This window comes from Fukomys damarensis, unplaced genomic scaffold (genome assembly GCF_012274545.1).
Source record: "Fukomys damarensis isolate Sample0158 unplaced genomic scaffold, DMR_v1.0_HiC HiC_scaffold_6, whole genome shotgun sequence".
Classification (NCBI taxonomy): domain Eukaryota; kingdom Metazoa; phylum Chordata; class Mammalia; order Rodentia; family Bathyergidae; genus Fukomys; species Fukomys damarensis.
Genome location: NW_022900918.1, coordinates 14,790,531 through 14,862,619, shown reverse-complemented (window position 1 = coordinate 14,862,619; position 72,089 = coordinate 14,790,531). Strand labels below are relative to the sequence as shown.

The window sequence follows — 72,089 nt, the reverse complement described above, 5'->3', positions numbered from 1 at the left end:
TCTGGACTAGGGATTTAGTGATCTAAAGCTCAACTCAATTTTGAGGATTTGCTTTCAAAATCACATTCATGAATGTTAACAGGCCTTTTTTGTTATTAGCTATTGGCTAGAACTCTCAGTTATTCTGGAGGAATAGCGTCTCCAACAAGATGCTTACACATGGCAGCTGACTTCCCTCAGATTCTTAAAAAACAAAGATAGGCAGAGGGGACGAATGGTAGGAGAGAGAGAAGGAGATGGAGAGAGAAAGGAGGAAGAGAGAGAGAAACAAGAAGAATAGCAAGAACAGGAACAAGAAGAACACAGAGAAGGAGGAGGCAGAGATGGTATCCAAATTCATAAATCATATATCATAACTTCTACATACTTCTTGTAGGCTTTTATAGTAGTGAAGTGAGACAGACCAACAATTAAACAGAAAAGTATACACTTTGTCAGACTAAGAGGGAGAGAGTGGGGGAATAGTTTATTTTAGATAGGCAGATACTCTAGTAGTTCTACTCATGGTTTTTGGTTGCAATGTCTATTGAAAGATGCCCTTCTGAAAGTAATTGGGAAAATGGGGACTTCTTTAGGTACTCCACTATTTTAACTCTAAGACATTGCACTCTTTCAGCCCTAAGAGAAGGCACTGCTATAGCTGAGCCTCCAAAAGTTTATAAGAAGACTCAAAGTCAGCAGAGCTTTTCTCTATCCTGCTTATCTAGTTAGCTACCTTACTCTAATTGTTCACTGGGCCCTGCCATTTAATGCAGGCCACTAATATTGCTCATGGAAAGTTGTTTCTTTGGTCTACTTTAAACAATAACAACGAAAATACAAACAACAGACGATGAAAGGAGTTGATGAGACAGTTTGGGTCGATAAGGCTGAATCATATGATACAAAGTGGTCTCTTAATGTAGGGTGGAGGGTCCAACCTTGTGTGATCAAGACAATTCCGAAAGAGCTATGCAAGGGTGAAGAGGTTTTTCCAAAGTATCAATTACAAGCAGATTGATAGGAATTTTTTTTTCAATATGACTTACATAAAACTTAAGAAATTCCTCCACAGCATAAGAAAGATTTGAAGTTATGACTTTAAATGTAGATTCTAATAAAACTGAGCCATTTCATCAGTGTCCTTAGAATATTTGAAGTTTCATTTTATTTTAGTCTAAAATATGCATTTAGGTATTTTAGAATTCATATTAAAAATAGAAATCTGGCTTTATGAGATAGCTTTAGAAAAATAAATTATCTTAGCCAACAACATTATCATGACATTGGGCAGCAACTATTTAGATGCTGCTTTTCAAAAACAGCATCTGGAAACTGAATTCCTGTTTCTCTTTGGCTTGCAAAAATTGTATTTTGCTGCTAAATATAGGCCTATGTATAAGACACATTTAGAGTTTGGGTCTTTACCTTATAAGGGAAAAGTAGGTGTTGGACTGTCATAAAATAGATAGTGCTATAAATTCCACTGGTACCAATAACAAGACCCAGCTGTGAATGCTAAGTGCCTCAGAGACCAAATTTTAGGCACTGCATGTATTTAGCCAAGTCTCAGTATTTCAGAGAACATCTTAGAGTTGCTAACAGCTATATTTTGGCATGTGACAAATGTATCAATAAATACTGAATTTTTAAAAATAGGTTTTTATATGTACTTTTGCAAAGTTAGTAAGTTCTATGCTATCAAAATTTCTGATATGACACTGGTCTCAGATCTGCATTATGGATACATTATGGATGGTTTATGTCTACCATAAAAATTGTGGAAATTCCTACCTGAAACCATTTCTTTCAATCCCAATGCTATTGTCTTCTGAAAAGAAACATCCAAAAAATAAAGAAAATAATTTAGCTAATTTGTGGTACTGTATTATGGGTGTATATTATTAAAAACATAATTTAAAATAGATGTTCTAAAGTTAAAAATTGAGGCTGATACCATCATGGACCGGTTACTGATGGGCTTCTCTCTCAAAGTACCTTATTGCAAACAAACTTACTGCTTGTAAAAAACAGTTCAACCAAATTGATGTAACTTTATATCTGATGCAAAATTTGCTGTTTACTAAATCTTTCTTTGCTGCCTGAAGTTTTCTTGACTTCTTTTCAGATGACTATTGCTGAACTTTCACAAAAACTTGACTATGTCTTTTTGACTAATGAACCAATCACAGACGTCCTACCCATCTCCTGGTCATCAATACAATTGATTATCAAAAGAAAGCAATCATCTCAACCAACCATTACTGCAACCATTACTGCTGCAGCAGTAATCGCACAGACTGAGCTACCAGTGGAACCATGAATACATCCAGCCTATCAGAAGGACTTTCTTATCAATGAGATTCCATGATGCAGTCTAACAGTGTCTCAATCTTAACCTTTGCCTTTTAGGTACCAAAAAATATATGAATACAAACAATCTCTGATGTTTACTAGGAAATCACTCTATTTCAGGGACTATACCGAATAATTTGCAAACACAGAATTTAAATCTTACAATGGAGACATCATTCTTAGCCTCCTGCTTTAACCCCAAGATATACAGAGGTAAAATAATTTGCATAAGGGGGCCAGGGATTTAGCTCAGTGATTCGGTGGCCTGCCTTGCAAGTGCAAGGACCTGAGTTCAATCCCCAGTACAAAAAAAAAAAAAAAAGTGCATAAGGCTTCTGAACCAGGGAAATGGTCAGGATTCAGAGTTGCCGAAGTAGATATTACTCTCCCATTTCCAAATCCTCTCTCTGCAAAACGATTTGATTCCCTTTCATTTCTAAGTAAAGGTTTACATGGAAGGTTGTTATCAGGAAAGTGTTGAAATATTTGGATGCCATGTATAAATTGGTGCTTAGGGTCTTGACTAGTTAGTTACCTTGTAAAACTTTAAAAAGTTGATGTTTCATCACTCTTAAGATAGAGATCGTGGTCGGAAACTTTAATAGTAACCATTGGCTCATATTTTTTTCTTTTCCCTTATTACCTTTCCCACTTTCCCCACACCTTTAGCCCTTTTCTTCCTATTTCACTTTGTCAATTATATCATTAGGATCTTATGTACCATTATGGTTTTCCACACCAGAGAAACTATTCAGTATTTACAAACGTGTGACTTATTTATCTCACTTAGGAGTATATCCTCAATATGCATCCATTTTCCTATGAATGAATCTAATTTCTCACTTCTTATGGCTGAGTAGTATTCATTTTTATAGAAAAACATAGTAATCATTGGCCACAAAAAACAGAATGTATTATATAATGTAAATGTAGGAAAATAAAGGCCACCTAAGGTGAACATAGTTATGCTATAAGATCTACCTGAAGCTAGTATAACATTCTAAATGTCAAAGAATATTCTCACATATGTGGAACAAAAAAAGTATGTCTATTATGACTCGGATTTATCTAACACTCTTCCTCTTATATCGTATCTGTGACTGCTTTGATAATCAGGGTCCTATAGATTTTGATTCTGTTACTCATTAGTTGCAAAGATTTTTAATCAAAATAATTCTTAGTTTTAAGTCAGAAATATATTTTCTCATGCCACACAAAAAAAGATCCTTTCATGATTATTTCTGTTGTCATCCACTTCCAGAAATTTGTTGTAATAAGCAGTGTAGTGACAAGTCCAGGAAATAAATCACTAACCTTTTCACCTTCATCAATGTCTACATCTAAGATTTAAAATGCTCATATGTTAGAATGCTATGGTTTTCAAATGAAAATGGTTGCTCATGATCCATCATTATTGTGTTGGACCCTACTTCATCTTTGTTAGTGGCTTGGGATTTAAGTAAAGTTGACAGAATAAAATTAATTTACAAGTTGAGAGCTGGAAGATGATTTTTGTCATTATAAAATTAAACATTACAAATATTTTAGAAAATATTTATGATGTTCTTAAATAATTTGGTGAAAATGTTTCTATGATAACAACATTCTGCCTTTGCTTTTTAGCCCTAGAGCAAACTCATCTTTTCCCAAGGATAAAGGTAAGAATAGCATTGTGCTGACTAGATCTCCTTCACTTCCAGAAGCTGTGTTGTGTCTGGAATTCCAAAGGAAAAGGCCAGTTTTGTTTTTCAGACAAATCTATTTACAGTTATATATTTCAGATTAAATAACTTAAACTATGTTGCTTTAGAGCTAATTTTAAATCAAACGCATTGTTGATGGCTCTAGTGGTAAACATTTTCAGGAAAGACATTCCTCTCAAAAACAAAGTTCCTTAAAAATACTATGTGCTGTAGCTAATTTTACTCCAAAAACACTATTATGAAAAAATATATAAAATACTTGGTAACAATACTGAAACCACCTTGTGGTAAACAAAAAGAGTGAAATATTTCCTCGAATATTTTGGGTGTAAATCAAGACCACCAAAGGTCTTGAGAGAAAGAGAGAGAGAGAGAGAGAGTATGTGGTTCTTAACATGAGACGATCGACACTGCAGTTTCAGAAGTACAATGGTCCTGCAACTGAGCACTTGGGAGGCTGAGGCAAGATCACCATGATTTTAGTGTGTTCAAAGCAAGACTGAACTACCTAAGAGAGACCATGTTTCAATAAACAAACCCCGCCAAAAAAAAGAGAGAAAAAGAAAATATTATGAGACCGTTAGAGTAAAAAACAATGTTAAACATATGCATATGTATTAAAAGTATTATTTAACCATCTGAATTTTTATAAAAGATTAGTGATCTATTTGCTTGTATATAAACGATTCATTATACATGAGTAACAATAATGCTTTTGCAACAAATACTTAACTAAAGCATAGGGATGGTCATTGTGAAGATATATCTTACTAACGTTTTCACTAAATTATTTAAGAAATTCCTACTGTTACTGTTTTTCCCCTCAGTACTAGGAATTGATCTTTGGGCCTTTGCATTGAACTACATCCATTATTTATTTATTTACTTTGAGACAGGGTCCAGCTTAGTCACCCAGGTCAGACACTAACTCATGATTTTCCTGACTCAGCCTCCCAGAACACTGGGTTTGCATGCCTGGCTTCCTAAGATATTTCCGTTTGACTTGACAATAATAAAAACCATCTTCCAAGGCCCAACTGTATATTACCTTTTATGGTTATCAAATTTACTTAAGGCCCAGTCTATAAAAACGGATCGAGGTGTAGCTGTCTAAATTTGTTACATCTTAAAATGTAGATAAATTTTATCCAAAGAATCCCTATCATGATAATCATCCACCAACTTTCTTCACTAACTTAGAATAGGAAAAATCTCATAAAAATGCACATATTAATTTCCCAGTTGCCAAATTCACCTACAGTTCAGGTCTACTTCTTTGTTCAACTGTTAAAAAGAGTAAGTTGGCCCTCAGATTTGTCTTGAGAACTCCCTCCCCGTTTGCCTCTTAGACACAAACTTCCTCCATCTTCACATTCCAAGAGGGCGCTACACTCCTCCTGGGAACTGTCCAGCCTCCCCAAACCTTTCATCAGTGTAGGTCAAGGCAGCACATAGTTCAACAGCCGGGCCCTCAACATGCTTCATCTCAGAAACCTCTGAACTTACTCCAGCTCCCGCATTTAGTACCTGATGTCTCAATTCTCCACAGATTACTGAAGTTCAGACTTTTATGTGCAGGAAAGAAAGACTAAGCCATTATGAACAACTTTTCTATTTACTATATAGCCACATACATACCTTTAGATAGACATCTAGGTGCACATATTCATACATACCTATGAATGTACCTATTTTAATCTATATGAAACCATGTGAAGTGGTACATGTGTTAATAAACCATATTCAGTCATTCTACACTATATGTATGTTCCAAAACATCATGTTGTATATGGTAAACACATACAATCTCATCTGTTAAAAATAACAAGAAAATATTGGGCCGAGTTCTGAAAGAAACAGAAGTCCAAAGAAATGAGTCTGTTATTTTGATGTGCTTCAAATGACCCATGCATTGTTCAGTCTTGTTCTAAGAAGAAGCAATCTATTCTGCAGAGTGGCAGTCTAGGAGCTCAGAGGCTGGGACACACCATTAGTGAGGGCTCTATAAATTTTCCCATTTAGGGGCTGAGACTCAAAGTGTGTCCTATTGAGACATTATGTGAAATTTGCCATGTTAACCAAAAGCCATTGAGCTATCACAGGTACTATAAGCAAGCTTTGAGTCATCTGCAAGCAGCAGCATGCATGCAAGGTTCCCACCCCCAAGACAATTTTTTTTAACATTCCAGCAATGGCTATAAATGGGCCTTCTGATCTTCAGACGCAACAGCGGTTTACTGCTTGCCAGACTCATCCTCAGTCCACAATCCCCTCAGCAGGAGACTTGCCCTGCTAATTGGGGAACTACTCTGACCAGGGATACCCAGTCAACTTTCATTACCACCAGTAGGCTGCTCCTATACCCTCCCCTTCTTCCGGTATTGGCCCTCAGCCCTACAGTAGTGGAATTTAAAGTTCTCTCTTATCTCCTCTCATTATGTCTAGTAGATGATTTCTAAGATGGGCCCAAGTTATCCCCACTTCCTGGTAACCATAGCCTTATGTAATCCCCTCTGTTTTCATGTGGCCAGACCTACTAACTTGCTTTTAGGATGCTGCCTAGGGACTCGCTAGTAGGACGCTGCCTTCATTCTCTTGCTTGCTCTGAGGGAAGCCAGCTATCCTTCAGAGAAGTCCACATGGCCAGAAGCTGTTGTCCAGTGAGTGAGGACATTCATGGCTGGGAAGAAGATTTGCCGAAGCCGCCTGATGGAGGCGAAATGGATACTCCTCCATTCAGGCCTTGAGAAGATGTGAGGGACCCTCAGCCAGCACCATGCAGCAAAGCAGCCCTGATGCAGGGAAATGGTCACATGATAAAGGTTTATTATTCAAAATTGCTGAATTTTTCCTGCCCAGTACTGAGCATCATCAGATTCTCATCTCTATCTCCTTCCTGCCTGCCCAATATCTGAATCATCACCTCTGCAGTCTTACTCTCCAACATCACCTCACCTGGCCACCCTCTTCAGGATCTGTCTGATTTTGAGCAGGGGGAGCTGTCCTGCCCTGGCAATTCTCCTCACCTTCTCAGGAAAAGCCAATTCTTAAGAAGATCATATTTGTTCCAGATTGTGTAATTTCAAGTATGAGGAAGCCAAAGGGAACACTGTGTGAATACAGGTGGTATAAGTCTTCCCAGAGGACCCAAGACCAGGTAGTACTGTAAACCAAGTATAGTACACGCAGTAACCCTCCCCTAGAAGGTTTTCTTTTCTTTTTTTTCCTTATGTGTGCTCTAGAGGAAATTATTACCAGAGATTTGTAAATTGCAATTTACATTAGATACAAGGTTATTTATGTGTTTTTTTGTGTCAGTACTCTCCATTGTATCAGAATGAGAGGAGGCAATAAAACAGCTATTTTGATCCTACTACATTTAGAGAGAAATGTGTTTATTAGGACATTTTATAAATTAAATATTCATAATTTTTAATTGTTGGTATTATCAAGTACTTAATTTCTGAAAGACACTTTGCTTTAAATATTAACATAATAATTTCAAACAAATTATGACATGATATTTTTTAAATGTGTAATTGGAAAATGGTGCAGCTACAATGGAGAAAAGCATAATCCAACAATCTCATTTCTGGGTATATATGTAAAAGAATCGAAAGCAGTGTCTTGAAGAGTTATTTGCACACTCATGTTTGTGGCAGTACTATGCTTAACAGCTAAGGTGTGGAAGCAACCCAAAGCGTCCATCGGTGGATGCATAGAACAACAAAATATAGTACATACAAACAATGGCGTATTATCTGGTCATAAATAGGGAGGAAATCCTGGCCTATGTCACCATGTGGATGAACTTTGAGGATACAAATACTAAGTGAATAAGTCAGAAAAAAGACAAAGACTTTATAATTCCACTTATATGAGTTATCTAAAATGGCCAAATTCACAGAAACAAAAAGGCAATTGATGATTGCCATTTCACCAATGGTGTTTGCCTGGATAAATTAGAAATTGTTCTTTGATAAGTAGAGTTTCAGATTATTATCAAGACGAAAACACTTATGGAGATCTGTTATACAGTACCACTGTACTTGACATTGTTGAATGGTATACTTTAAATGGTTAATATGTTCCATTTCATATGTTTTTTACCACAATGAAAGCACATACCATACAGGTATTCAAAGTATTAACCATTGTTTGACTCCTATTGTCCTACCGGGTCTACCTCTCTGCAAGCTACTTCGTACCTGTTGTCTTGGCAGTTTCTCAAATGCCAGACTTGCACTGTCCAGCTGCCTTTGTAGAAACTAAGTCTCTTGTGCATTTCCTGTGAGATTATGTGAGTAGCTTCATTTGGACAACCATATACTGATAAAGCATTTCTGAATCACTTTCTCCAGAGGTAGTGATAGCTGTTTTTCCCTGCTGGGCCCAAAAGAGAAGAGGCAATTTCCTGTGCATGTGTCTGTCTCTAAAGGGTGGACCAAGACTTTGGCTTTGAAACCCTGATGATCCTTCCCCTCGACAAAAGTACCCTAATTTTGAGCTATTGAGTTTAGACTGGGCTGTAGAGTATATGATTCATCTGATGTACAGTGAATAAATCCCCAGCAAAGTATTTTTTTTCCTTTAAATTTTAATTCAAGTAGTTCTACTCCCCTACAACAAAGATCAGAGCATAATTGGAAACTTTATGGATATTAACATGTTTTGATTGAGCTCTCCATGCCAAAGCTTAATAATTAGCAGAAATAAGATTTTTTAATCTCATTAATTAAATACAATTATTAAAAAGGAAAAAACCTATTGTGGGAATTTTTTTGGTTTCTATCAGGATGCCTCATTCTATGCTGCAAAGAACTTTCCCTTTCATTATAAAACAGTAACTCTCCTTTATTCACCACTGGATTATTAAAACTCCAAGTTTCCCTTTATCTTCTTTCTAACCTCCTTTGACCATTTTACATCTCTTTAGACTGTGTGTTTGTATATCAAAATAATGGAAACAAGAAAAGGTGAAAATTTTAGAAAATAAATGCAAAGAAAGTACTTAAATGTATAGAAGTTATACTCTATATAAAATAGCCTGCAAACTATTGCCTTACACTTGATAAGACTGTTCTAACATCACATTAAAATAGTGTCTTCTTCAGGACTGTATGACCTAAAAATAACTTATATAAGCATCGTGTGCATTGATAAACTAAGAAAATACAGATCAAACTGCCTGTTTAGTTTGGAATTTCTAATATATTTTTTAATTTGCCTCAAAGTTTTATAAGAAGTTTTAAGTTTGTAGAATAAGTTATACTGAAGGGTTTTTTTACTGAGATTAATGTAAACAACACATCAAAGAAGAGAAGACAAAAATTACTTAAGTATTAAAAAGCAAATAATTGCCCTTTAATTAATGTAAACCATAGTGTAAAGTAGCTAAACTTCACACTTTCTACAAACAACAACAACAAAAAAAAAACAAAGTGCAGCTTTCCTGATTTACCTATTTTCTATAAGCAGAATTTGATTATGTGTTATTTCTAGTTTACTATGGAGACTATCAAATTTTATTACTTCAAGGCATGGACTATATAGTGAAAACAATTATTGCTAAAATTTTAAATCTTAGATTGTGTGATCTGCAAGCAAATCTCACATTTCAATCACAGAAGATGATAACACATATATATGTGTGTGTACATATATATATATATATAATAAATTCATAATGCAGATGTAATGTCTTGATGCAGGGTTTAATAGAAATTGTATCTAAGTTCAAAATATTCAGGTTTTGCTAATTTGCAAAAAACACATTTTCAAATAGCTTCTTAGATACGAATGAATGATACAGGCATGCACATTGGTCAAAATTCTTCAAACTGTGTACTTCAAACTTGCCCGGTTACCTGTATATAATTATATTTTAATTTTAAATAGATTCTCAACAATATGACTCACTTACCTATAGTCACTTAACATTAAAAAAATCCAAGAAATAGAAATGTTCATGCTGTTTGCTATTGATTTGTGCAGTCACTTTAAATCTTTTTTATGCTCTCGCTTCAACCACTATTTGATCATTGGATCTGCTCCTCAGGGAACGTGTGGAGAAGAAATTGAACCTTCTCTTCCTGCATTTTCCACACTCCTTGTCCCTCAGCATTCAAGATTTACAGAGTTCAAGGTAGGCTTCTAAGGTACATTCATATCAAGAGGATTACATGAAAGTATTAGCTTTTTTGTGCTAACGGGCTTTTCTTTTTTCTCTTACCAACGGAAAAGATTTGCTTTTGGCAAACTCCCCATGGCAAACGTCTCTGAAGGAATAAATTCTGAAGCGCATTCAACTCTGTCTTCAGTCAGGAACTTTCTAGTGAAAGCTTTTAAAGGAGATATTGAGACATTTCCCTTCACTATTCTCATTTTGCCAGGTTATTTTAGCCAATCTTGAATTTTGACAAATTTCCTAAAATACTTTGTGAAAGCATCTTCCTAAAAGCAACTTTGTGAAAGATTCCAATTATGGAGACCCACACCCCCCAATAAAATTTACATATATGCAAAATTAATCCAAATCCAAAAGTATTCAGGAAAAGATTCATAAACTTAGGCACATTTTGCTCATACATTCAAATGAAATATACACAGTACTTTACTGGTGAATTTATAAGTAAAGTTGATGAGTATGAGATTTTAAATTATAAGGTGGAAAAATAAAAACCAAAACCTGTATCCAGAGCACAAGTAGATAAAGTAAAAAGAAAAAGATATATAGCCAAAGATCTGCTTGTTCCAACTCTATGGCATTTCAGATCACTTTCAGAGGGACAGTTTATCAGCCTGACTCATTTATCAGAGCAGAAAGTAACTTTGACTCTAACTCTGTCCCTCTACTTTACAAAAGGGGAAACTGAGACCCAGTTTCTTGAAATTTGATAATGGTTATTCATGAGGTTCAAAGATTTAATCTTTATATCTCACATGTTTACCTTTACATATTTTGGTGAAATATTTTAGGTTAAATTTCTATTAAATATTATTAGAGTCTAAAACATAGTTTTCCCAAAATATAAGTTAAGATCTTCTTACATTCTAAGCTGAAGAACAGTCTGAGAGACATGGATTCAAATCGTAACCCCAAATCCTGGTCATACAACCAAGCAGTCATGTGACTCTGAGTAAATTTTTGAGACTCAATTTCACTACCTATAAAAATCATGAAAAATAATTTTGAGCTCAAAGATTACTGTAGGGGGGGTAAATGAACTCCTATAATGTGCCAGTTATAGACTATGTGTCCTATGATAGGTAGCATAGTAGCATATGCCATCTTAAATTCCAAATGAGAAATGGTATATGTTTACTTCAAAATTATTTTGCTTAAGTTTTGAGCCCTATGACTAGAGTTACTAAAAATATAATTAAATGCTTTAAAATGAAATTATAAATCTACAAAAATATTTCTGGAGCTCAACCGATGTTGGGTATTGTGGTAGCACAGAAAGAACACAGAATTCACTCCCTAGCCTGAAGAAACAAATTAATAAACAGTGATCCATAAAAGTCTCTAGGTGATCAAGTACTAAGCTGTGTAGCCAAACAGTGTTACAAGAAAAGAACCTTGGTGGAAAGCATAAGGAGCTCACAGGACACAAGAATGAAGATAGCGATGAAGATAACAAGGAAGAGAAAGCTCCCATGTGGTGCCGGGGCAAGAAAGGAAGATTGTATAAGAGGACTGGTTTCAAATCTGCCCTGGGGGAGCCAAATGAGCAGACTGTTCTTACTCCCAGTGCATCCATGTAATTCCTTTTCAGATAACAATATGCATTGTTTCTTCACTCTGCTAGAAGCAATTGAAAGTTGACCTTTTTCACTGAGAGCAGGTACATAACAACTATGTTCAAAACAGCCTGTTTTGTAATTAGCACCGGGACACCAGATCATGCTTCACATTCATTACATTCATTGAACCTTCCCTTTTTTTCTTTTTGTTTTGTTTTGTTTTGTTTTTGTACTGAGGATGGAACTCCTGAACTTGCACTGCAAAACTGCAAAGCAGGCATCAGAACCACTGAGCTAAATCCCCGGCCCTAACCTTACTATTAAAGAGTGTTCTTAACTGTATCTTTCACTTAAAGTTCACTTTCTGAAATAGAAATTGATTTTCTACTTCCAGGTTCCCAGAACGTTTTTCATGGGAGTAAAAGAGAAGAGGGGGAAAGGGAGGAAGCAAAGGGTGGGGGGAGAGGCCAACATTCGTGTATCATCTAATTCATTAACTAATGCTGGAGCCAGGCAAATACCTCCAGGATGACTGCTACATGAATAGAACGGTGCCTTTTGGACTTGAAATTTCCCAGTCCTGCAGGGACTTAGCCGACTGGCAGACAAGAGAGTAACATCCAGCTCACCAAACTGCCCAACTTGCTGACTTTTACACCACCTTGGGTCAAAACTGCCAGTCGTTATTTCTCTCTATGCCATAAAAGTAGAGCTGAAGAATGGATAGAGATCATTTGTTTCACTGCTCCGCCTGGTAAATGAATACCATATTAAATCTGTATAGCAGCTTTCTGATGATTTTTAAGTCTCCTGTATCAAGTCCCTCATAATTATAGAACAAAAATCCCCCAGACAGCAACAAGCAAGTTACACTATAGAAAATAAGGGCATTGGGCAGGGGATTTAGCTCAGTGTATCCGCTGCCTGCCTAGCAAACTCCAGGTAGTGAGTTCGATTTCTGGTATGACAGAGAGAGAGAGAGAGAGACAGAGAGAGAGAGAGAGAGAGACAGAGAGACAGAGAGACAGAGACAGAGAGAGAGAGAGACAGAGAGACAGAGAGACAGAGACAGAGAGAGAGAGAGAGAGAGAGAGAGAGGAGGGAGGGGGGAAGGAAAGATCTCATAGAAAATGAGGGCAGACTAGAGCAGCAAGTAGGCCTTAAAAAAAAAAAAAAAAGATCATTGTCTTCCCTGCCGGGCCCTTGTGGACTTTCAACTTCAGGGCAAAATTAGAGCAAAGAGCAGCGTTCCCAAACCAAGGAGGTCTTAACTATCACGGCAGGACATTCATCTGAAAGAAAAGACACGGTGGGCATTAAGACGTTCAGCAAAGAGGTTTGTTCTCATCTGGAGCCCCCAGCACAATGCACTTCATTTGTAGAATTTAGAACTATGTCAAATGCACAGCGCGTGTGGGACGCGCCTCTGGTCAGGCCTCCCTCCCTAGCGGGCAGCTCCCCGCTGACGCTGTCCAGGCTTTGCCCAAGGGGAAAGGTTGCGGCGCGGTCGGAAGGCCCGGGAGGAGTCTGGCGGTGATTGATGGGGAAGGGAAGAATGAATACAAGGACTTGTCTGGGGACAGCGGAGACCCAGTCCCTCAGGGTTTCGTCAGAGCCAGGCCCGCCTGCAAAGGGGGAACGGGGTGCTCTGCGCCTGAGTAGGCTGCAGTCCTGCTGGCAGCCCAGCGCGCCTACTGCAGCTCTGCGTCCCCACAGAGGTCGGTGCTGGTTGCCTGTCCTTGGTGCATCTCGTCCGCAAGGTAAACCTTCTAGCTTGGCGATGAATTAAAATCAGTAACTGAATTTTGTTGTGGGCCTTCAGCTTGACTGACTTACTTCTCTGGGAAACTTTCTCTTTAAAGAAGTAAATCAGTAACAAAGACAGATGCAGCAAACTTAAATGAATGCGTAAAGGAGACTCTTAAGTGTTGGAAGCCACGCAGAGGGGCAAAAGCTTCCGAGTTAATGCTGATACTTTCCCCAAATCAGACTTGAGGTGAGAGGTCTGAGATTCCCCCGACCTGCGCTCAGGGATAGGGTCAGCGACTTTCACCGCCGCGTGGAGTTCTGGAGTTCTGGCCCTGGGTGGTCAGAGTCCCCTCGCCGAGCAAAACGCAGGGATCGGCCACTGCGCTGGGCCGCTAGATGAACTCATTGCGTAGTCCGAGCCTAGCTACGGCGCGAGTCTCCCTCCCCGCACCCTGGAGAGCTCAGTTCAGAGCTTTAGGGTCCTTCACTCCTAGGCACACCCCTTCCAGAATGCCCCGCCCCGCTGAAAGCGACCTACCCCCTGGCGGGAAGTAGGGAAGAAAAACCCCGGGAGAGGGGTCGGGAAAGAGATTCACCGCGCGGGCTGGTGACTCACACCGAAGCTCCTACAGGCGCGCGAACTTAATTTACTTTTGCGCTCGGGTACTGGCTACTAGCTGAGCCTCTCGTTAGTGTTTGCAGAGGCGTGGCTCGGTAGCTGATCCTAGTGTCCCGTCTTGGTTTCCCTGCCGGTCTCCAAAGAGAAAACAGCGGAGCAGCCACCGGGCACCCATTGGAGCAAGCAGCAACATGCAACCGCCTCCGAGTCTGTGCGGACTCGCCCTGGTGGCGCTGCTTCTTGCCTGCAGTTCGGCGAGGGTCTGGGGAGAGGAAGGAGGGCTCCCGCTTGCCTGGGCCACTCCAAAGTTTCAAGAGACGGGGAAGACAATAACGCCACCCACTAAGACCTCCTGGCAGAGAAGTTTCAACTCCAGCCTGCCACAATCCTCTGCACCTGCGCAGGTACCTAAAGGAGGGAAGACGCCTGGGGGACCGCCTCGTCCCCCCTCTACTCCACCTTGCCACAGAAACATCGAGATCAAAGAGACTTTCAAGTACATCAACACGGTTGTGTCCTGCTTAGTGTTCGTGCTAGGCATCATCGGGAACTCCACACTGCTGAGAATCATCTATAAGAACAAGTGCATGCGCAACGGTCCCAACATCTTGATAGCCAGCCTGGCTCTGGGAGACCTTCTGCACATCGTCATTGACATCCCCATCAATGTCTACAAGGTACACCGCGTTGCATTTATCCTGGTGGGCTTATGGGGTGGGGCTGGCTGGAAAGGGGGAGGTGAGACCGCCTTCAGAGGGAGCTTCCTCAAGAATATTCTTGCCCTCCTAAGAGTCACTGGAACCAAATTTCCTTCTGGTCGTCAGTAGCTCCCTGTTAAGCCTAGGACAAGTGTAGTCTTCTAACCAGCAGTGTGCCTTTCATTGGGAATTTGTTAGAAATGAAGGTCTCCCTGTCCCACCTCAGACCTAATAAAACTCTAGGGTGGAGCACAACAATTTATATTTTTTCAAAGCCCTCTGTGTGTTTATGGTGAACTGTTTGAGCATCATTGATCCTAAAGTCCAGCTCTCTGGGCATATACTCTATTCAAACTATAGTTCACAGAGTAGCAACATTGCTATCCCCTGGACTTGATGGGAATGCAGATCCACCCAGACTTAATGCAACAGAATGTGCTTCTCTGATGCCTGGGTGATTCATATGCATGTTAACTTTGGGAGGCATTGTCTTGAAAGTGAGGAGCTGGAGTAGGTTTGGGGGAAACAAATGGCCTGGAAGAGGCCCCAGGCTAGTGAGTAGGAAAAACAGTCCAGCTGCAATAAGTGAGTTTACCTGTTCTTCATTGAATACCTGCAGTGGTTCAAGCACTGGGATAAAAGTGTTATTTCCTTTACACTTTCTAGTAACCCAGAAATAGATATCTCCAGCTTTTTACAGGTGGCTAGGATGCTCAAGGACTTCTGATTAGTAAGCATTAGAGCTGGAGATCAGGCCCAAATCTGTCAGGATCCAAAGTATACACCATACAACTGCACCCCATCGATTAGTCTATGGACAAGACCAAGCAATGTACAAAGTATGTGATAATTTTAGTAGTTAGCATTACTGTGTGACATTATTGTAAACAGGCATCAGAGGAAACAAAGAGCTAGGCAGGACATAAAGCACCCTCTGTTGGACTCCAGGTTGTTTGGGAAGTCTGGACACATCCCAACCCTTCTGAGTATGGGTTTCCTCAACTCTATAATAATGCTTTTGGTTGCCCACGTACTGGGGTTTTCTGGTGTTAAGAAAAACAGCTTAAGTGAAAGACTGAGAAGATTTTAAAGCAGTATGAAGATATGTAAGACTGCTTCCTAATGATCAGCAGCTATAGAAAGTCACACATAAAAGCATAACCAAGCATAAGGGAAGGGGAAAGCACTTTATGGATTTGTGTACAAGAGCAAAGGTAAACATGGGATGTAGGGTAGGGAAAGGTAGGGGGTGCTCTGAGCTCTATGCCAGATCTGGTTACCTTATGGCACATTTAACATTTTCCTTCTTAAATCTCTGGAAAGTCTAAGACAAGTACCACATTTTAAAGGAATTCTAGACATTTCTAAGGTTTAGGGATGAGATTCAGACTAGGTTCCAAGTCTGGAGGAAAGAACTCCAAGAATTGGGCCATAAGTTGAAGAAACTGTACAATCCTGGATAGCAGTCGATTCTGATGGACCCGGTTGGTTTGCTTTAAAAAGGAGCATGGGAATAAATATGAGTCTCTTTAATGTAGTCACAACTTCAATAGGGCAAGAAAGAACCCATCTGCTTCCTGAGGAATCCTAAGACTAAGACCTACCCTGGTGATTTGGCAGACATTTCAGTTCATCAAAACTGGAGCCCCTACTCACCTTGCCCTATTAGAAACCTCCCTGAATCAACCAGGAACTGAAGTACTATATGGAAGGTAGGGTTGAGAACATTTTCTTTTGCTTTGCTGCCTCCAGACCAGATGTAAATCAGTTCTTCTAGGACTTTGGAAGAGACTTTCTGTCTTATCAAAAGAATATTTTCCATAAACTAGAGAATATCTGACTGAGCACATGGTTTCCTTTCATTGCAAAGTCCTTTATTATTTCCCTAGGAAGTTACATCCTTTTCCCTGAAGCCATCTAGTCTGTTAAAGCTGTGTTTTGACTTTTGAAGTAAAATAATGAGTCACTACCAATCCAGCTATCTAGACATCTGCTTTGGTCAGAGACCAATCCATCACATAAAATTTTATCCCATTACTAGGTTTACAGATGAGATCCTTCATCATTTCCTTTGGTTTAATATAACAGTACTGGCTACCACGTAGCATGCAGTAGGTACTTGCTTTATTTCACTAAATCACTGCAACAATCTTAGGAAGGAGGAATGGCCCATCATCCTTGTTTTAGATCTGGGGAAATTACATGTTGAACAAAGAAGTGATGTGCTCAATGTCACAGCACTACAGAATGATTAAATTGGGCTTGAACCTAGGTCATCTGGCCACAGAACTTCCACATCCCACTGAGCCAACTGCATTCAAGCAGAGCATGGCCTTAAGCCTTGGGCATTGTAACAACTCCAGCTGAGTGCACTGGCGGAATTATGATACATTACCACATGATAGAATGCTTTCTAGCTCTTGAAATGGTTTTCAAATAGTATGTAGTATAAATAATATCAGTGGATGTTACTCTAAGGACTACTCACCAAAATGCCTAATTCAGGATTAAAGTGCATGTATTACCCTCAAAAACTGGAACTATACATTTATAAAATGCACTAGAATCTGGGCATAGTGGTTCAAACCTATAACCCCAGCATTATGGGAGGCTGAGGCAGGAGGATGGCAAATTCAAGCCCTGCCTAGGCAACTTTAGCAATTTAGTGATACCCTGTCTAAAAATTTTAAAAGGGATGGGGGTGCTAAGGTTTTAGCTCAGTGGTGCAGCTCCCTGCCTGCTTCAAAAGTGCAAGGTCCTGAGCTTGATCCCCAGTTAAAAAAAAAGGGGGGGGAGGGGATGATGGATTAAGTTTTGAGATTTAGTTTAGAGAGTAGGCCTTCAGCTCAATCCCTAGTACCATGCAAATGATTTTAAATAGTCAGGTGTCACAGTTACTACAGAGTAATTTAAGTGAATATGAATGCTATTAAAGGAATTGTGAATGCCTAAAGTGAGACATTTGAATCCCTATCAAGTGATTTCAGATTTTTTTGGTGTTGTGTTAAACTGCTCTTTGAGAATCCTATATGCACATTTTCTGTTCAGTCTTTGGTTAATATAGTCAGGGAGCCAAGAAATATCCATTTCAATTTATAACATTAGTTTTGAGCTTAACAAACACAGATTTCAATAAAATTGACAAGCCGTAGAGTGCCACGGCTCTCTCTCTGGAGGCTGCAGTCCTTGATGTGGCTGGAAAACGGGACAGAACTTTACACAGGGATGCTGCTGGGAGGTGCTGATAACCTTGGGAAACAGACCTGCTCTGCCCGGCCTCCCCACAAAGCTGGGCCTTGAAATTGTCAGATAGAGTCAGTCGCTTTCCAGTCTCCTATGTCAAGGGAGCCTGTGTCGAAGGCCAGGGAGGGCTCTCAGGACACTGGGCAAATGGAGGCTATTGCAGCACTTCAGACACTCAGGTAAACTTGCTGAGCATAATAAACTTTACCCTCTACACATAAGGTTGAGCCTACATTGCACAACAGAAAACAGATGAAAAGTGAATAATTCAACCACCCAAAGTGGATATTTAAAAAGTATGTTCAGGTATATGCATATATAATATATATACATATAATATATAATGTTATACGAGGACATAGATACATAAATAGACAGATGAGTGCCATCTGGCTCAGGGCCTTGCACATTGTTAGCAAACAATGCCAGTAGAAGGCATGTGTATTTTTGTTGTTGTTATTGAATCTTTATTAAATTTATTGGTACAGATTAGGTATACAACACAGTTACATTCATCACTGGGATCTTGTACCTTCACATGACTTATCAGGTTCTTATTTTTCCCCATTCCCCAGCCCTCCCCTCAGCCCCTCCTCCCTTCCCTGTTTACAAAGATATTGTTTCCATGTTCTCCCTTTTCACAAAATTTTTCTTTTCCCTTTTTACCTTTCCCCTACCCCTCCCACTTCTTCTACTCTTTTAGACTTTTCTTCCTATTACACAATATCAGTTATACATTTTGATCCTTATTTACATTTTTACTTTTTCACCCCAGAGAAACTATTCAGTTCACTTAAGAGTATGGCCACTTAGCTACAAATCTCTGATTTCTCATTCTTTATGGCTGAGTAGTATTCCATTTTATTAAAAAAATCTTCTTTATCCAGGCTCCAGTTGATGGGCAGCTGGGCTGTTTGCAAGTTTTAGCTATTACAAACTGTGCCTCTATAAACATGGATGAGCATATATCACTGTGATATGATTCTTTCAATTCTTTTGGGAAGATATCCAGCAGAGGAATAGCTGGGTCAAATGGAACTTCTAATCCTAGTTGTTTGAGGTGTCTCCATATTGATTTCTATAGTGCTTGCACCAGCGTTCACACCCACCAACAATGAAGAAGAGTTCCTATCTCCCTACCAGCCATTTATTTTTAGTTGATTTATTGATAGTAGCCATTCTTATTGGGGTGAGATGGAATCTCAGTGCTGTTTTCATCTGCATCTCTTGAAAGACCAATGATGTTGAACATTTTTTCATATGATTATTTGGTTCTCTTACTTCTTTGTCTGATAAATGTCTGTTTACTTCAGATGTCCATTTTTGAATTGGGTCTTTATATTTGGGGGATCTGATTATTTTTGAGTTCTTTACATATTCTAGATAGTGGACATTTATCTGAGGAACAGCTGGTAAAAATGTTTCCCACATCATGGGTTATCTCTTAGCTCTGCTTGTGATTTCTCTGGCAGTGAAGAAGCTTTTTAAAAAGATGAGATCCCAATTGTTGATTCTTTCTGCTAGTTCCTGTGCTACTGAGGATTTGTTCATACAGTCTCTTTCTATGTCAATATCTTCAAGAGTTCTGCTTATCTTCCAGTAAGTTTAGTATTTCTGTTTTAATATTTATATATTTAATCCACTTGGATTTTGGTTTAGTGCATGGTGAAAGATTAAGGTCTAGTTTTAATTTTTGACAAGTTGAAATCCAGTTTTTCCAACATCATTTATTAAAGAGACTATCTTTCCTCCAGAGAGGGTGTTTGGCTTCTTTGTCAAAGATGAGTTAGTTGAGTATGTCAGATGTTTCTGCATCTTCTAATCTATTACACTAATCCTCAGGTCTGTTCCTTTGCCAGTATCATGCTGTTTTTATCATGGTGGCTTTGTAGTATAATTTCAGGTTGGGGATTGTGATACCCCCTTGCCATGTCTCTGTTGCCTAGACTTGCTTTTGCTATTCTAGGTCTCTTGTGATTACAAATGAAGTTTTGGATTGTTTTATCTAGTTCTTTGAAATAAACTGTTGGGATTTCTATAGGAATTGCACTGAATCTATGTAGCAATTTTGGAAGTAAGGCCATTTTCACTATGTTGATTCTTCCTACCCAGGAACAAGGGATGTCTTTCCATTTTCTTATATCCTCTTCAATCTCTGTCTTTTTTTTAGAGTACTGTAGTTTTCAGTGTGGAAGTCTTTTGTCACCTTCATTAGATTGATTCCTAGATATTTCATTGTTTTGGATGCTATTGTGAAAGGGATTGTTTCCCTAATTGGACTTTCAGTGAGACTGTTATTTGTGTACAAGAAGTCTATAGATTTTTGAGTGTTGATCTTGTATCCAGCTACTCTACTGAATCTGCCATCAAGTCTAGAAGTCTTTTGGTCAAGTTTCTCTTGTGTCTTCTATGTAGAGTATCATATCACCAGCAAAAAATGACAGTTTCACTTCTCCCTTTCCTATTTTTATTCCATTTCTTCCTCTTATCTAATTGCTGTGGCTAATGTTTCCAAAACTATATTGAACAGGAGTGATAATAGTGGACATCCTTGTCTCGTTCTTGATTTTAGCATGAAGGTTTTCATTTTTTGACCATTTAGTATGATGTTGGCTGTTGGTTTTTCATAGATAGCCTTTATCAGGTTGAGATAAAGACCATCTATTCCAATTTTCTGAAGAGTCTTTATTATGAATGGGTGTTGAATTTTGTTGAATGTTTTTTCTGCATCTATCGAGTTGAGCATGTTTTTTGTCCTTGACTCTGTTAATATAATGTATTACATTTATTGATTTACTTATGTTGAACCATCCTTTATCCCTGGAATAAATCCAACCTGGTCAGGGCATATAATCTTTTTGATGGCCCTCTGTATTCAAGTGTATTTGAATAAGTAGAAATTTATATTTTAATGTTCTTTTTTAGCTACTGTTATACAAACATGACCTCAAATAGCATGTTTGTTCTTGCAGCTTTGGACACAGGCAGGACTGTATCTAAAGGGTAAATTTCCAAAACTAGAATTACAAAATCAAAGGTTGTATGTATTTGTGATTTTGATATATATTGCTACATTGCACTTCAAATTTATTATTGTACTCTTAGTTCTAATCATTTTTAATATAACATTTCCAAATAACATACATTAAAATATACCTCTAATGTGTTTTTGAGACACTATGCCCAATATTTACATGGTCTATATATACACCTGAACCACAAGCCAATGTTGAAATATCTGTGGGGATGAATCTCTTTTTATTTTCAAGCTATTTACAGTGTTCGTACATCTGTGCACATGTAGGTGTCATCTAGATACATGTTGCACATGAAGTCTGTTATGTAGGTATTAACCTGTGGGAGCACAGAAGTCAAAGCCATGAAGAAAGCTGATGAGCCAAGTGTATTGTGGCTAATGTGATGATTGTTTATGTAATTGATAGCTCGTTAGTTGATTTGGTTTGGTTTGGCTGAGTGGTGATATTTGAGAACATTTGATGACAGGTTATGAAGAAATTAAAATTTCTTGAGCAAATATTTCTGGACTCTGTGCTTCATGTATATATAGACCTCAAATATAATTTCCTTTCTATATAAGCAAATTGAATTTTTACAAAATTTTGCAAACTGATAAGTCAGATGTTGGCACTTAATTGGCTTAAGATCCAAATGTAATCAGGTGTCTAGTGGTGGTGGAGAGCTAAAAATTAGCCTGATGACCCATTAGACTTTCGAACTGTTCTGCTGTTAAGACTTTATAGGCCACCATAATGGGCAAGGAAACTGCTTTTATAGTTCTAAAAAACTAAACTGCTAATCTTTACCATTTAACTAATAAAGATGGAGGTGTATGTGATGTTAAAATGCTGGCATGTTAAAATGTGGGGCTGCAATATTGCACCTGCAAATGAGTTTTGAGTGAAGTGACCTCGGCAAGTAATCTAACATTTTGTTCTTGTGGCAGAATCAGTACTACCTTTCTGAACAAATTCATTTATCTCACTGTCTTTCATTACATTGCTTCTGATACTTCACAAGTTTGTGTGTACTTCACTAGTTTCATAGGTAAAATTAAGAGTTCATGGAACATCATCAAATTTAACTTTTAAAATTGTAATTTTCCAAATCAGCAAATAGAAATATGTGCACATATAGCAATACAAGAAATTAAAATATCACAAGGAGGAAGTCTACTTTTTCACAATTTAGTAATACAGAATACTTTTCTCATTACTTGTCAAATAATTTAGATATGATCGTGACTTTTTAGTGACAGATAATGGTATTTAATGGCAGAAACATTTTGTATCAAAAATGGAACTTATCTACCTTTGAGATTTATTTATTTAAAACAAACTAAATATAAAAGGTCCTAATTAGACCATTTAAATATTATCTTTTAAAGAAATGTTGGTAAAGAGAGAGACTGTTAGCTCTGATTGAGCTGAAATTGACAGATAAAACAAATATCCTAACACCCACTGGGCATAGTGCTTACAACAGTCAATGGCACACTGATGTTTGTAGACAAATGTTAATATGCAGGAGGCAGAAGGTCAGTGGGCTCTTTCTACTTGTATTTTTGCAAATGGACAAATAAAAGAGGGGTAGATTGATCCCTTGTGTTTCTGAGCATCAGTCATAAACCATTAGTAGGTCAGAAGCAGAATTCAAGTAACACAGACTCTCAAGACTTCATGCTTCCTCTGCACTGTTTCACCTGGGACAAAATGCTTAGCAAACATGAGGCTCTGGGCAATGAAAGGTTCTCCAGGTTGACTTTGTGGTACTTCTTCTGTTTGACTTTGATCTGACACTTGGTCACTCCATAAATCCAAGCCTCTAAAAATGTCAAGTTAATGTTCCTTTCGATATTGTAAAGCTTTGTCTATCAAAGGCTTTAGATTTTTGCTTTGCTCACTTAATGTGAGCTGTTTGAGACTGAAGGTTATTTCCAGAGTTGTACAAAAGGATAATGTGTCCAAGACACCCTTGTCTCAAGGCCAGGGAGCTATGTTCTTCATTTCGCAAAGAAACCATATACGGTTATCTGTGTGTGGTTAATATGATATAGTTGATTATTTTTAGAGAAACATGTCAAATGTTAATAAATTATTAAGTGCTTTAAAGGGTGTTGACAGATAAAGCCTGAGATTGAAATTACATTAGATGTAATTTATGATGTGAAATAGTCTCTTTAAAAACTTTGTAACGTTAAGAAGAGGTTGGTTAAGTTTGGGAGATAGTTCAGTGTGGTGAATGAGTATATGTTGGCCAACAGCTTGTCTAATTGTAGGCTAATTTTATTCTCAGATCTTTTCTATTACAGAGTTATTTGTGTTCCTTATAGATACTCTGGTAAAAATTTATAAGAAGGAGAAAAAGGACAAAACCTGCTAAAAGGTGGGGTAGTGGAAGGGGAATGGAGAAGGAAGAGATAAGGATTGTCCCCTTAGAAATGTATTAGCAAATTTGCCTGAAGCATTTCTCAAGCAGTTCTCCCTCTTTGATCTCAGAACAGCTCACGCTGGCTGCCGATCTATGTCCTTTCCCTGTTTCCCTCTTCTCCAGTTTCACTGTAGTTTCCAGAAAGGAGGACAACTACCCTCCTTTATGATGTACACTGTCATCTTCCCTCTCACTCAATGGCTTCAAAGAACTTTCAGATTCCATAGAAATCAGACATCCTCTGATGGTAGCTTATGAGTATTACATAAGACAGCCATTAGAATTAAATTTCATGAAAGCTCATTATAAGGTTTGTTGACAGTCTGACAGTCTTATTCTGAACTGATACCATCCACTTTCCCATTCTCCAGTTCTCTCAGGTGTCACTGTGATCTCAGAGGATCCAGCTCCCATTAATGAATCTAATCAATTATTTCTCTGACTTGGAGCATTTTAAATATGTAATATGTCAGGGAAAATTATTTGTTTGCTTTTGAAGTATTGTGAATTGAACCCAGGACCTCACTGCTAAGCGACATCTCCAGCCCCCTTTTAAATATTTGTGTATTGAAACAAGATCAAGCTAAATTGCCCAGGTAGAGCTCAAACTTGAATTCCTCTTGCTCTAGTCTCCAAAAGTGCTGGGATTATGTGCCTGCACTACCACACTCAGCTTAATGAAGTTTTCAAGAACAAACTGTATATATTTTTAAGTTCAGGTAATAGGGCAGTAGCAACCCATTTGTTAGACCTGTTACTGACTTAAAAATAAAATTTATTGTGATACTGGTAGGAAAATCGATTTTGGTAAATTTCAATTTTCCTTAAGAAATATTCTTAAAAATATTTCCTACCTCTGCTTCTCTTAGACATTTTGTTATAAGAACTTTAATCTATTATCATAAACCCATTATTCTATTTCAGTAAGTTACAGGAATCTTCCCCCAGAAGTGGGACACCCTCTGTTTGGTGGATGTGCATAAAACAAGTGTCTAGGGCGTCTGTGTTGCCCACCTCCAGAAGACAGTCTACACGCTAATGACCTATTTCAATGGTCAATGGTAAACTTTTTTTTTTTGTTTTTGTATTGGGGATTGAACTCAGGTCCTTGTGCTTGCAAGGCAGGCACTGGAACTACTGAGCTAAATCCCTGGCTTGACATTATTTTTGATTCACATATTTCTAAGTCCAGTCTTTTAAGTGATTAAGTGCATTTTGTTAGATGCAGAGTAGAACTTATAACTTCCATTTGTCCTTGAGAGCATGGGTACAATGTATGTTAAAAAAGTTATATCCACTTGACCAGCAGCTTACAATACATTTTTCCTATGTATAAATAAGAAAAAGAGAGTTCTGACCCGAAAATCCTTGAATGAGAGTGTCCTATCTTGTTGAAACGCTATTTCACACAGAAAAAGTTATCTGCTACAGGAAACTCAGACAGAAACAGAAAACACCCTTTCCCGAAGTGGTGAAATACAACAACTCCATCATTTCTGTCTTTGGCTCTTACTGGAAAAACATTTCTGTAATGCCAGTCATTTGAAAGAAATGTTCACAATTCACCAGGAGACCGAACAGACTGGGTGTTCTTTGAGCTTTGCTGAACAACTCTCTAAAATGATGTTTCTTATGATGCCCATGTTGCTGCATCTGCCTCCACAAAATTTACAGTCCTTACAGCAACAACAAATCTTCATAGGATCTCATTAGATAGCGAGAAACAGGAGGATCTGTTTTATAGCAGTCATTTCCTTGACAAACTGGAGTAGGAAAAAGAGAGTGTTGGATGAATTTTTGTCTTTCACATGTTTTGGCCTGCCTGAAGGACAGAAGACCCACAGGAATACAGCAAATCCCCTAACCTGTATCCCTGATGTACTGGCTCCAAGTATCAAGAAGATATCTGGTCATCTGGATTGGGAAATATAGAAGATAAATGTAATCATTTCAGTTCTCTTAAGAATATGTTTGTAACATGGCGCTGAAAAGCTCATGACAAAAGTTTTATCATAGAAAAATTTTACCTTATGACCAAATGTATATATGTTTATTATTCTAATTCAACAAGTTTTAATAAGTAATCACAGTCTGCCCAGGCACGGTGGTAGGCATTCTAAATGTTAGAGAATAATCTAAAACAAAACAACTGTTAAAGTTCTTTGACTACTATTAATTTAAGGAATAGGAAAAAAAATGGTATGTATGGTTAGTGAGACAAGTGAACATTACTAGTGAAAGATGATTAACTTTGGCATTTTCTGATTTTATAGGGCTTGATTCCTTTTGGTATTAACACAGTATTACAAAAGTTCCATCAACTCCCCCTCCTTTTAATGTCTCAAAAAGTGATTTAATTTAAAAAATGAAAAATGTAAATCAGTTGGAGAGATCTTGTATTTTTGCAATACTTACAGAATATTTACTTTCCATTCATGAAACCTCTTTTCTTAGAATTTTTAAAAACCTATATAAGAGAAAAATAATTGTACAGTTTCATAAAAACATGTATTTGGGTCCTCTTGCCTTTTCTTCTTTCACCCCAACTAACATTTTGAAATGTGACCATCTTTGAGTAGATCCCTTATAACCACTGTGGTCACATCTTTTTTTTCAGCCTAGTATTTTTATCATCCAAAGGAAGTGTGTTAGGGAAGCACTGTAAGCCTTAGGGGGAAAAAAGGATACAGGAAAATCTTTAAGCTATCACTCTGTCAAATGAGTACCACATTGTCTGTAGGACCCAATTAGATGAGAGAGCATGAGGCGAAAACCACTGCTATTTACAAAAGTGTTTGTTAACGGGCTCATATTTGGTAAATATTAGGTAATACATTCAAATGTAGCTTTAAACAGAACCTCAAAGTTTAATTCATGTGGTATGAAGCTCACAGAGAGGCCTGCCATCATTGTTCTTCTCCGTGCTGTGAAATAATGGAAGCGACCGTACGTACTCCTGCAGCCTCTCAGAACCAGTAGCATCCAGTTGAGAATCCGAAGCATGAAATATGAAAAGCTGATTAAGGTCAATGCTCCCTCTTTTGCAGCCCCTTTCCCTTCAAACTTGCACACTAGAAATTTGTAATCTCTCAGTTATGATTAGGTTTCTCACTATCTCTGTGTTGAACTTGAAGAGCACTGTTACAATTTTCAGTTTATGTTTCCCCATCTTCTGTGATAGCCTGGGTCAGAGGTTAAGCTGCAGGCCTCCCAGTGGTATGAAGAGCAATAATCCAATTTCTGTGCTGAGCCAAAAACAATAGCAACCTCAAAACATATCCTGGATTCAGTGCAGAGACCATTTTCATTGGCTAGCCTGCTTCTCCTTCAATGGCCTGGACACTCATTCATCTTGAGTTTTATGATGGCTGTCTTACATGATACCAATATTAACATATTTGGAAATAACTTTGAGACAAACTAAAAATTTTAAGAATATCTCAACTATTTGGACATTATAAGAGTGAAATAGCTAGGTGTATTAATGAAGGCTTTCCAAGAAAGAGAACCAGTGTAAGGATAGATTAATGAAGAAATAGATATGAGATAGATGGATACATGATAGATAGATAGATAGATAGATAGATAGATAGATACATAGGCAAAATCACAGAGGCTGAAGAGTCCCACTATCTGTCAAATGCAACCAGAAACCCAGGAAATCTAATTCAGTCCATATTCAAGGCCTTGAGAACCAGAAGAGATGTAAAAGCAGAGATGTAAATCATGGTTCAAGGACCACAGAAGATGAGATGAGATAAAACGTCTGTTCAGGCAGTCTGGCAAGAAGCAAAAAGCATGAATTCCTCCTGCCTCTACCCTTGTTCTTTTCATACCCTCAACAGATTGGATGCTGAGGAAAGCAATATAATTTACTGAATCCACAGATTCAAACATTAATCCCACAGAAATCTCCCCATATAATGTTTAATCTGTGTACCCTGAGACCAGTCAAGGAAACACATGAAGTCAACCATCATATTAAGTAATTAGAAGAAAGTTTTACACTGAGTCTAGTTATTGAAGCATAATTTGACACATAGCTATGGTGTAAAAATACTTCATCCTAAGCATTCTTTTTTGGTAAGGCCAGCTGTTGGGAATTATATGGTTATAAAATAAGCATAGATTCTGGGGTCAGACCAGCTGAATTCAAATGTGGATCCATTACTGAAGTGAGCAGAGATAGATGGACTAGTTATCTAATGAGGAGGAATAAATTGCCTTACAATTCAGCAGCTTAAAGCAGTAAATGTATTTATTCTCTCCCACTGTGTCTGTAGGTCAGGAACTTGGGAGTGTCTTAGCTGAATGTTTCTGGCTTCAGGAAGATGCTATTGGCTGGGGCTACAGTCACTGAACGGGTGACTAGGGTGGGAGGTCCTCTCCCACACCATGGACAAATTCTTGCTCACTGTTTTCTCAAGGACTCCATTTTCTCTCTGTCTCTCTGTCTGTCTGTCGGTCTGTCTGTCTGTCTCTCTCTCTCTCTCTCTCTCTCTCCCTGCCTCCCTCCTCCCTCCCTCTCTCTCTCTACCAGGGATCGAACTCAGGACCTTGTACTTGCAAGGCAGCGGTACCACCAAGCTAAATCCATGGCAAGGGCTCCCTTCTTTGCCACTGGCCTCTGCGTAAAGTGCCTGAATATCCTCATTGCATGGCAGCTGGCCTCCCCCAGTGACGGATGGCAGAAGAGCAGGGAGGAAGCCGTGATGCCTTTTATGAACTTGTCACAGATATCCTCTTGTCTACTACATTCTATATGTTAAAATCAAATCATTAAGTTCAACCTATTGTCAAGGAAAGGGACACTAGCTCTGTCTTTTGAAGGGAATAGCATTAAAAACATTTGTGGATATATTTAAAACCAACATACTAGGTTAAACTTCTAAGTGCTTCTGATTTCTTGTTTGTAAACCAGGGATAGCAATAGCACAACTTAATAGGATTGCTTTGAGAATCGATAATATGGTATGTGTAAAGGCTTAGTTGCCATTGTAGGTGGCAAATAAGTACATGTTTGCTTGATTCATTTATGAACAGTAAGAATGATTAGACAGAATATTGTTGTACTAGTGTGGGGTCTACCAGAATCCTCTTAAACAGTTGCAGCAAATTTTTATTTTTTAAATTAATTTTATTGGTACATTTTAGATATACATGAAGATAATATTCATCACAGGGATTGTACATGGTATATCTTGATTTTTTTTCCCATTCACCCCCCCTTTCCTTTATTCACATGTTTCCAAAGGCAATTGGTAATTCTGTTAAAGCACTAAAGTACAAAACTGCTCCACGCCTATGGTGCCAAGTTTCTCCTATCTCAGTAAATGTCTTCACTATTCACATAATAAAGCTCTGCGAGTGTCCTAACCATTCATCTCTTATGTTCAGCTATCAGTAAGTTCTACAAGCTAGCCCTACCTTCAAAGTTTATGTGATTCATCGCCTATTCTCCCTACCCCAGCATGTGGGTGAACACCAAGGCCCGATTTGTATGCCCAGTACACAGCAAACACCAAACACCGACCACTAATACTTAAGAGTACAGGAAGTTTAATTAAGTAGGTACCAAAAGCGAAGGCAGGGGGAAAAGGCCACAAATCTGCCTTCCCCCACCAAGCACACTGGTGGGTTATATAAGGAAAAAGAGTGAAGAAGGAGTAGCCAGGAGAAAGACTGGTAGTTTCATAAATTTCAATACAATCAAAGTTTTCAGACTTCTTGATACTAGGATACATTTCGCGGGCAGTTGAGCAATAGCAATTGCTCAAATTATGCTTGCAAATCACTCTGTAAAGTGTCGGTTCATTCTTCTGCAATAAAGATAACAAGGTTATCAATGACAACTTACAGGAATGATACTTAGAGGAGTGAAAACAGTTTGTAGCTATTGCTTCAACACTAGTCAATGTCACTCATGGAGAGAAAGAAGGTGCTCCAGTTTTTGTTTTTGTTTTTAACTTTAGAGAGGGAGAATAGTTCAAACCAATTACAAGAGAAGAAAAATGTCAGTTTTGTTATGAGACCTTAGTTACAAATCCCCACTATCTTGTAATGCCTCCGCTTTGTAGGAATAGAAATGATGACCCATCTACTACTCTTGCTTAGAAAGAGTCGGGTACAAGGGGTACAGGAATGAACTCGTCTCACCTGAAATTTGGAATATTTATGAATTCCTGGGGTAAATTCAAGGCTGTATAAAATCACAGCTTGAGCTCCTTTAGCATCTGTTTTATTGCAACATTTTGAATCACATTAATTATAAATGATAAATATGATTAGTAAAATAGACATTCCTAGTTTGAGTATCTTAAAAAATATGAAGTAATATCTTGGGCAGGGGGCAGAAAAATAGTCCTGGGGACTAGTCGTTTATTCTTGGTGCTCCTGAGGGAGTTATGGAAGTCAGGAGCCCCATTTCCAAATCTTATCGTGAGCCCGACGTCAGCTGTCATGTTAATACAAAGACAACAGCAAGTTTTCTTACTAGCACAATCCCTTCCTTGCTCTGTTGAATACTGCTTTGGCCAAGGATTCTATTTCTATTTGCTGATGAGAGATAACCCAGGCATTTCTTTAGCTGCAATTTCCGGGATAATAGACAAGATACTAGTCATGTATTCCCGGACTCCTAACCCTTACTAGGGCAAGAAGACTCTGCTGAATATGTACCAAAGTCCATCTTCCTGATAGCCAGTAAATAATTATAACTCTCTTAGTTCTTGAAACAGTTTTAGAGAGCTACTCCAGTGCTTAGTTTCTCAGTGAATGGAAAGAATCATGACCAGATATCTAAGGCCAGATATCTAAGTAGACAGGTTCATCCTAATCCCCAGCTATTCAGACATGGCTTTCCCTCAGGTCTCCTTCAAAGCCCCCACAAACAGACCACATAGGAGCACAATTTTTAAATTGAGGTTTTAATCTCAGGGCAAGGCTTCTTGATTACATCAAACCAGGTGGCTGTGACAATTAGGATTTGAATTTTTGGTTGGTGTTTCATTTGTCAGATTTGATAGAAGCCAAGATAAGAGCCCACAGTTAGTGAACAGGAGGTCTGTGGACTATGAGAATCCAAAATAATCAATTTTTTATACACTGAAGAGGAATAGTGTGCCTATTTCCTTGATAACTACATCAGTATAGTCCCAGAAGGCTTACAAGAGTCAAGAAAGCAATAATATAAACAGGAATCATGTCGACTAGTTCCTAGGGTAAAGACAAATACATAGCTAAGGACACACAATTATGTCAGTAATAATGCAAGTGAAATCACATATAGTCTTAGACAATGATCTTTGGAAGCAGTCTTTTTCAGGAGAAATTCATAGCCTAAGATCAGATTCTTCAGCCTCCATTCTTTGGTGGCTTTAGAGTTAGGATATAATGGGATGAGCTTGATGTGGGCATGATGTATACAAGGTTGAATTCCATAAGCTTAACAGACAAGTGGGTGATAGCGAAATGTCATAGGGTCTTCTCCACTGACAGAAAATTGGTTCTCAGGACTTCGCTCTTTCTGGGATTTAAAATGGATTGATTTGCAGCCTTAAAATGGTAGATTGAGACAAACATTCGTGGAAGAAAATTCATGAACAGAAGTTAGGATTCCATTTGAAGTTTTTACAATAACCTGTGATGGTGATTTTTCTTCTTAGAGTCAGGTCTCCCTCTGGTGGGAGCACCTGGAATGGACTCTCATACATTAATTTATACGGGCTCCCTTGGAGTCTGCCTAGATCCTCTATCCTTACTGGAAGCAAAGCAACAGACAGTACTTTGTCCTTTGTCAAGCTGGCCTCATGGGCAGATATTTTGATGGTTCTTTTTAAAGTGTTATTCATCTTCCCTGTCTTTCTTGTACATTGCAGTCTTCATGAAGCATGCAACATAAGATTCTGGATACTTGTTGAGTTATTTTAGCCACAACACACTTCCAAAGCTCGGTATGGTGGCACAAGCCTGTTACCCCGCACTTCAGCACTTAATGTTTATTTCAGTAAAGCTTTAATTATCTCAGAAGCCCTTCCTATACCAGAGGGGTGGACTTCAACTCACCAATATAAGTATCTACCTGAACCCCCATGTATTGGCATCATGATAAAGTCTATTTGCCAGTCTTACAAGGGCTTCATCCTCAGTCTCATGACTCGTTTTCCCAGTTAGAGAGTTTAGTCTTTGGGGTTTCCTTGGCAAAGATTACATGTTATTTGGCCTACTTATGTAGTTTGTAGCCTATCCGATACCTCTGAACCCACTAACAGGTGGTATCCTACCATGACAGGCACTCAGGTGGATTTAAGAGATTCATTAGAAAAGTTTAGATTCTGGCATGAGGCCAATGCTGTTAGCATAGAATTTCCAAATGGGAGGCTCTGTGGAGGAAGACTCAAACCACTACTCTTGCTTTTTTTTGCTTTGTGGGATTTATTCATGAGCCTCACAGTTCATGTGGCCTTTAGCAGCCTGGTCAGCCAACTGGTTTCCTTTTTCCAATATCAGTTTTTTCTTTTGTGTCCTAGCAACAAATTATAGTTACTTACTTTGGCTTATTAATAGCTTGCAATAGACTCAAAATTTCAGAAGCATATTTGATGTTCCTTGAAGTTAGTAAAACTCTTTCTTTCCAGACAGGCCCATAAGTATGAACCACTGAGAATACATATCTGGAGTCAATGTAAATATTGAACACTACAATTTTATCCAATTGTAGTGCTCTCATGAAGCTATGGCTTTAAGACTGAGGCAGGCAGTAGGCTTTGCTTCAACAGTTTCTTACAAGGTGACAGGGACATATCTGACCCAGAGTTGTTCATGAACCATGAAACTATTACCACATCTTCCACGAATATATCTGATTTTCCCAGTGGTTGATCAATTGCGAACAGAACATTTGTTTAATTATCTGGAAACAGTCATTTTAAGGGTGCTCATTGAAGTCAAGTGGCATCAAAGTGACAAGATTCAGAGTGGAAACTGCCTGTAATTTTATATTAGGGTTATCTAATAGAATTGATATCTTTCCAGTCATCCTCAAGTCAGCTAATAGACTCCTTGTGCAGTCATGAAAGGACATAATGAAGGGTTGGCATTGCTTCAGAGTGAATGTTTAGCTTCCTGGTGAACATCACAGTTTGCTGCCATTGCCTAGAAGCAAGGAGACCAACCCTTTGCTGTTTGATCCAATTGCTTTGAAAGGTAAAGCCAGGTGATGAAAATGACCAACAGTCTGAGTTAATATGCTGAAAGTCAGTTCCTGCCTTTTATACAGAAAGTCAAAAGACTTTCCTAAATTGAAAATACCCAAATTTGAAGTGGTAATCAGGTTTTCCTTTATTCATTAGCCCACTTTTTTCTTGAGTACATTGCAAGAGTTCTAGGTCTCCTCCCTTTAGAGCTTCATAAAGGAATTTAGCTTAAACTTAAGAATTTAGATGCAAAAATCTCTCCATCCCCAGAAAGCCATGCAATTGTCAGCAGTTAGTAGGTGTGGCACATAGTCAATAGTTTCTCCCCAGTTAGGAAGCAGATTTCCCCTACTTTTGGAGAGTTCAGGTCTTGACTATTCAACAGTCTTTCAAAAGTTTTGTGCTTTTCCTTAGAGACTATATATTCCCTACCAGCCAAGAAATTTAAGTTTTCAGTTGCAGCTTCTTTGTTCTTACTTGGAACAAAGATGGCGTCTATATATTATAGGAGGAGTCTTTCTTCCAGCTGAAGATACCTTAGATGTTTGACTAGCATTTGTCCAACAACTGTAGACAAGTTTTCAAATCCTTATAGAAGCACAGTCCTGTAAAATTGTTGTTTAGCCTGGGCTTTAGGTCCTGCCATTCTTCTGGTAGACATAGAAAAAGTCATCCTTTCGGGCTAGTACACTGAACCAACATAGGTCTTCTGACAGGGCAGTCAGAAGAGTACTATAGTTGGGGAAAACTGGGTGTGCGTTTTGTACTACTTTGACTGAAGGCTCTGGAGTTTAGCAAAAACCAATATTCTTTGGAATTAGGCTTTTTCACCAAGAAGATAACCATATTGTATGGACAAGAGCATGGTCTTATTAGAAGACCATCCAAAGTGGTTGTGTTCCTTTTTGTCTTTCCTCCTTTAAGAGATGTTGTTTGAGGTCACATATAATATTTCATGGCCTTCCTTTAGGAGCACCCAGACAGGCATGGTGGTTTGGGCATACTCTCACTTTTTCAGTTCAAGCTGCCCTCGGGCTCCTCCAAGGGCTCTATGGATTATTCTAGCAAGAGCATCCATTGGTGCAGGCACGCTCTGGTGAAACTCCTATTTCTAAAAAGAGTGTGGTGAGTAAGTTACCTGAGCATTTAGTTTGCAAATAAGTCATAGACAGTAGAAGGACTGTGCAATCAGGCATATATAAAAAGCTATGGTTTAGATTCACTTCACCAACTGGGATTTCAAAGGCTACACCAAAGGTTAGGCTGAAGCTTCACCTGATACCCTGTTATAGTTATATGTTTTGTTTTTTTTTAATGAGGAGATAGGAATAGGTTAATGACAGAATAAGTGGCTCTCATATCTACAAGAAAGTCATTGATTTGTACCTGAGGGTCCTATAATGATACAGTGAGAGGCTGTGTTAATTCAAAGAGAGCCCCTTGGCTTCTTCATTCTTCACAGAAATTTACCTTTTCAATTCATCATTTAAGTGGCAGAATTGTTTATTCTTCCAAATCTTTTAGCTTCTTCAGTTTTGGGTAATCCCATCCAATATCATTCTTCCTTGCTATATTGATGTTTTTCCTGAAAGGGGATGATTTTTTTGGTTACCCTCTTTGCGCTCTTCATATAATGCTTTCCTTTTTTACCTTTGGGATTCTGAGTGAGAGCTTCTGAGAGCAAGGAATTCTGTTGCTTCATTTTCTTTTGTCCCTTCCAATTCTGTGCTAAATCTCTCTTATTACAAATTTTAAAACCCTTTTCTAGTAGTTGTAAAATAGACACTACTAAAGCATTATTCACATTTTAAGTCTCTTTTTCGTGTTAGGAGTATTTGGCCAATAAAAAAGCATATGTATCAATACGTTGTTTTAGTTTTTCTAGAACCTTGGGATTAATATTAATATGCCTAAAACCTACAGTCCAAAATGTCTCAGATATTCTCTAGAGGTTTTCATTTAACCTCCTGTACATTGTAAATCTCTTCAATTTAGGGATCCCTTTAAGGTGTCCTGCCAATAAGCATCTCCTACAATTTTTGATACAGGGTAATCTACCATCATTTACATCTGAGATAGGTCCCATTATGGGGACTGGTATGCTGACCTCTGATCCAGCAGGATTCATTGGATGTGCTAGGTGGAATCTTTGGACTTCTCTTGTTTTCTCAAAAATTATTAAAGATTCTCCAGCCATCAGCATAATATTCTTGGGAGCCCAAGTGTAAAGCCAAAGGAGTGGCAGGAAGAAAAACTGGAGGCAAATAAATTCTCCATTTGGGAAGAATTTTCTTGATAAGAAAGAGTATTGTGTTTTCAATTAAATTAGCCAGAAGTAGAGAAATGAGAATGTATACAAATTACTCCAGCTGGTTGTCATTCACCTTCACTCCTCCAACGGAAACATGACAAAACAGATGTTACCTTACCTAGGCAATAGTGGCATTCTTGCCAAACTGGGTACCCTGATAGGTAGGGGAGGGGAGGCTACTTTAGATATTTCTTTTTTATGAATGATTTTCCATCCCTGTTCTGAATGATTGTTTTTCTCCCATTAAGGAGTAGAGTGGCTGCCACTCAATGGTTGAGGAGCTTGTGGTGGCAGATCCATTTGTGAATTTAGAGGATTTAACATTATTTCTATATCTTTCTCCCATTCTATATCAGGGAGGATAGGCTTAGGTTTTTTCTGCCTGCTGGACCATGATAATGCATATGTGCCAAGCATGTTCATTTTGATAAAGTAACATACAGTCTTTTCATTTGCCTTCTCACTTACTGAAATAATTCTAATTGCTAAATGATATGATAACTTAGGCCATTTTTCTCCCAAGTCTAAAACACACTGAGGCCAAACAACATTACAAAAGAAGATATAGACATACAAAACACAGCACACTAAACTAACCAATTTCACAGGAAGAACAGCAAAAGGATAAGGTTAAACAAATCCATACACTTCCCCTCAACAATGGTCACTCTGTCAAATTGTCCCAACAGATCCCTGTAATCACAAGAGACTGAATACAAATAGAAAGGGAACTCTGCGATTGAATGTCATGAGTCAATTCACCCACCTGGTTCAAACTGAAACATAGGGCCAGATGTATTACTCAGTGATAGAGTACTTGCCTAGCATGCACAAGGTTCTGGGTGAAATCCCAGCACCACAAAAAGAGGTGGGAGGGGCATATGGAAAGAGGAAGGGAGGGAAGAAGGAAGGAAGGAAAAAAGGAAGGAAAAAAAAGGAAGGAAGGAGGAAGAGGGAAGGCAGGGGCGAGGGAGGGAAAGGTGAACAAAATTTTAGAAACTGCTCTTCTCCTAGTGGTTTTGCAGCAAGGGTGGCCAACACCATCTATGAAGACAATCCAGAGACATCCTCAGAACAAACAGTGCCCTAAAAGCATAACCCTATATCGAGGTATCTCCCACAAATTCTTTGCTGACTTACCAAACCTTGTTACAGAGCCCTCAAATAAAAATCATGTGGCCAATGTGCAGCATTGGTGTTGACCAAACATCAAATATCAGTGCTCGGATTAGAGAAAGTTTAATTAAGAAGGTATCGTTTAAGAAGGAAGAACAAGACCTCAAAGACAGCTTTCCCTTGCAAGAAAAATTGTAAATTATACATGGGAAAGGGGTACAGAAAGAGAGTCCAGTGGCTAAACAGATCATTTCACAAGTTTTGATAAAATCAAGTTTTTCAGACTTATTGACACTAGCAGACCATTGAGCAATGTATAATTCTGCAAATCAAGCTTGCAGACCACGTTGTGACACCTTTAGCTAATTGTTCCACAATGATTATATTGAAGTTAACAACGATATTTACAGGAACAGCAACAGGGAGAACATGTTCAAAGTCTGCTTAGCTTGACCAGAGGAAAGAATACGCTCTGTTTTTAAAATTAACTAGGGAGGGAGGACAATCCAAGCCTCTTAGAAGATAAAACATTTTTATTAATTTCATTTCAGGGGGTGTTTAGAAGTGCATCATGTAGTTCTCAGCAATGCCTTTTTTCTTGATCACATACACTATTCTATACTGTGCAGCCTGACTGGTAAAAGGTATTATTCCAGTTCCCTACTTAGAACCTTGCAATGGGTTCCCTTAAAAAAAGCATTCAACCTCCTCCTCTATACAGCATCATCTCCTATATACTTGGTTGTGATCGCTCTGTCCCACCCTTGATGGCTTTCTGGTTATCTATGCCTCCACTCTAACAAGCTAGGTTGTTTTTGTTTTGTTTTGGTTTGGTTTGGTTTGGTTTTAACTTCAGGGCCTTTGACCTTGCTCTTTCTCTACCTAACATGTTCTTTGTATGCTTATTCTCTTATTTCAGTCACATTGCTACTTAAATATCATGTTGTCAGAGAGAACTTGGAATAAGTTCCATAAATGTAGGTGGCTTGCACTGTTCATTGAAATGTACCCTGGAATCCATATGGTCTTTGAAATGTGGTAAATACTTAATAAGTATTTGTTAAGTGAATTATCAAGCAGAGTTATGAGTGAACTTATTAATTCAGAAGTCCATTTTGTTAGTATAACATTATGATGATTTTTTAAAATATTCATTAATGGGTAGTTTTTTTTAAGTGGTGAGATTTTGTATCAAAATTACAACTTTTTGATTCTTTCAAAAAATCAAGGTATTTTTATATTTGAGATGCATTAGAAAAATTACATGATGTTATTAGCACCTGTTCTTATCATACAGAGATTTCCATTGACCCCATCCTTCTCTATTATCTTCCTGACACCAATAACTTGCTTACAACCATTACTATTCTGTGTCAACCTGCCTGGTCCTGTAGGCTTCAAGGGCCCTACGTGAAACACATATGTGAAAGTCAGCCTACATTTGTCCTACATTTCTGTGTAAATTTTCATGTCTGATATAAAAATGAAATTCATCCTATGTTTGTTTTCAAGTCATATCCACAATGAGACACACATTTTAGCCCTTGATTCCATTCTACTTATAGAACAATCAGCACAGCCTGACAAACTAAATTGAGTCCATATTACTAAAGGACAGAAATACCCAATTGTGCTTCAAAATAGTTTTTACTTTTGGAAGGTTATTTTTTAAACATGTTTTTTTTAAAAAAACATAGATCTGAAATAGTTGTCTTCATTTTCAAAACCTCATAAACATTTGGTCCAGATGTTTACCTAAAGTGATTCATTTACCAGTGTGGGGCACACCCATTGGTTCTAAGAGTGAAAACAACCACATTTAATAATGGATAGTTGCATAGTCTGCATCAGATAAAGAGAAATACTTATATATAACAGCAAGAACTTTTTTTTTTGTTCATTGTATTGCTTGTGTCTATATTTTAGAGGCATGAATATTTATTAAGCATCTGCTACATGTCAGGCACTATTCTAAGTACTTAAAAACTCATATTTCGTCTTATACTATAGGGATCAAGTATTAAAACCTAAACAACCAAATAAGTAAAAGTTATAACATAATCAGTAAGAGTTGGTAAGTGCTATGGATGAAAATGAAAGTGGCTAAGGGAGATGGGAAGGCCTGACTGGTTGTGGTATCTAATAATATGATCCAAATAGATCACATTGAAAAGAGAAGATTCAACCAGGACCTAAAAAAGGTGAGAGTCAGCCAAGTAACTCTGTAGTGAAACAGCCTTCCAGAATAAGAGCTAGAGCAAATTTTTAAAGCAGGGATGTGCCTAGTATAGTCAAGGAGCAGTGTGGCAGATTTACTGTTCAGTTAAGTAAATTGCCTGCAGTTAACAACAAGTGTATGAATGCATATACTCTTCATAGAGTACTGCTTCATGGGGAGGGTGCCCTTAGTCTCCTTAGCTAAGTATATCTATCATCTGGTTTTCAGTAACCTATATTTTGATTTGGCCATGATCTGAGATTTGGGAATCTATGACATTTGCATCAATTTTCAGATAGGACCTTAAGCAACTGGCCACAGTTAGTCCCACACAAGAGATCCTGACTCAGTTAGTGTATATGAACAATTAATTCTTATAAATTGACTTTTTATTCCTCTTCATGCACTCTCCTGTTACATACTTTGATCACTAGCACTTTTCAAAGGGGTAGAAGTCCATGAGAAAAAGAATAAGAACCCGGAACTTGTTATCCTACTCCTCTTGCTAATGACTCTGCTCAAATCCACTCTTTTCAATGTGACCTATTTGGATCATATTATTAAATACTATAACCAGTCAGGCCCTCCCATCTCCCTTGCCCTACTCTACTTTCCTTTTTATCCATAGCAGTTACCAACTCTTACTGCATATGTCAGTGGGCTTCTTTTGAATGCCTCCCTCACAGAGCTCTCTGTCCCCTCCTGCAGCTTCTGGCAGAAGACTGGCCATTTGGAGTTGAGATGTGTAAGCTGATGCCCTTCATACAGAAGGCCTCCGTGGGAATCACGGTGCTGAGTCTGTGTGCGCTGAGTATCGACAGGTAAGAATTTGTTTTTAAGCCATTTAGATCTTAAACACTATACTACTGTTTACTGTGTTCTATAGAAATTAAACTATGTAGTTCAATACAGCCAAGTTTCAGCATCTTGAACATCTATTTTCATCTTCAGATATCGAGCTGTTGCTTCTTGGAGTCGAATTAAAGGAATTGGAGTTCCAAAATGGACAGCAGTAGAAATTGTTTTAATTTGGGTGATCTCTGTGGTTCTGGCTGTCCCTGAAGCCATAGGTTTTGATATGATTACTATGAACTACAAAGGAAGTCATCTACGAATCTGCATGCTTCACCCCGTTCAGAAAACAGCCTTTATGCAGGTAAATTTTACTTTTATTTTCTCCTCTCTGCCCTTACCTCAAAAATCTTTAGCTACTTTTCCCTGATCCCTATCCTTAGAAAGTTATTGATCTGTATCCCTAGCATAAATTAAGAATGTGGCTCCCAGGACTGTAGTGCTATCCTTGACTAAAGACCCAAGCGGCAAGAATCAGGTCACTACTTCTTCAAGAACCGTTTGGATCTCAAGAACGCAAATAAACCAAGCTCACATGAGAATTAATGTGGATTTATGCTTTTTACCCAAAGCCTTAAGAAATAGCCACTCCCATATACTCTGCACTAGACCACACAGCAGTCATCAGGCAAGAGATGGTTCTGAAGTTGTTCGTATAGAAGCCACTGTTAGATTTCCCTCACCTTAAGATGGCCCTAACTAGTGCTGACACAAACCCCTCCTAGTGATGTCAGAGGCTCCCCCAATCCTTAGCCATTACATTACTCAATCCCACTCAGCTCCTGTAAGCCCCACCCGAGTCCTATAAGAAGCACTCCCTTGTCTAGGCCATATTTCTTTCTCCCCTTTCTTCAGAGGCAGTCCAGCAGATCCACTCATAAAAAAGGCTGATTATAGTCCTGGTCTGGTCCTGGTTTACTGCTCTTTTTACCTAACGGCCACTGATATGGGTCAATTCTGAGTGGCAAGCTTACCCCTCTATCTTTGATCTAAAGGAAAGGCTGTCTTTGGAAAGAACTTTTCATCTTGGTCATTTATTAACGAATGTTTAATCCGAAAAAGGAACTATGACATTAGTCTGCACCAGTCAGAACCTAAATGTAAAAGGCTCTTTTTGGCAGAATAGATTAAGAGAAGTTAATACAAGGTAGGCTGATCTTTCACCGAGGATTATTTTCTCTTTTATATATAAGAAGACTATATAAAGCTTCATGAACTGTGTAGGTAAAAGAATAAAGAAAGGCAATATGAAATTAAGAATGTTATTATTAGTAAAAACAGGGGGAAGTACTCCATAATTTATATAAATTATTCTCCAATACAGACACAGTAGCATATACTGATCAGAAACAGAATAAAAGACATAAGTAATAAGCACTTTGATTTTTTAATTGACACCTTATATTTATATGTTTCTGACCAAGATAGTTGATATAGACTTTTTCATATATGCTTTTCCTGCTAAACAAAGTTACTGAAAAATGAAAGCCTCATCTAAACACTAGGATATCTTTATATATTCAGATATGGTATTTCCCAGAAAGAAGATAGCGAAGGATAATTTATGTGGAGACAAAGTATTAAATCACCAATACTTACAGTTTTGCCCGGTGAATAATTATACTACCCCAACACAAAGAACTGGAAATGCTTTTTAGAAAAGTTTGTTATATTTAATTATTTGTTTAGTAGATGTGGACTGAAAGTTTCTGCATAGTATTTCTAAAACAGGTTCTCCCTTAGAAGATAACTGTTCCTTGGTGAATATTTTTTTAAATTGCACATTTTGTACACAAATTTTTTTTTTTTACACAGGAATATCGACTCTTAACAATTATTTCTCCTTCATAGTTTTACAAGACAGCTAAAGACTGGTGGCTCTTCAGCTTCTATTTCTGCTTGCCCTTGGCCATCACTGCATTGTTTTATACTCTGATGACCTGTGAGATGCTGAGGAAGAAGAGTGGTATGCAGATAGCTTTAAATGACCACTTAAAGCAGGTAAGCAGATCCAAGGAATGGATGGTTCATGGTTACAATTACGATTATGAAGATGAAAATTATGATGATTGAAAATAACTAAAACTATACACTAGGGAATATTTATTTCCTTTTGGTATTTTTTAATCTTAAAAAATAATTTTATATTATCTACTTAGAAGTAGTCTACAACATCGAAAAGGACCTAGAGAGAAAAATAACTTTTAACAGATAAATCCATAGTCATTTTAGTTCTAATTTATATTAAGTATTTAGTTGAAGACTCTTTGTCCTTTTTTTTTTTGCCACTGATTTTTGTAAATAATATTAAACTTTCTGTTTGTTTCTTAATATGCAGAAGTTGCTTTCAAGGGTCTGCCTATGTTTTCATTTCAGAGGCGAGAAGTGGCCAAAACAGTATTTTGCCTGGTCCTTGTTTTTGCGCTCTGTTGGCTTCCCCTTCACCTCAGCAGGATTTTGAAGCTCACTCTTTATGATCAGAATGATCCCAATAGATGTGACCTTTTGAGGTAAGAAAAGTAGAATAGAAATCAATCCTTTGGTAAATAAATATCACTCAGAAGTGTTTCCATTGGTCCCTGTCATAGGCAAAGACAGTGTCACTTTTCTAACCCTTAAGGACCAACTAAGAACTCCAATTTTACCTTCACTTCTATTTTAGAGAAAGGAATAAAGGAGACCTATGAGAACCCTGGGAAGACAGAGGCAGTGATGTCAAAACAATGAGCAAATGGCAAGACTGAAAATAGCACATCTGATTCTCCTTTATACTTATAAATGCTTTTTTTTTTTTCTTTTCAGTCAGCCTCAGGACTTCTAAAGGGATTTTAATTTAAAAGACAGAGTTGGGCAGGGGAGGGGAAACAGGGAAGATGACAGAGAATGAGAGACAGAGATCACCACTAACAAACTAGTGATAATTTCAGAACATGGGGCATTGATTTTTTTTTTCTTCACAAAAACATTAAACTCTCATGAATACATGCTAAGAGCAGTAAGTTTTTCATAAACATATTTTGGACTTTTTATTTGATTGCAGCTTTTTGTTGGTAATGGACTATATCGGTATCAACATGGCCTCCTTGAATTCCTGCATTAATCCAATTGCTCTGTATTTGGTGAGCAAAAGATTCAAAAACTGCTTTAAGGTAAGAGAATATTCTAATGTAAAAAAACTTTTTGTAGCTACATGGGTGTGGTGACAATCCCAACACTCTGAGAAGCTAAGACAGGAGGATGGCAAGTTGGAGCCCAGCCTGGGTAATTTAGCAATTTAGGGAGACCCTGTTTCAAATTACAAAAGAAAAACAAGCCCAGGTGTATATGCCAGTGGGAAGGTTCTGAATTCAATCTGTAGTAAAGAGAGGAAAAAAATTCTGTTATTTGACATCAAATAAAACCCTTCAAAACCATTAATATTTCTAACTGAAGATCTAGTAAATTGCTTTTCAGATTTCCCTTACTTTATATTATGGCTGATTTTTAAAGTATGACTAGCTTATAAATCATGGTAGCTGAATTTTGCCCATACATCTTAGCCAGCCATGCCCCCACAACTGCTTCAACCAATCAGTTATACACAGGGAATTGCTCAGCAAATTAATAAAAATTACAATAAAAATTGATGGCTGACGGAAGACATGTAGTAAAATAAAATTATATATGATTATTTAAATGCACTGTTTCTCTATTTGGGGAGATTTTACTATGTGACCATAACTTATAGTAAGTCAGACCCTTTCTCACATGGCTTATGAAAATAGCAAATCAAATAATGAAATTTGAATCAAGATCTACCTCTTCTTTTCAACCTTTAGTATGTAGCAGAAATGTGCTGTTCCATACAGAATATGTTCAATCAGTCTTCATTTAGCTGCTCTCATTCAAACATCCATCCACCCATCCACCCATTAGCTCCTTCAACAATCCAACATGAAATAAAGTACATCTTCCCTGTATATGAGGAAAATCCATTATTCCTGGCATCTCATTATTGGAAAGCCAAAAGCTTGGCCTCCTTGTGAACATTAAGACAGTCTACAAAATTTATTGACCACTCATTGCCCAGATTTTAGGTCTAGAAGAGAACTTGTATCAAGATCAACTTTCTCACTTTATAGAAAAGAAATTCATAAATCTCCTATTTTCTGGTACATGTAGTTTCTCAGGAAACAAAATGAATGAAGTTTTGGATTTTTAAAAAATCCCAAGGGAGAAAACCAAGCGAATACAATTGGGACACTTACAAACTTTATAACCTTATTGTGTAACAATATTGAAAAGGCATGTAAGAAAAATGTGTGGCTGAAGAAAACAGCCAAATAATAGTGAACTCATTGACATGGAGCGATGTTTATGGCACCATCAAGTGAGAGAAAACAGGTTGTGAGTATGTAGAGTACATCCTCATTGAAGCAAACTAGCCAAACACTCGTAAACACATGCACATATACAGTCATGTATGTGGTAATATTTCTATTTGCCAGGCAAGATGTCTTTAAAATCTATATTTGCCCACTATTAAGAGTGTTCATCAAGCAATCAAGAGTAAATATCAAGAATCAAGAGAGTATTCTCTTGGTAAGAAATATTAATTACATATTTTTCATTCTCTGTATTTTTAGTGAATAAATTATCATATACAACTACTGTAATCAAATCTTTTTATGAGGAAGGATAAGAGTATGGAGAAAGAAAAGAACCAAGAGCTCCTAATTTTGCAGAGATAGCCCCAGAGAGCAGGAAGAGTGGTGACAATGTGGCTAATGTAGACTTGTAACGAGTTGCTTTGTTCTGTACAGTCATGCCTATGTTGCTGGTGCCAGTCATTTGAAGAAAAACAGTCCTTGGAGGAAAAGCAGTCGTGCTTAAAGTTCAAAGCTAATGATCATGGATATGACAACTTCCGTTCCAGTAATAAATACAGCTCATCTTGAAAGAAGGAATATTCACTTAATTCCATTTTCTTTATTGGACAGAAGTTATTACAACAAAATGATACATTTGCCAAAACAAAACAAAAAGCTATGTTTGCACAAAACCACATGAAAGTGTAAGAGGAATCATTTTAACATTCGTAATTCCACCTGACATTTTATGGTTTGTTTACAGCATGAGAAATGAGAATTAAGAAAGCCTCATTGTGAAAGCACTTAACTTTTTACAGTTAGCACTTCAACATAGCTGTCAATAGCTTCCAGTTTATTCACACATTACTTACATTGAAAATGAGCTCACTCAAAATTCCTGTTGAAGAGGTTCATTCTTAAATCATGTGAATCTGTATAAAGAAAACTTGAAATTTAAAAAATCCTAAGAAACAGTTTTTTTACAAACTGAGCTATGTCAACGGTCAGAGTGTAATTGGGTGCAAAGTGTAAAAGCAGATCAGCCAGTTTATTTTTGCACATTAGAAACATTGAAATGATTGGGAAAAATATACCAGAAAAGGAAATCAAGGCTGTTTATGAAAATCATAACACTCTGCATTCAGATAAGATCAAAGAAACAGAAGGTTTGAGTTGTTATCACAAAAGACTTCTTGGAACTGTCCCATTCACATACTTTGCAAAGAAAGTATCTACACTGTCTACAGATTTGGGGAACTTTTAAAATATTCTTCTTCTTTTACTTTTGTAGTTTAAACCTTATTTGTTTAGTTCTGTTACCTGTAAATAGTTAGCTACATACACTACATGTAGATGATTAAACAGAGGGCAGGCCCCCATGTTCATAGCTTAACAACCAAGAGATCCCATAAAGGACAAAATGTGAATTGCCTGGTGCAGTCTTCACATGGCAAAAGAGCAAGGAGCATCCTCTCTCGCCCATGATCTCTAGCATTAGTATAATATAGTTAAAGTATTATTTTTCAAGTTATCCAAATTAGGCAATTTAACAGCAATCTGGGAGGCTTATTACTAATTTTTATATTATTTTTTTTAAATAGCCAACAGAAAGGTATACATCTGGGCATGTGTTTTTCTAGCAATTAGAGGTAAAATTGTTTCTTAGGACTATGAAAATCTCTTTACTTTGTACATGCTTGCCTTACTTTTTAATCTCCTCAGCAAAGTACTTTAGGTTGACTTGGGGTGAAATGCGTGTGAAAGTATGTACAAGAGAAACCAGAAGAGAGAGGAAATGAGGTGGGGTAGGAGGAAACCCATGGGGACAGATTCCCATTCTTAGCGCAGAGTTCGTCATTGCCCCGTCACAGCAATGCAAAAGGTCCTGATTCTATTCCAGCAAAATACAGGGCAGTGTTCTCAGACTGACGTTAGGAACAAATTAGGCCCAAGAGCTTTAACTTTGGCTTAAAATATAACAGAATTTCCTTTTTTTTTTTTTCTTTTAGTAAGCCAGGCCACATGTTGGAAATAAGCAGAAATGTTGCTTTCTGCCAGAATCTAATGTGATGCTACAGTAAACCAAAACCCAACCATGTGGCCAAAAAGAAAAACAATTAATTCACATGTCACATGTATTCTATTTACAAATCACCCACAGTCTTATTTATTAATTTCTTCCCAATCTCTTTTTCAAATGCCTATCATCGTAGAAGTCATTTCAGACTTTTAATTTTAAATTAACTTTGGATCACTAATGTTTTCACAGTTTGTTAATATATCTTTGTTCCTATTTAAGTTTTACATTATTATCATGTACTGAGTTTTTGCATTCTAAGTCCTCTTCATTTACATCCTAATCTCTTCCCTTCTCCATGGCAGTATTATGGTCTGTAATATCTTGCCAAATTTTAAAATTGCATACAAAAATTATTCATGCACTATTTGTATTGAAGATGTATTTAGTAGCTTTTTTTTAAAAGCTGCATCAAAAATGTGAAAAAGCCGATTCAAAATGTTAACAATGCCAATAGAGTGATTAGAAACAAATATGATGTTTTTACATAAGTAAAACCAAATTTTAAAAGTTACCATTCAACTTTTAAACATGTTTCCTAATATAAAGAATTGTTTCATATAGCAATAAAACAGTATTAACATGGATATTGTGGCTCACAAGATTTATGTGATGTTGATCTGTTTTCTCCTTTGTCACCCACCCCTTACGTGGGTTAAAGTTCAAACACCTTTTAGTATTTAATAGCTTACAGATGTCCAAAGCAATACAATTTGTAACAAAGCATGGGGTATGTTGTAGCTAACCTTATAAAATTGTAATATAACTTTGCAAAAATAATTATGTATTTTGTTTTCCTGTGGTCACTTAAAGTGGCAACTACTGTAGTTGCTGTTTCCTTATTAGATGAACAAAAATAAATAATTTTTTATAACCCAATTTATCTTTCCCTATGAAGGCACTAATGCATTATTAAATCTTGATTGATTAAGTGCTTAAAGGAAATGTAGATTTTATAAGTGGACATTATGTTAAATTTATAATGATCAAGGGACTATGAAAGTTGTTAAATTAAAATACGACATTTCTGGTCTTTGGACTCTGTTGTTCTTATACAGACATTCAGCCTCCTAAGTCTCATCATATGTTTGGTAGTTTCCAATGGGCTCTAAGTCTTACTTTCTCTCGTTGCCTGTTTTTAGGGCATTTCACTACTTAATCACCACTGGACCACAGTCAAAGTTGACAGATTGAAATGAGATTTGGGGATTTCTCATTTCAGTTTGTAAGTCTTTTAGTGTTTGCTATGTACTAAGTGGCACAAAATTATTACAGATTGAGCTTTACTTATCAAAAAATCTGAAATATTCTAATATTCACAACTTCTTGTACACTGATACAATTCCATAAAAGGAAAATTCCATTCTTGACCCCATGTGACAAGTCACAGTCAAAACTCAAATGCTTCAAACAAATATTACACAAAAATAACCTTCAGGATGGGTCCATATGATATATTTGTAACAAATGAATTTCCTACTTGGGAGCTATCCTGAGACGTCTCATTATGTATAAATATTCCCAAAAAATCCAAAAGAAATCCTCAAAGACAGAAAGAATAGGAAAAAGAAAAAGAAGAGAAAGAGAATAAAATATGGAAATCACAAATGCAAGAAGAATAGACAGAGAAGAAAATTCAGAGGAATCTGCCATTAACAAGGAAGACCAATGTCATGAAAGTCAAAGGTAATGGTGCACAAAAGAATAATCAGAAGGACCATAAATTGAAGGCCAGCCAGGCCAACTTAGAAAGACACTAACTCAAAACAAAAAATAAAAAGATCTGGGGATGTAGCTCAGTGGTAGAGTGTCTCTAGATCCAATCCCTAGTACTGAAGAAAAAAAAAAGTAATAATTTGAGTACAATGGATATGTAAAAGTGATCCTTTAGAAATGCCAACTTGTAAAACACCAGGGCATTGTCTAGAGCAGTTTGTGTATATGCACATGTAATATGTGTGTGTCTACTACAAAAATATTTTTACTTACATATTATTCATTCCATAATTAAATATAATTTATAAGGTCCTTGTCACCTTATCATTAAAGAATAGGCCTTTATAAATACAGTAGATTGAACATATTTTTATTGTCCTGATAAAACTTCACTGAAATGGCAGAAAAGGTTAAAAGATATAAACCTACAGGGAGAGGAATGAAAGGTGAGCCAACTAGAAAGATGAACAAAATCGAGCATATAAGAAAGACGTAGATGAAAAAGAACAACTTACTCAGATTTCTGCCTTCTCTGTTAAGGTCCACCATGTTTCACAGTTCAGAATATATTCGGGAATTAGATACAGCTTTGAAGTCAAGGGACAAATGTGAGTACAAAAGCAAAATACTTGATTAAAAATGTAACAGACCTTGCAAGGCGTGGTGGTGCACACCTGCAATCCCAGCACTCAGGAGGCTGAGGCAGGAGGATCGCTGTGAGTTCAAGACCAGCCTGGGCTACATAGTGAGTTCCAGATCAGTCTCAACTATGTAGTGAGACCCTGTCTCAATAAATAAATAAATAAATAAATACACCCCCCCAAAAAAGTGTAACAGACCAGACCTCAGCTTTCAGATCAGCCCTGTGTAACTGGTGACTGCTTCTAGTCAGCTAAGGTGGCTTATTTTCTTTCATTGAGGTTGTACCAGATTATCTCTGGATCCTGGTCTTGGCCATAGCATGGGAAGCATAAGATGAAAATGTGACCCTGTCCTGTCTCATAGTGAGATTTCCAGATCTCATCCAATATGTCCAGGCAAGAGAATGAAGGTTCTGTTCTAAGAAAATAGCAAACCCTCACCCACAAACATACAACAAAAAACCAATAATGAAAGTAAACAGGGCCTCTCACCAAAAAGTATCATGTGCCTGCTTTCATTCTGTCCGCATATACAGAATTTCCAAGTTGCCTCTTAGTACTACATTTCTGAGTGGAAAAATGCTAGGAGATATTTTAGAAAGAACAAAATCTGGAACAAACAAAAAAAAAGAGAAAAAAATAGACCAAGAAAACAAAAAAGTACATGGAACAAATGAAAGTAAAGGACAACTATAATTACTTTTTCCAGAGCAATAAGAAACAAAAAGCAAAATCAGGATATTAAGCATTCAGAGATCAAGAAATTGCATTTGGAAAGTGAAAATATGTTAGAAGAAATAAAGCACAGTATAAGTTCAAAGGTCAAAATTGAGGAGAAGTAGAATGTGGACTTACTCTACCAAAGTGTGCTTCAGCAAACTAAGGAAGGAAATTAAAGAATACAGGAAACAGGTGAATCCAACACAGGAAAAAGTCAAATGCTATTCCCAAGTTGATGGGGAAGGGAATAGTCTCTTAGTCTATCTAAAGCAGTCAGTCCAGTTAGGAAAAGAGCAGAGAAGGGATATCTCCAAGGAAAAAAATAGAATAGAGAGATTGCCTGGCATATTTGATACATTTATAGGAGTTTATATCTTCATGAAAGCATCTGAATATAAATAAATGATAGATATGTAGACAAGTAAGCAAACAAAATATAAGTAGATGATTGTTAACCCGAATTATTGTGTAGAAGCATATACATATGTGTTTTGGATATAACCAAATTTACCCTGTAAAAAAGTTTCTTTTAACCAAAACAGTGATACAAATAATTTGGAAGAAAGGAGTGCTTGATGGTTACCAGGTAAGAAATTTAAACCTTAAGTTTCTATAATAAAAATTTAATACCCACTTTAAAACACTTGGAGGTTAATCTAGGAAAGATAAAAACATGCTTATCCTAGAACCAAACAATTCCACTTGTAGAAGCGCTGGATATAAATGCCAGGATGTTCATAGAAACATGGTTTATATCAGTTAAAAATGGAATCGACACAAATTTAAACAGCAAAAATTTAAATGACTAATTTTTTGGTACAGCTATACAATAGAATGCTTTACAACAGGTTACTCAGCCTCAGCATTATTGAAATTTTGGTTCAGAAAATTGTTTATAATCTACAATGTCCTGTATATTGTGAGATGTTTTGCAGCATTCCTAGACCCTGCCCATTAGACACTAGTATGCTGCCAAGTTGTGGATACCAAAATATTTCCCGACAATGTCAAATATCTCCTGGGAGAAATCACCCACATATTTCACTGTAGTATGAGTCCATTCATATGAAATTCAAAATCTGGCAAAAACAAGTTATATTTTGCAGGAATGATATGTAGTTGACAAAAATGAAGAATATCAAGGAAATCACTGTAGAAATAAAGACAGTTGCCATTCTTGGGAAATAGAGGACAGTTGTGATTTAGGAGACGTATGAGACATGATCAAAATATGCAGTGAAGATTTAAATTTTAAAATTGGATTCAGTAAAAGACATACTGCCATTAATCTCACTCCAAAAAACTGTCCTTTGCCTGAAAGACACTTATCCCATCATTCTTGCTACTCTCTGAAGTAGTTCTGGAAATCCACTGTCATTAGCCTCTTTACAAGGTCTGATCCAGAATCCAGTGAAGGCTGCTGCTGAACGCCATCCGGAGGAGAGGCATGGAAGCAATTGCAGTGGGTCCTCCTTCACCTCCTTCACCCAGGCCTGGCACCGTGCAACTTCCGGCTCTTCCCCAAAGACAACAAAATCTGAGCAGGTCAACACTTTTTAATAAATTCAGGATATCAAGGTAGATAAGATAGTGCAACTAAAGACACTCACAAAAGAGGAGCTCCAGAACTGCTTCAGAAAATTGCGAGAATGATAACACAAATGTGTCCAAAGTGAGGGTGGATTTTTTTTTTTGAGGGGGGTGAAAATAAATTTCTTAAATTTAATTTTTTACCCAGACTTTGTACATAAGGATCTTCTGGCCTTGGAGCGCTGTGTATAAGGATTTCCCATTATTTTATTAATTTATATAATTATTTTACATGTTTATAAATGTATTAGTATATAGTTATATTAATATTTCATACAACATATTTATTTATTTATTTATTTATTTTTGGTACCAGGGATCGAACTCAGGTCCATGCGCTTGCAAGGCAGGCGGCAGAACCGCTGAGCTAAATCCCGGCTGCTCATTACAACATATTTATATACTTAAACTTTTATAATTTTTCTTTAACTATATTTGTGGCATTTCTTATGTGTTATATTTCGCAATTTAAAAGTAATAAAATATGGGAAGTTTAAAGGTCACATCTAATTGAAAAATTAAGAAGTAACACTAAAAGCATGTTACTTAGAAATATGAAAAGAAAAACCCTGATCATGTTCAAAGATAAAAGAAGAAAACAAGTCATCAAACAGGGAACCCAAAATGACAATGGATTATGGTTTTCTCCCATTTCAAAGATTGCTAATAAATATGTAGTGTGAAAATGAGCAGAACAATGACTATGAAAACAATCCCTTTTCTTCTACTTGCAAATATGAACAAGCTGATTTCATAAAGCTATGAACTATGACTTACCAACAGGGCCTACACATAATTAGATATTTTAAACTGTGTTATTCGAAAGTTGAACAATGAGTGAAATTTTTTTCACCATATATCCTGTCCCACCTCTAACAGAATACACACACACACACACACATAAACATATTCCCCACCTCCAACTCCATAAACATTTTAAACAGCCAACACTGGATCAGAAAATTAATCCCCTTCATTTGCCCCAGGAGTAGCCTGCTTTATCTAACAGATTGCAGCATGTTTCTCAACCTGGTTTACTAAATTAAAAATGTCCTTTCAGAAAGTCTTTGTTTTTTTTTTTTTTTTTTTTTTTTTGTACTGGGAGTCAAACTCAGCCTTACCAGGCAGGTGCTTTGCCGCTGAGCTGAGGGCCCCCTAGAAAATCCTGTAAACTCTCTAATACATAGTAAGTAGCGAATATTCTATTCTCTCCATTTATTCAGATTGGGGCCCTCTATTTTTAGGTGAGCAGTGAAATTTTAAACTTATGCTTGCAGAAGAGCATATCTGCATCCAAGTCACATGAAAAATCTCAGTCTGGACTGTACCACTAGCAGTTCTTGTTCTTAATGACTACACTGGGAGGAGGCTCATTTGGCACTCAAAACAGTGTTGTGTCCCTAGGCAGAATCACTGAAGATACAGTATCTGTAAAAAAATAAAATAAAATAAAATTTAAAAAGTAGCCTTTTTAGTTTGCTTTCAAACCCTGGTACTTACTTCCTTAAAAGAGAAAATTCTACATTTGCAGGAGAATCAAATAAATGTAAAATGACAAAAAAGAATCTATTTCTTTGTGTTTTACACATTGGTTTAGAGGTTAATGACCTAATATCTTTGAATAGCATGAGATAACAAACACTCAGAAACTAGAACAAATTATTGTCTTTCGGGGCAATGTTTTTCAAACTAACAAGTACAAGTGAGTATATCCACCCCCATGAACATTGAATAATGTGCACTTTAAAAATGTCTACTGAAAATATATTTATCTTTTTACTGCTATTCTAAGCTACTTCAAATCCAAAAAGTAAAAAGTATTTTTGTAATGAAAAACAACATTCAGAAATAATAACATAACCTCTACTTAAATCTATCTTTTCAGTAATTTAAAGAACTAAGGAATCTTTATCAGGCATATGTGGTAAGGAAATTTCTTATTAAAAAATTATAAAATTGGGGCTGGGGATTTGGCTCAGAGTTTCTGCTGCCTGCCTCTCAAGAGCAAGGTCCTGAGTTCAATCCCCAGTACGAAAAAAAAATTATACAATTGAAATACAATTTGAATATATATTTTATTGAAAACGTACATTTTAAAAATGATTTGAATTCTCTACTCCTGATTTCTGGGCCAATTTACCAACATAAGTAAAAATCCTTTGTTTAAACATATTTTCTGTTTGTTAACCTTTTCCTCTAATCTCAGCAGGTTTTATTTATTTTTACCAATACACTTATTTACCAATTACAGATCACTTCTTATTCTTATTTTACCTACCAGAGCATCAATAATCCGATGCTCTTCAGTCTGCAAAAGATGTTCTGACATATCTTGGGAGGAGAAAATAGCCTTTAGAGAAAACAAAGCTTGAGGAGCACAGCTTCACAATGTATTGCAAACACAATATCAAGTCTATCAAGTCGACACTAAGAAGCAAACATTCACACATACCTCTAGAACAGCCTTAGTTAAAAAGACAGACAATAATAAGTGTTGCTGGAAATGAAGAGAAATTAAAACTTTTATATATTGCTAGGAGCATTGTATTAGTCAGCTGTCCTGTTGCTGGCACACAATACTCAACACTCACAACATAAAGGAGAAAAGGTTTAATTTGGCTCATGGTTGCAAGAAATTCAGCCTGTAGATGGCAGGTTCCGAAGCAGAACCATCTTGCACTGGAAGAGCATAGCAGAACAAAGCTGCTTACTTCAAGGTAACCAGGCACCTGAAACTTTACATATTCAAAGTCACACCTCCGTGACCTACACACACATGCCCAGATGTAGGATATTTCTTAATCTTATCAAGTTGACAGATCACAATTAATGATCATAAATGCAAAATGGTATAGCCACTTTGGAAACTAGATTAGTGGTTTCTTCAAAAGTTGCACATATTTATATAATATGACCAAGTAATTACATTCCTTATCTACCTAAGAGAAATGAAAACATGTTCACTCCAGGACTTATATAAAAGAAATCATGCAAGCTTTGTTCGTGTGCCCTGAAACTAGAAACAACTCAAATATCCATCAATTGGTGAATAGATAAACAGAATATAATATATCCACACAATGAAATTCTATTCATCAGTGAAAGGAAAGAAGTACTGATAAATGCTACATCCTGGATGATCCTAAAAACATTATACTAAGTCAAAGCCAGATACAAAATCAAGATCTTACTATATAGTTCTATTTAAGTTAAATGTCCAGAAAAGGCAAATCTAGGAAGACAAAAAGTAGATTAATGATTATGTAGCTAGGATTGGGAAAGGGAACTGATGGCAGATTTGTTATATCCCGGGGTAATGGGAATGTCCTTTAAAAAATGGAGTAGCAAAGGTTGTAAAATTGTCAATTTAGTAAAAAATCTTAAACTCTATACTTAAATGAGATAAATGTTATGATGTATAAATTATATCACAATACTGGGATTTCTTTTAAATAGAAGAAATAAATATTGACAAGGAATTTGTAAAGCTCATAGAGAGGGATAGATGCAGCATGAAAAAATTTCAGAATTCTACCAGTGACTCAGAATAGGTTAAATAAGTTCACTCTGGGAAAAGCAAATGTTATCCTATTACATGACTCCCTGTGAGCTGGACACCTTACTCAGTGATAGGGCTCTTGCCTAACACATGTGAGACTCTGGGTTTGATCCCTGGAATTTAAAAGAAAAAAGGAAAAAAAAATTCCTTCTGCAGAATTTGTCAAGCACAGTCTAAGGTAACTTTACTACCTTATTCTTTTATTGTGCATCCTGCAGAACAGTTGTATAGTTCCATGTAGATGGGAATTTGGATCTGCCAGAAATTAGACCTATTCTACAGTTACTTTATTAGTAGCAAGTCTTTCCACACATCCTTTGTTATTAATACCATCTTGACCTATTTCCAGTTCCCAACTAAAGGCTGGATTAAAATCACACCCCCACTACTCCCCTTGTCCAGTTTACACAGCACAGTCCTAACTGTCTCAAGGCCGAGTACCAGACTATTAGGAACAATCCTATTGCCCTGGATCCTTAAAAAATTCAAATTAGCAATCCAGAGGCAGCTCAGAACCCTAAGTAAGCTCATCCCTTTGTCATACTGCCTCCTAGCAGTCCAGCTTACTGTTGCCCTGCCCCTAGAAGAACTCATGCTTGGTCTTCCCTACTTGGCCTTTTCTCCTTTAGAGCTGTTGAGAACACAGTTCACCCTTTCTACCCTCCAAGTGTCAATGTGCTATACTCTATCAAAAGGATCTTTTAATCATGCAAAACAAAAAGTGGCTGTTGGATGGATAAGTGAGGAGATACATAGATCCTCGTATCTCCAGGACATTGGCATACACTTGGCAAAACTTCTCATGTGCTTAATACTGTATGAAGTCAGTCTAACTGGCTTGGAAATATCTGGTTTTTGTTTTATTTCAAGGTTGATATAGCTACCAGCTCTCCCTAAAACATTTGTCGATGTTCATTTATTCTCAAAGGGACAAGTAATCACAAGACTGATTCTGACAAAGAGCCAAATTATGCACCCTTTCCTTTTTTTCTTTTTAAAAAGTGTAGTCACTATTCTCCCAGGATTCCTGTTATAGTTTAGACTTTTGATAAGTGAAAAGTAACTGATATTGTGGTAGTCCAGCTATCTTTTCTTTAGTACAACTGGAAGCACAGCATTTTTACACTTATGAAATCCAAAACTGAGTTTCAGAATTACAAACAGCACTGATTTCCTTCATGATTGACTGATGTGCCAGCTATTTAGAGGTTCTTTGGATAATTAAAAATATTCCCCATCCTACTTCTCTCTTGTTTCCAAAGAGCTGGATGTTATGGTTAGAGGGTACTGGTTGAGCAAGTAGTATTTAGTGGTTCCAGATTTTCTTTGGTAAACTCTTACATACAACAAATCAGATGTATGACGTACTTTAGTGAAGAGGAATGTGTTGTTTATTCTCTTTTCATGTTTGTCTGGGAGATAGTTATCATTCTCTCTCAGAGGTCAGCTCCTTAGTCTGCTCACTTTGCAGGAGATTGAACAGATAAAGCATATAGACAGTAAGATGTCTATCGAAAGTGTGTCCTGCCCTTGATGCTAATTTAGAATTGTTCTGAACTATTTTTACACTAGCTTCCCAATATTACCAGTAACTCTAGAAGATTCAAGTTGAGATACTGCATATAAAGCTCCCAAAGAGCAAAAAGGATCTGGTAAAAATGAATGATACTAAAACTCATTCAAGTGGGAATTGGATTTACCAGATAAAATTTCTTCAGTAGATAAAATTCATTGGGAAAGCTATGGACCTCTGAAGACCCATTTAATTAAGTCATCAAATAAAGTCTCTGGGAACAGTCTACTCTTTACATATCTTCTTTACTAGTCTTGCAAAGTGCTAGAGATTGAAGGCAGGGGAGGGGAGATGACTAATACTGAATATAGTTACTTCCTCCAGAATGTCCTTGGTAAAGGGTACCACTGTTAAATAGAAAGAAGATAATTGGCCCAGATAGTTTTATCTAGGCGACAGACAGTAAATCCAGAATTAAGATACTTCAGCACAGCCTGGATAACTAAAAACTATTTTGAGAACTATAGACCTTTAAAAAATTGCATTCTTGTATGTTTTTAGTTTTTTGCACAAACATCAGAGCTTTACTAGGATGGGGCCAACTGTTTCAAAAACGTGCTATAATCCTGATATGTTTGGCATGCACCTTGAAGAAGTCATGGATATTTTTTCTGAACAAATGTTATTTCCATATAAAATCCAAGACAGTCCACAACAATGTATGTAAACTAAAGAAACTGATCATTTAGAAATATGAATGTATCAAAGACCTTTTTAAATAATTAAAAACTAAAACTAGACCTTTATCTTCTCTATGAATATAAATAATTGGTTATGAGCTCACTATCATGCTAGTACAGTATATAATTTTTAGTATCAGAAAACAAAAAAATCTTGTAGGACACAGTGGCACATGCCTGTAATCTCCGCTACTTAGAGGCTGAGGCAGGAAGATTAGAAGTCCAAGGCCAGCCTGAGAAATTTGGTGAGACCCTGTCCCAAAACTTTAAAAGAAGGGAGAGAGAGAGAGAGAGAGAGAGAGAGAGAGTCCTGTGCTATTTAGTTCAGTGATAGAGTGCCTCTGGGTTCAATCCCTACCACTAAAAGAAAAAAAAAAAAAAGACTCACGTATTAAAGATTTGATACACAATGCAGTGATGTTCAGAGGTGGACCCTATAGATTTAATTAGATCATAATTTTATGGCTATATTGGGAAGTGTTGGAAACAGGAGTAGAACTTCATTAAAGGGAAAGGATTATGGGAGTGTGACCTCTGGGACTCCACCTGGTCCCTGGTGCTTTCTTCTCCTACTTTTTCTCTTTCTCTCTGAAGAAGAGGTACAAATGGCCAATAAATACATGAAACGATGCTGATCCTTGCTGGCCATCAGAGTTTTAATTTAATACAAATAAAAACTACATTGAGATATCATCTTACCCCAGAAAGATTGGCTATTATCAAAAATATAATAACAAGTGGTGGTGAGTATGGAGGGAAAAAGGAACTCTTCTACATTGTTGGTGGGTATAAAAACTAATGCAATCACTATGGAAATCAATATGGTGATTTCTCAAAAAACTAGAACTAGAAATATATATATATATATATATATATTTATATGCATATATATATGCGTGTGTATACATGGAGGAAGGGGGGAATAGAAGAAAGATAAGTAAATAAGTACAGAGAAGTTCAAATACTTGCCCAAATTACACATTATGTTTTTTCAAAAATATCTCAATAAATATTCTAATGTATTTCATTTATACCACTAGTTTATCTTAGTTCATTAAAAAGAAATTTTGTGTTATCTGTTTCTTTTTTGTAAAAATCTCTATGGTTATGTGTTGCACCCTGAGTAGCTACTGTAAAGATAAGCTGCACAAGCCATACGCAAGCACAGTTACATTTCATTTTTAAAACAACACTGTCAATTTGTACAAGAATTACTCTCCTTTTGTAGATGAACTAAATGAGGGACAAAGCAGTTAATAACTTACTACTTACAAACTTTCATCTACAAAGTTGAGTCACAAAACAAAATCTAACAGTGGTGGAAATTATTTATGTTTATATTTATTTATTTATTACTTATTACTTACTTATGTATGAGTGGATTGAACCAAAGTCTTTTGCACTGAGCTACATTCCCAGTCTGATTTTCAAATTTGAAGACAGGATTTTGCTACATTGCTAAACTGTGTAGACCGGACTTAAACTGACAATCCTCTTGCTTCTGTCTCCCCAAATGCTGGGGTTATAGGCATGTACTACCAGGCTTGGCTTCACTCATTTTTTTTATCATTCTTTATTAATAAGAGGGTCTAATAATCTCCTACCATGAATCTTAGGGAGCCTAAGCACCCAGCACTTCAGGAAGATCTTGAATCAACTAATGAAGACCTGATAGCAACTAGGCAAGCAGAATGAGGGCTATTTAGGGAAAGAACTAAATAAGGTCTAAATACATTTATCTGTTAAATTCTTTATCAACTTCCAGGTATTTTATCAAGTTCTGGGTGGAAGTGATTTCATGAATGGATTCTCTTTCCATTACCTGCAGAGTAGATACTCTGTATCAGTAACAATGAGCACCTATGCTCTAAGGCAAGTGTGCCCACCTAAGGTTTAGTGTCACACTTCCTGGAGGTCTCTAAACTCTGTTTCCTTTATTCCCTCAGGCATAACTCTGATCTTACCTGTCTTACTTCTCAGGGGTAGCCTTTTCACTTGAAGTGTCTCACTCTGCTGTCATCAGCATTCCCCAGGTAGTGGATGAACTTTGGGTGGCTCAGAAACTTGGCCAAAGTTGAGCTAGATCTCTATAATTATCTCTTCTCAGAATAGTGATGTATTTGTGCAAATCAGGTCTCAGGAATATCCCTGGCCTCTCTGTGATTCCAAAGCTAAATCTAGAAACTAATTCTCAGGGGTAGGTTGTACAGGTTAACAGCAAAAGGCCTTTTATCGGGGCTCTTTGTTTCTTTGCCTGGACAAAAATTTCTTCCCTGACCTACTTTAAAGATGTAGCTTCAGAAGCAGTCTCTACAAGAAGTATTCATTGTAGCAGTGTGCCAATGTCTTTTGTAAAACTTTGGCTGAAGCTGTAAATCATTCTCAAGACCTTTACATGTCATCCCAAGAAATTTGTATTTTGAATTTTGTTCCAAAAATATGTCATCTCTAAAGAAGAACATTTATACTTTTTATGCTTAAAATGGGAACTATGTTACATGTTTTTTCTTTGCATTGGTTGCCAGAGACTTTGAACTCAATTTAACATTCAAATGAGGTAATAGGTTTATTTTAGATGCTTCCTAGTCTTTTTGTTTCATTTGTTTGTTTTGGTGCTATAGGTTGAACCCAGGGCCTTCACACTGAGCTACATCCCCAGCCCCACTGTCCCCTAAGACAGGTACTCACTAAGTCACTAAGTTTCCTAGACTGGGCTCTAACCAGTCATACTCAGCCTCCCAGAGTGTACTTCCACAACCAGCCTGCTACCATTTCTGCATACTCCAAGATACTTCAGCAATTTTCCACTCTAGCCACACATTAAAATCTTCTCTGTTTCAAAAATAACTGATGTCTAAGAGGGAACCCAGTACACATCTAAGGGTGGGGGTCCAGGTACTGGAATATGGCGGTTTTGTTGTTGTTGTTGTTGTTACTGGAGATAGAACTCAGGTCCTTGTGCTTGCAAGGCAGGTGCCGGAACCACTGAGCTAAATCCCCAGCCAGGTACTGGAATATTTAAAACACTCTCAACTGATTCAAGAGATAGCTGAGAACCACTTGCTAAGGTACTGTGAATTTGTTTTGCTTTGTTTTATGTCAGTCATCTTACTTGTATACTAACATATTCATACCAGGACACAACCTTGGAATGAAAAAAATCATACAAATGCATAAACCATCAATTTTATAATTTATAATATTGAACAGACCTACACCTAACCAGTCTTTTTCAGCCTTGCCTGTTCATGAGCATCACTTGAGGAGCTACCAAAATTTCCAATGCCCTAATCTTACCCCAAATCAACTAAATCATAGTCTCTGCATTAGTTAGCTTTCCATTGCTGTAATAAATACCTGACAAGGTCAATTTAAAGAAGGAAAGGTTTATTATGGTTCTCGGTTTTAGAGGTTTTGGTCTATGGTCAGTTTGCCTCATAATTTCTGTGAATCAGAATATCATAGCAGAAGGATATGTTGGAGCAAAATTGCTCACCTCGTAGTGACGAGAGAGGAGAAAGAGCACTAGAGGGGGGCTGGGAGAGGTCCGAAAGAAAGGGTCAGGGCTAAGATAGCATCTCCAGTGGCACACCCACATGGCCTTTCAACTAGGCCCCGCTTCCTAATAGCCAATACAGCTATGAACTAATCAATGGATTAAACCATCAATGAGTTTAGAATCCTCATGACCCAATCACTTCCAAAATCCCCATTTCTGAACACATAGCCTTTGGGGGAGCATCTTAGATCCAAACTCTGGCAGTCTCTGAGAATGACACTGACATGCAGGTCATTTCTAAAGCTCATTATCTGGTTTGACTGAGCAGCCAAATTTGAAAACTACGTTTCCATACCCTCTTTCTAGCCTTACAAATGCCTTGAAGCAAGCACTGTTTATGAACAAAATTATTAAACAAGTCATATTTGTGTTTGATTTCCAACAAAAAAGTTTCAGTAGATCTCATTTACCCCGAACACTTAGGACTTGTATCACGTTGGAGTCGGGTCCTTGCACTTGCAAGGCAGGCAGTGGAACCACTCAGCTCAATCCCCAGCCCTGTGTCATGTTTCTTGATACGCTGCCCAGGCATGACCCCCTCACCCTGTGGAGTGTGTTCCAAACCCACATCAACTGCTCATTCTTCTGGTCTCTCTGGGGCTGGCCCGCAAGCAAACTCACATGCAGAAAAACCTTGTTTGTTCTAATAATAGAAAACTAAACTCCATCCTCCTCTTCTCAATCATTTTTTTTAAATGTATAACCTCTCCTCATGAATTTTGGGGCAGGGTCTTGAACATCATTTTTAGATGTCTCAGATTGAATTGATTAATCAATTTTGTCATTCATTTATTGACTTCATCAGCTGTTCACTGAAACTTTATAAATTATTGATAGCTGGACATCAAATTCCTAATTAAGAATTATCAATATTGTTTGACATTCTTTTTTTTATTAAAGATTGCAAAGATACATGATAACAAGAAATGAAGATACTAAATAAAAATTTCAAATATACATATATATGACAGCAAAAAAAGGATATGAAATAAACAAGAATTTATGTAACACAGAATACATACATTAGTTTAATATGATCTTCAAACATTGTGTTCTTTCTCATTTTCTTATAATATTTTTGAAATAATGTAATTATAAATATAACAAAGTTACATATTACAGTTGAGAAACTGCCCTCAAAATTTTATGATTTATAAACTCCTTGGTTTAATTAATTGATAAATATCATATACTTGTTGATTTACCACTTACATTTTCTAACAAAACTTCCCACAGAAAAAAATATACTTATATTTGAAATCCTAAAGCAATTAAAAAATACACAGTTTTAAGATCAGATTTTTCTGTTTCTATTTTATTATATCCCATACTTATTTTTATTATATTTTTATAAGCATAATGATAGAATTTAACACCAATAGGTATGTGATATTCTTCCTAAACGAATGACTATGTAGTCAAGCATGTAATTTAAAGAAATCATAAGGTTGCCAAAGAAACTATCAATATGCCAAATGTGCACAATCCTACCACATTCATGCCCATATTTCTCATTTAATGGTGCACACATATGTGTAAAAACATACCCCACACACATATACACAATGCATATTTTCTACAATACAATATATACTTAGGTATAATGAAATAATGCAGTGATGTGTGGAATGTTGGTGATTTGTATATTTTGAGAAAAAACAAATATCATCTTTGAAGGAGTTGGAGAATTTGTAATATGTATCAGATACTAAATGATATTAATGATTAAGTATAGTCATAATAAAATTTACTTAAAATTTAATATTTTTATCAGTAGAAAATAGGTACAAAGATATAGCGATAACATAACAACATTTATCTTAACAAATTTCCAACCAAACAAGCTTTAGTGACAGAAAAGGAAGTTTGTAGAAAGCAGAGATGAAAAAGGAAAATGACAGATGTGACTTAATACTTTTCATACTACTCATATGTACAGATTTCATAAATTCTCAAATAAAAAAGCAAAGAAAATGAGAACGAAAATAACTCATCAGTTTGGTAGACCAACATATAGAGATCAGGTTTAATGTACTGATAAATTTTAAAAATATGAAATGTAAAGCCTGAGACTTAGCTCAATAGTGCTGCACCTGCCTAGCCAGAACAATGTGCCAAGTTTAATCCCCAGCATCAGAGGAAGAAAAAGAAAAAGGAAAAAAAGAAGAAAAGAGGAATAAAAAGCATATATACTTTCTAACATACTCAATAAATTAAAAATAAATTATTTGTTATCTCTTCCTCTTGAATTGTTACCTTCACAAGGATATAGTGAGCTTCTTTGTCTCTTTCAATCAGTTTAAGTTTGAAACTTACTTTGTCTGTGAATAAGATTGCTACCCCTGCTTTTTTTTTGATGGGGGAGCTCCTGTTACATGAAAAAGTTTTCTGTTCTTTCACTTTGAGTCTATGGGCTTCTTTTTACACTAGACGTGTCTTGTATACAACATATTATTGGATCTTGCTTCTTAATCCATTCTGCTGGTCTATTTCTCTGGACTGGTGAATTGAGGCCATTAATATTGATGGTTATAACCGATATGTACTAACTTATTATCATGTTTTGTTTTTCACCTTTTCCTTTTAGTTTCTTGGCTTGCCTATTTGATTTGCTCTGTTGGGCCTCATTGTGTGTTATCTTCATTGTCTTTTTCTAGAATATTGTTTAGAATTCGTTGTAATGCTGGCTTGGTATTCATAAAGTTTCTCAGGTGTTCTTTATCCTGGAAATATCTTATTTCCCCATCCATTTTAAAAGAAAGTTTTGCAGGATACATCAATCTAGGCTGGAGGTTGTTTTCTTTTAGGACTTGAAATATCTCATTCCAGGCTCTCCTTAACCTAAGGGTTTGTATTGAAAAGTCTGCTGTAATTCTAACAGGCTTTCTTTTGCATGTAATTTGTTTCTTGTCTCTTACTGCTTGTAGTATTTTGTTCTTCTGTTGGGTTTCTTGGATCTTGATTATTATATGTCTAGGTGTAGATTTTTTTTGATCACAGCTAGTTGGAGTCCTATATGCCTCACTGATCTGTATGTCAAATTCTTCCCCTCTATTTGGGAAGTTTTCTATAATTAATTCTGTGAACAGCTTTTTTAACTCATTTACATTTTCTCCTACTACTTCTGAATTCCTATCAACCTTATGTTATTCTTCTTTGTATCGGCTAAGAGTTGTTGTATCAATTTCTCATGATCTCCTACTGTTTTTAAGAGACCTCTCTTTGCACCTTCACTGACTGCAATTTTATCTTCTATATCTGAGATTCTATCTTCGGACTCTTTTATTCCTTTGTGAATACTCTCAATGGAGTTTTTAATCTCCTGGATATCTGTTTGAATCTGTCCCATGGATTCCATTTCTTTCTTGTATTGGGCATTTATTGTTTCCAATTCTTTCTTATGCTGGGCATTCAAAGCTTCTATCATGGTCCTGAGCTCATCTATTTTCCTCTCAGTTTCTGTTCTAGAGTCGCGAATTATAACTTTAATTTTGCTTGTCATCTCTATGATTATCTGGGAAATCACTTCTGTTTTATATTTCTCTAGAGCCCGATTGATGAGTTTTGTTACTTCCTCTGCTTTGAGTTCAGGGTGTCCTGATGATTCACTATCAGACTTTTCATCCTCATTTGCCCCACTATTTGCCATTGGTGAACTGGAAGTCTGTCCCTGTATCTTGCTTAAGCATTTTCTCATTTTTACTATTGTTGTTGGGTTATCCTTAGTTTAACCTTTAGATTACTACTTAAATCTTCCTGATATAGTTGGGCTGCAGCCCATGGGTCTCTAATGACTCATAGACATTCTCATTTTCATCATACTGAAGAAAACAGCTCATTGAATCAATCACAATCCTTTATCCTAATTGCTACAATCAGCACCACAATATAATGAAGCACAATCTGCAAATTGACCACTTATGGTAGTCATCAATCTATCACCTTCAAACCATGTAAATTTAATTAAGATCAAGAAGCAATCCAAAATATGCTTACAGTAAATAAACTTTTCAATAAGGATATTTGCCATTTAGAATGGGGGCTTAAAAAAAGTTAAGACAAGAGAAGTAGATAAGTATAAGAATTAGAGGAAGTTTCCTATGAAGCCAAAAGATGTAGAATGACCAGACAATCATCAGGAAATTGTTAAATTCAAAAAGAACAAACAAAATAGAAATATAGTAACCCTTGAGTGAGGTAGAATAACATAAGAAAAGAACATAAAGAAAAGAGAAAAAAATAATAAAAGAAGAAATCTCAATTAGGACAAGAGCAGAAACAAAAAGAGAGATGAGGCATACTATAGTGGAATAAGAGAATGAGTTAGAGAAAGAAAAAAAAGAATTTGCAGAGTAGGATAAAAAAAGAAAGAAACAAAAATTAGTTTAAAGGGCCTCTTTCAGACTATATCACTGCTGTCATAATATACAATATGTGCTGCCATTTGCAGGGCTGAGTCAGCTGATCTCAGCTAGCTGGTGGCAGAACCCCACAAAGCAGACTGAGCTCAGGCTGCAAGGCCCAGACTAAGTTCCCAGACCTCCTAAAGGGTTGAACTCCACTCAGTTCTACTATAAATTTCCCCCACCTCTTCTTTAAAGATGTTCAAAATTGAAAGTGCCAGAAAATACTCTTTATGACCACCTCTGCCTCTACAGAATAGGTCCAAAGACTGGTACAATCAGGAGGTCTAAAAGCATGAGGGGGAAGGTTGGGGGGAGATTTGGGTGTGCATGTGCGGCTACCTTTCTGGCACTGAAGATGTCAGAATGCAGCCTGCAGGAGAGGGCTCAGCCGAGAAGACCCTCTGGTGCTGAAGATGGCGGGAACACTGCAGGGAGGATACCTGTTTGACATTCTTTAACTAGCATTGACACAGCTGCACCAGAGTTCTTTGAGATTTTTAACTACTATCTGAAAAATTAATTTTTCTTTGAATTCTGCCATTCCACAATGCAACGATTTGCTAGTGCTCTTACATAAACAGAGCACAGAGAAATGTTTTCTTAGAGATAAGAAAAGGTAGGAATAATATAGTGGGTGTGGAGATACATAAGCAACATAAGAGATCACTTTAATTTTTTAGCTAATATCTTTGGGGGGATTATACAGGGTCTTGATCTGTAGTGAAGGCTCACCTTGAACTCACTAGTCTATCCTGACTTTGATCTCACAGCAATCCTCCTGCCTCATCCTCCTGAATGCTAGGATTACAGATGTGTGCCACCACACCCAAGTATATGTATATATTTTTAGTAATAACATAAGATACTTATTTTGCTCATATTTTCCTCTTGGGTTTACATAGTAGTGATATATAATTTAAAAAGCAATACTGATAGAAATCTAAAAATAGCTCTTTCAATGACTATAAAATAATTTCAAAGTGATAAGAAAAGCAGTATGTCAGTCTTACTGGCAGCAATTTTAATTGAGTTTTTATTAGAATTGTTTGCAATATATAATGATTATACTCATTGTAGGTAATTGGTAGATGTGCACAACACACACCTTAATCCTTTTTACATTTCCTTCCCCCTTCCTCTGTCCCACCTTCCATCTCTAATACCAGTTTACTTCCAAGTCTCATTTGGGCCGGGTGTGGTGGCGCACGCCTGTAATCCCAGCACTTGGGAGGCTGAGGCAGGAGGAGGATCACTGTGAGTTTGAGACCAGCCTGGGCTACAAAGTAAGTTCCAGGTCAGTCTCAACTATGTAGTGAGACCCTGTTTCAAAAAACAAACAAACAAACAAGTCTCATTTGGGTCTCTCTTCCCTTTCATTCCTTACACTCACAAAATGTGCCAGCCTGTCTTAGAGAAATTGCATTTATTCTTTCCATCTTGAAAGGAGGTACAATGTCACCAGCCTCATTTGTTATGATTCAGCTCTTCTTTTCAATGACATTTCTTCCAGGAAATGCCCCTTTTCCTCATACCAATGGTAGCAGGTCAGGAAGATTGCCAGCAGTATTGAGGTAACAATTATAGAAATGTCTTAAGACAATATGGGCTTGATTTTGGCTTCAGAACATCAGTGCAGGCCTATCACTCCATTGTGGAAAGTTTCCTTCAGGAATCCATGGGTAACTTTCTCAAATTTCAGCCATTAACTCTTTTTTTTGAATATTTTTCCACTCCTTTCTCTCTATTCTTCTGCTAGTTCTACTACATGTATGTTGAGCACTTAATAGTGTTTCATGTTTCTCTGCTATTCTATTCATTTTTCTTCATTATTGTCTTTGTTCTATATATTACATAATTTCTATTGATTTATATTTTAAGATAAGTGATTCTTCTCTTAGTTCAAATTGCTGATAAATCACTCTAAAGACATTTTTATTTCAGTTATATTAAAGGTAAAATTGAAAAATATGGTGACTAGATTTTTAGATTTATTGTAGTAAAAGAAATATCACGATTTATACCCCTCACTTAAAACACACTTATCCTATCAGTTTTGTCCCTTTCTGAAGCAGTTCTGGAAGTCCTCTTTTACTACATTGTCCTGGCTGCTTTGATGTCCTGAGTTGATTCAAAACGCTTACCCTTCATGGTCATTTTGACTTTGGGGAAAGAGGCAGAAGTCATGTGATGCCAGATCCCATGACTAAGGTGGATAAAGAAACACCCGGATATTCTTTTACGAGCCTATCTTTCCACTGAGTGGCACTTAGCTGTGGTACTCACTGGAGTTTTTGTTATCACACCCTGTAAAGACACTCATAATAGCAGACTTCCAGAACTGTTTGAGAAAATGGGGAGAACAACAAGATTAGCATTTTCAAAGCAAGGGAAATATTCTGAGGGAGCTTAACGGTAATATGACTTTTACTGTAATTAATTTTTTGATTTAGACATTCACTATGTATTTTTGTCACACCTTGTACTTGTCTACTTCAGGATTTCCATTTGATCCTTTACAAAAAAGAACTATCACATTACTGATACTTTCTGCTTGATGAGAAATCATTACCATAACTTCCTTTACATTATTATTCTCTCCTTAACTCTTTGACCATTCTTACAATGACTGCTTTCAAGTTTTTGTCTGTCAGGTCCAACTTCTCAAGCTTCTCACCCATGTCTTCTGTTGCTTGCTTTATTTCTGTGTACAAGGACTTCAGGTGAATAGTACAAAAAATCTGGGTGCAGATCACCCAAGGGCTTGTTACTGCTTGTCTACTGGTTTACTGAGATGGTTACATACTCTTTTAGTGAAGTGCCTTTCCCCCAGAGGGAGCTGCCCGGGCCATGGCACAGTCACCCTGGAGTGGTGGTGGCTTTATCTGGGATCCTCTTGACTGTCTTTTTCTCCTTAGCTCATTATTAAGCTGTTCAGTCCCTGTTGCTAACTCACCTATCTTCTATATTTTATGCTCTACTAGTTGCAGACTGATTGCTCTATTTTTTAGACTACAATGTTAGAACATTATTCTCTCCACAGTGTGATCCAATTAAATTCAAGCCCCTTTTGTAAAGGTAGTTTTCTAAAACCTCTCTGAGGTTGCTTACTTCAGGACAGCTCTTCTTATCTGATTTTTCCTATGGTTTTCTACAATAAAGCTTATAAACCTATAATTTAGCTTATTGCTGTCAGGAAGCCACTAGTCTACTCTTAATTGTTTAATAGCAAAGTGTCCTTGCTTTCAAGGGTGCCTATAAGCATCAACGCCCTCATGCTGTCCTACAATGGAGGCAGTCCCTTGGGGGATGTTGGCAGTCCTCTCCCTCGTCAAGTAGACTATTTTGCAAGATCTCCAAGCCATCAGAGCTGAAGGTGGGGATACTGTCTGCTGCTGTTAGAATGGCATTCCTGCTTTGTGCTCTTCTCAGTTTCCTTTCCCCATGTGCATCCCCTGCCCTATGAAAAGGAAAGGCTAGAAAAGGATTACTGGAGACCCAATATTCCACTTGCTAGATCTGTGTTTGAAACTCCACCACATAGAGGAAGGTGTACCTTTACCCTCTCAGACACCCCTGTCTGGAATTTCTCTGAAGAAAAATCATCCCCTTTCCCAGATCTTCTTAGACCAGAATGCAAATTTCTAGAAACTTTGACAGTATATACCACTAGCATCGGCAGTGGTCTTTTTCAAGCTAAAAGTAAATATTTTTTTCATCCATCAAACAGAATAATGAATACCTTCCCTCATTAGATCTACATAACCAAAAATTTATATTCTCTCCATAACAAAAAAACTTCAGAAGTAGTTTGAGATTGCCACCACTAGCAGGCAAAAATTAAACTGCAATTTTTCTTGCTTCATTATTTTTCATGTTTCACCTTCTCAGTTATGCAACTGTACCAGCTTTGCTACACCTGTTTAATAAAATTTTTCCAAACTGGAACATAAGCTCCATTGAGGTAGGCACCATTCGGAACCAATGTCTATTGCAGAATATACACTTGAAATGTACCCATTAAACACTAATTGAAGGAACAAACACTGATAGTACAAACTGGTATGAGCACATTTATTCTCTGGCATGTTTTAGAGAAAATTAGCAATCATCTTAGTGTACACTTAATTTGAAAATAGCCTAAAGAGTAGGCCATTCCTTGAAATGCGTACAATCTGAAATATCTGGCCAGAGTTTGACCCGTTGTGTTCATATTCCCACACTGTCTTCCTGCCTCATTCCTTCTCTCACCTCCAAGTGAAATCAGACTGCAATTAATATCAAGGTTAGTCTTGACAAGTAAACAATGTTCCATCACAGAGGCGTGAAACGAAAAAGGACAAGCTATTCAATTTTCTTAGTGTTGCTGTGGGACTTATCACTTATTTGACAAACACGGCTATGTTTAAACTGTCTGCCAGCTGAATTAGTTTTTTGCCATCATATGCTGCCTTTTTGATCCGTACCACCATATACAAGCTATGGATTAATCTAAAGTTCCCAAACAATATGACTTTAAGGTTTATTGAATCTGAATTTTGCATGTAGTTCATCCCCAGAGCCATTTACTTCCATTTTTAGTCCATCTGATTTCTTTGGGAATAAATAGTCCTATTCTGAGGGGACTGGTACGGGAGGTTACCAATACTGAGCCTATGTGTCCTTATTGCTCTATTTTGTCTCCTGAGAATATAATATGGACTCCTGTTCAGGAACTATTACCTCACTTTCTAAACACGGAGAATTAGCCCTCATCCCCAGAAAGCTTCTGATGTACACCAGAAGCAGAATACATCATTCCCAGGGTTATTTTTCTGTGCTTCTATTTCTTAGCATCTGAAAGGTAGCAACTGAAAAACATAAAATAAAGTAATGAATATTGAAATATTAAACAAGTAGCATAACATGCAGTATATATTTTTACTATTAAACTAATTCACCTCTAAAAATGTTGATGTTTCTCACTTAAAAACAGGAGATCTTATTTCTTGTGTTAGTCATTTAATAAAATAATAGAAAAACAGTGAAAATGTTCAATTTAAATGATAAAGGGGGAAATGAGACAGAATACAAGCCAGACATACCAGCTGTTAAATTCCTTGCGGTTTACTTAAAACAATGTTAAAATATTCTAATGGTAGCTCTTTCCCTAAGGATCAAAAATTCCATTTCACTTCTCTGAGATATAATGTTTAGATTTCTATTCTTATACCAAAGCTATCTATATGATTCTCTGTCAGTTATTATAATAACTGTTAGTAAAATTCATCTGTAAGTCTTAACAGAACTGGCTGAGGCATCTTCAGCAACAAATGGCTTGCAATAATACCAATCTTAAGTTTATAAAAGCATAAATAGTATCACCAATTCACGTTAACTCTTTACAAGAAAACATGAATTTAACAAAACATAATGAGGCTTACCATCTATAAAAGATATTTTGCTGTGAGGATAGTATCTATTTGGACACATCACAAATCGCAGACTACAAATTTCTTCCAAGGAAAACAGCTAGCAAATCAATTTTGCAAAAAAATGTGTCCATTGCATGCTTTTAGGACTATTTTGATATATTGAACAAGTTCAATATTTGTATTTCTTCTATTTCTTCCAGCTCTGAAATCTAAACAAGTTTTTTAAATCGACCATCCCAATAAGTTTTGGTTATTTATATTCTGAAACAATCAATAGACCAAAAACATTAAATGTTATTGAAAATTGCATTACAAAATCTTGTCGTGGAGAACCAAATTATAACACTTTGTTATTCCAGTAAACTCTTACCTGAGAAAACAAAGTGCAAAAATGTCAATTGTTATTTTTTTGGGGGGGGAGTAATTTTCAAAAAAATTTAGTTTTTCCCATTATAAAGATTATTCAACAACATTAGGAGTAAACACACCATCTCAAGACATTGGATTGTTCAGCTAGGCTCATCAATCTACTATTTACTCTTCAAGACTATTTTTAATTCCAAACACCTTATCCATGTCCACCCATTCTCAACTATTTTGTTAAAACTTTAGTCAATTTTAGTTAGTCCTCTACCTTACATTGAAAGATATGCCTTACACTAGAACCCCAGAATCTCATAAACATATTACCTTCTAAAAAGCTACAAAGATTCTCAATGAAAGAGTCTTCCTTACCAAAGTAACAACTCAACTTTGGAGCCAGTAGTCTAGCTCAGTGATAGTGATTGCCTGAATAATTCAGCTTTGCTTCACTGACAGGCTGTTTTGGTGGTTTAGTCCAGGATTGATGGGATCAATAATTGACATGGGATATTTCCAAGTAATCTTACTTATATTACAAAATCAATGATACTAATTATCCTTATTCCATTATTCTCATTTACACATTGTTTTTAGTGTTCTATTGGACAAAGTAGACAAAATAACATAAAAACTTTAAAATGCCACATAAAAAGTCATCTGATTACTGTTTATGAAGTATAAATTATGCCATGACATCTCTGAAGTTCTTCATGGTTTTAGGATTAGGTTGCCTTGCTTAACAATCTTCTGCTATTATCACTATATTTTTTAGAAAAAGACAAAATGAATTTATATAAAATGGGAAAATCTATAACTTTCCTAGCTCTATGGACTTACTATAATTAGTGTGAAGTTTTTGTTTTTGTGTTATTGCATGCAACGTTGGGGCTTTCACTAACACCATATCCAAACCATTGCACTTCGAATAAATGTTCTTGTTTACAGGACTTACACATTAGTATTGGACTCCCCTATAGCATAATGCCCAGACCAGTGAAAACTACCAGAAGCTTTCTGAGGTAATATAAATTTGAAAAGGTTTTTTGCTTCTATTATTGAATTCAAAAAAAAAAAAAAAAAAAAAGCTAGATGTTTCTATTCAACAAAGTTGATCTGTCATGCATTATTCTAAAATCATCTCAATTTCAATTAAGGCATTTCTGGGACATTTTCTTTCTTTCCTCCTCCTCCTTCTCCTCCTCCTCCTCCTTTGGTATTAGGGATTGAACTTTCTTACTGAACCACATCACCAGACTTTTTTCCATTTTTTGTTTAGAGACAGTGTCAAGTCAAGTCACTAAGGTGAAGGCTGGGCTCACACTTGGAACCCTTCTATCTAAGCCTCCAAGAGTACTGGAATTACAATCATTCACCCACATGCCCGACTAGAACAGACCTTAATAAATGATGTTAAACCAGGCAAAGAACAATTTACGTATTTGTGGAAGATTGTTGGCACTTGAGTTTGAAGAACTAATAACTCTCCTTTTTCTGATCCAAGTTCTAAACTATTTGAGAAGTTTTGTTGCAAGCAATATCTTGTTTTATTATAACTTTATCATTGTTCTTAGAGAGCAAGGCATTAATTACATCTGTTAGTCCAATGAATTTAGCTGACAGGGCAGATATATGGCAAATATTTCATTTAAGGCTTACTTCTATATAGTTTCTGAGATAAGAGTTGCTTTTCTTAAGGAGTACTATGAAATAGGAACTCAGCTATCTTTCTTCTGAACTTCGTCCACATTTTTCTTCCAATTTTCCCAATACAATGTCACTTTACCTCCCTTAGAGCAATGTGAAAGGAGAAGTAGAAGTAAAGTGGACAGGTTACCACAGAAACATTCAGTATATAAACTTAAATTCAGGGAAAGCAGTCTGTCCCTATACACACACCATCTATCTAGTCTGATTTGTGAAGTGATAATGGATAACTACCACTTACTCTACAAAGCATTTCCACCGCTGTTTAGGGGAGATGCTATCCAGCACATTACATAGATTTAATATAAATTAATATTAATACTTCCAAAAATTCACTAGAATGTATATATTAAAAGATCATTTTTTATTTATTTTTAATTTTTTTATTTTTTGGTACCGGGGATTGAATTCGGGTCCTTCCACTTGCAAGGCAGGCCACCAAACCGCTGAGCTAAATCCGCAGCCTAAAAGATCATTTTTTAAAGAATAAGTTCATAATTAAGGGCTAAT

At 36.8% G+C, this 72,089-nt stretch overlaps 1 protein-coding gene across 1 annotated transcript; it reads left to right on the top strand.

Annotated features, from left to right (window-relative positions):
* The first annotated feature begins 13,326 nt into the window (after window positions 1–13,326).
* Ednrb (endothelin receptor type B) lies at window positions 13,327–45,612 on the top strand. The gene is made up of 8 exons (XM_010622372.3): window positions 13,327–13,543; window positions 14,295–14,828; window positions 39,088–39,200; window positions 39,331–39,535; window positions 41,083–41,232; window positions 41,608–41,741; window positions 42,272–42,380; window positions 44,034–45,612. The coding sequence occupies exons 2-8, from the start codon at window positions 14,343–14,345 to the stop codon at window positions 44,166–44,168; spliced, it is 1,332 nt and encodes a 443-aa protein (XP_010620674.1). The 5' UTR covers window positions 13,327–13,543; window positions 14,295–14,342; the 3' UTR covers window positions 44,169–45,612.
* Window positions 45,613–72,089: the final 26,477 nt, after the last annotated feature.

Excerpts from the sequence above, each read along its gene's own strand:
- Ednrb (XM_010622372.3), top strand. The coding sequence starts at position 14,343 with ATGCAACCGCCTCCGAGTCTGTGCGGACTCGCCCTGGTGGCGCTGCTT. Across the intron at positions 41,233-41,607 it reads TAAATGACCACTTAAAGCAG|AGGCGAGAAGTGGCCAAAAC; the intron begins GTAAGCAGATCC and ends TTTTCATTTCAG. Across the intron at positions 41,742-42,271 it reads AATAGATGTGACCTTTTGAG|CTTTTTGTTGGTAATGGACT; the intron begins GTAAGAAAAGTA and ends ATTTGATTGCAG.